Below are 71,831 nucleotides of genomic sequence, written 5' to 3'. Positions count from 1 at the left end.
GTAATTTTCACATGCAAATTCAAGAGCGAGCCTGCCTTATCTGAGCGGGTGGACATGCTGTTTAATGGGACAACAGCACCTCTCCTTTTCTTCCCAGAAGGGGAGCAAGGCAGCAGAAATAAAAGGTTTTCTTTTGCTGTTGTTTTAGAGGAAAAGATGTGTACCTTCACAAAAGGGGAAAATGCCACCTTGTGCTTTGTTTTTATGCTTTGAGTTGTGTTGAATGCTGGAAAAAATAGAATTCAGTTTACCATCTAGAGCTTTATATTACATTTTTCATGAGCTGTTGGAAGCATAATGCAGAAATCAAAGACTTGGCAAAGGAACAGGTCAGCTTTACAATCCCCCTTGTTCTCAGGCATTTGAAAAACACAGATTTGTGGACATTAATCCTAACATTATTAATGTAGTGGGAAAACAGGGAGCAAATTTATAGTATTTACAGTTCTTACTGTTGTTTTTTTTGTATTCTCTTTGGGACAGTAATTTCCCTCATTTGTTATTTCAAAAGCCGCCTTCTTCGTCTTGAATATTGGTGGTTTTTTTCATTGACTGTAACAGCAGAATTATTGGGAAGGAAAGTTATTCAAAGCAGAGAAGAGTGAGTGCCAGGGGACCAGGCAGGATAATAACTGCCGGTATGATTTAGGCAGGTCACTTTGCAAGCTTAGGTACTCCTGCTAAGTCAACTCAGAAATGACCTGAGGGTTTGAGTTGCTCGGCTTCTGAAAACAGCTGTAGCTTGATTTTTTTTTTTCTTTCTTTTTTTTTTTTTTTTTTTCCATTTCCGCAAAGCAGGCTGTAGTTTTTCAGTGCAGAAATGTGGCTCCCATGGTTCATTTGCTTCACGACCATATTTGAGTCTGCCTCTGGCTGGGGCAGATTGGTGAAGCGGGCACATCTAGCAGGTTTGCAATGATAGCCTCAGGTGTCCGTTGGCCCTCAAGCATAAGCCTGTGTGCAGGATGCTATGTATAAACATAAAAATAGCTGAAGCTCATAAATACTTGGAAAGTTGCATTTTCACAGCAGAGCCTCTCTGTGTTAGTTTCCTGTCCAGGTTGTCAGGTGTGTGTGCAGCTTTTTAACATGCTCAGGAAAAAGCCTCATCCCAATGCAGAGTGGTTTTGGGTGAGGGCAGTACTTTTCATTGGATTGACTATTACTGAGGCTTGCTCTTCTCAAACAGCATGCAGGAAGCATGTTGCTGTTCCCTCATCTAGGCACACAGGCCAGTGTGGGTTGGCTGTCTTCTCCCTGCACCCCACAATGTCTCTCCCAGCTCTCTGGGAGAGAAATGGCTGATGACCTCTGCAGAAACTAAGGACTTCATTGTTAATTGCTATGGACTCTAAGTCTGATTAAAATCAGCCTTTATTAAATTAAATAAGCTCCATCTGTTAATAGTGTGTGTGCCCTTCCACTGGACACAGAGAAAGCAAGTCAAAGGGAACATCTTTCAGATGATATTTTTGTTTCAGTTAAGGTGCAGAACAGAGAAGCAGCTCAGTCCTTGAAGTCTAAGTCAGATCACCCCAAGTCTCCTGACCCTAATGAGCCAAACCCAAACCCCAGTTCCAGCAGTTGTGTGAAGTGGGAATGGGAATAAAAATCCAGATTCAAGGGAATGAATTTCAATGGTTTGGGCCCCACTCTTCAGTGCTGACGAAAAATGTGAGCCAGGAACTGGCCTGAAATCATACTATGTGTGAAATAGACTTATGGTTCCATTCTCATTTTTCTTTTAAAGAATTAAATGCGTTGGGATGACATTTCTCCTGGGCTTTTCTGATACCTCTGTGGGAATCTTAGTGTCAAGACAGATGTAATTTGGCTGGACACTTTACTCCCCTGATTTTGTTCTGCTTTTTCATGCCCCTCAGATCTGAAAGTCAATGAAGTACAGAGGACTTGCCATTTGTGTTTGCATGTATGCATCTGCCTTCCCACTTGATATGCAAGCAAAATGATGCAGAACTGAAATCTAAGTATGGAGGAACCTTTAGTAAAAGAAAACCGAAGGAGAGGAGCTTGGCAGAATTACAACAGAGCTGATAAGATAATAATGCCTGTGCTCCAAATCTCCCTTCCCTTCCTGAAACAGCCTGTTGGGGTATTTGGATTCTGGGTGTGAAAGGGTTACTTGACACCATTTACAAATCAGCCCAGATGACTTGCTGATATGAATGACCCCTGGGCATCTTTCCAATAGACATGATATGCTAAACAACCTTTGGATGGATAAAAGAGAGCTCTGGAGAGAAAGAGGCATCTCTGGGTCAGTGATGCTGTCACATACCTTCTGTCACCTTGCTTTTTGTGGCAGTGGGCAAGCAACATGGTAACTGTGTAATGCATGGATGAGGAAGACAACGCAATATCCATATGGTACCTGGGGCAGTCCATGGTCATGAGGGATGCTGTGGCCTTTGGTGGACCTGTGTGGAAGAAGAAGCCTGAGGAACCAGAAGGCATCTGACTCCCACATGAGAAACTTTGAGCAGATGCTATGTGCTTAGGTACAAAGTGAGAGGGAAGTGCATTTTACCTGATGTCAGAACAGGATATTCCCTGCAATCATGCACCATCCCCTATCCTACCACAGTTTTCAGGGAGCTGTTTTTTTCTCTTTAAATTGCAGACTGTGTTCATGCTTTTGTTTTTCATGGGGATCAACTCAACTCTGTCCACATGCTCCAAATCCAGCTCACGTCTAGAGGTTGGAGAATCACAGAAACTCCATTTAATGAAATGTGCATTTGAAAAATCCTGCTTCCATTGAAGTCAGTGATAAAACTCCCGCTGATTTCATGTAGACAGAGTTTTTTTCCAAAGTCACCAGACAATGTGGTTGAGTCTCTTTGATTTGTTGATTGAAAGCTGAGACTCTATAAAGGCAGTGGTCCTTCCCATATTTAGCTATGTTGAAATTATCACAAGGAGATCCTTTTATGAAGTATGCTATACTGTGTTCCTTGGCCTTGGTCATGTGAGCAAAAATGAATTTTTATCTATAAGTAGCAAAAGTAAACATTAAATAGTATTTTGAGGAGATTTATTTTGGGATTGAGAAGAAAATGCAACAAGTTTATTGTATATTCTGTCTCAGCAAGAGGAGAGCAACTTTTCTTACAGTGACCTAAAGAGCATATAACAAAGATAAAAGGATGTAATTAAGAAAAAGTTGAACTTAGGCTGAACTTTTCGCCAGATACTAGAATACTGTCCCAACGGATGTGGTGGATGCCTCACTGCCTGAGTCACAATAATGCTAGACTGAACTTCTGTTCACTACAAAATGTACAGTAGTGGATGGGAATATTACTGTTCCCCCAAGGGACGGATTCTCTAACCTCACTGGTCTTTTTCCTGCTCATTTCTGTGATAGTGTCTGGCCTGTTTTGACAATTCCCTTATCAGAGAACAGCCCTGTCCTGCCTGTCGGGTCTTCCAAATCAGTAAGACTTGGAGAGATATGACTGTACTATTAACTCGTGCCTGGTTTTATATCAAACCTTTCTACCATCTACATGAAAAAATTCTCTGGCTAAAGCAAGACTTCTACAGCCAAGCAAACTTCTTTGGCAGTGAATTTAGGATGAAAACTCATTGCTTTTAACAGATTAGCACTCCTGAAGAAGACCTGTGGTCTTGGAAGATGCACAGCTCAAATCAAGACTAATAATAATTTTTAAAAGCTTGGACAGAGCACTCACTGGCTGATCAGAGAAGAGTCCACTAGTGTAGTATGCAGTAACCAAAAAAGCCAAGCATCAGAAGCAAGCAATGTGTTCATACAGTATAAAAACTACAAACTATGGGAAAACAAGGGAGGAACCTTCCCCATCACAATTTAGAAACAGCCAAAATATGGGCTCATCCTTATACTAGATAACTGCTGCTGTGTGTCCACAGAGTAAAGAGGTCCTTCTTCATCTAAATGGGCTGTGGGCTTGACCAAGTTTAACAAAAGAAGTCTGTGGAAAAATTAGGCAAGAAAGGGAATCCCCTCAAGATCAAAGGAGAGGACTGTGGGATGTTCATTGTCAGATCAAGTCAGCCTAAAATATGTCTCACCAGCAGCAGAAATCATGTCAAGTTATTTTGAAAGGACTTGAGCCCAACCCACCATTATCCTGAAAATCCTAATCAATCCTACTGACTCTTGTTGTGGTTATTGCGTACATGCCTTCTAATAATCATCTGTTGTACTGCGTGGCGTTGCGACTTCATCGCTGTCACAGGGCCTTTGAAATTAAGGGATTTTTTTAAACCGAGTGATTAGTGAGTGTGATCTAACTCCACTGGGTGCTCCAAAAATCCCAACCAATGCAGAAATACTTCTTTTGATTGCTGTCTTTGTTGCCATGCCTATATTCTAGCTTAGTGGATTCAGGGCTTCAGTCATGCGTGTAAAATGTCATGCCTGAGATATCCCCCTCTATTTTAATTTTTCTTCAACCTCACCGAGGTTTTTCTGAAAGAGATAATTCATCAGTTTCCCATACCTGTGAGGGAAGACTTGGCTGTTGGCAGACCAATGCTGGGGAAGAAACCAGAAGCAGTGAGATTTGGGGAGAAAAAGGAGAACCAATCCTAGTTTTCTTTGAGCAAGGAGACAGGCTTGACCAGCAGTTGGCCTTGGATAGATGGGCAAACTATATTTCTGAGGAGTTTGAGAAAGGTAATTTATCCCAGGGGAGCTTTTGGATATTTGCTTGCAATTACATTTGTTTTAGTGAAGTGAACAGAATTTGCTCTTTGGATTTTCATTTCCATGCCCAGAGTTTAGAGTTGCAGGTACCACCTGTTAACACTATGCAAACAAAATATAATTGACTCCCGCAGGAATCCCTCTGAAAGGCGGCACCTTGGGATTAAAGTTGCAGAGCCATCTATCTAAAATGATGTGGCAGATTTAATTAACGTGTCTAAAAATACACAGGCTGCAATCAAGCCTTTGCTTCTGCCCGTGTCTGTTCCCTGAAGGGGAATGCACATAATTTTCAAAATCTTGGGTTCTGTCAGCCACCTGTGAGTTGAATTTATTGATGCATGAGATTATCATAAAATTAATTTGGACACTGCTGAATTATGAGGTTGAAAACAGGTTGAGAAGTAGTTTCTCACCCAGTTTAAGCAATATGCTGTCAATAATGTTCTTTCAAGCCCATATGTAGAGCATTACTAGACAGCTACAGTTACAAACTGTAAATGCATGGAGATTGGATGCATATAGCCCCTTGTGGCAGAGAAAGATCTCCGTAGTGTGGTACCAGGAATGATTTGGAATGACTTGAATCTGAGCGGCAGATAACTACAGACATCAAATACATTTCACTACTTGCCACTCAGGAGACAGATCTTTGCTACAGAGTCAGAAAATGGCATAGCACCGAAACAGCTGAGGAGCCTTCAGTCAATATGTCTATCTGTCTATCCATCGCTTGGGATTTCAGGCTTTATATCTGCTTTTTAATTAAAAGAACTTGTTTTTGTTAAAGCAGTAGTGGGCAGCAATGAAATGCAGTTTGCTCAGACTGCAGTAAAGATGTTAAGGGAAAAGAACAAATAACATTTCTTATAGTGCTAACATGGTTCACACAGAAGTTGCTCCCAGTAAGCCTTCTTGTGCTGGCAGGTTTTGGCATTGCTTTTTGTCAGTTGTTCACAAAGGTCCTCCTAGGCTTTAGGGTGGAATAGAGGGCCTGAAGTTAGATGCCCACGGTCTGGCCGAATGAAGCCATATTAATGGCTTCACTCACAAGCCCAGATGGGAGATTTCAGGTGAAGTTCATCTCTGGTAGAGCTCCAATGAGGTCAGCGAAACTGTCCCAGAGCATTGACCTAACTAACCTAACCAGCAGTAATACTCCTTGGAACTGAAATAATACTCTTCATCCAGAAATTTTAGACCCTGTAGAAACATGTGCATGGGAATGGAGCGGGGAAACAGAGTGCAAACCTGACATCCTTGGTCAAATTTTAAAAAATCACCCGGCTTGCTGCACACACAGTCCCGTGTGAAAAGATGCAGCTCTGCTGAGAAGGGACTTAAGGGAATTCAGGGTTTGGAGCTTGTAACTTGGGCTTTTGGCAGAGCCAAGTAGATATTGCCTGTTACGCTTAATTCATGTTTCAAGGTTGTCTTACAATCTAGAGAATGATAAAAGCACTTTTGAGAAGCTGAAAATTGGGATCTGCTGGATTCCAATGCCTGTGACTCTTGGAAGAAGGGCTGTAGTGCATAGACCTTATTTCAGCCTGGTTGTGATGGCTGCCTCAACTGCCTGCTGATTATCTGCCTTCATTAGCACAGCAGGTGGCTGTCAGTATCCTGGTAACTCAAGTGGCCTCCCCAGCCATTTTTATACCTACACTTCAGGGAATAGATGTAGGTGCCAAGGTGACTGTTCCAGTTTTAAAGCCCAGTAAGATAAGATGATTGAGAAAGCTTTAAATAAAAGCTAACCTGTGGAAATCCCTTGACAAATCATCCGTTGTGAACTTTTACTTCGTCTTACATTGCCTTAATCTCCTCTATCAGACAGGCTAAAGAAAGTCCAAGGGTACAAGAGAACTATTTTAATTTAGACCATCACCCTCATCCACATTAATAGCTGGGGCTGTTTGCAAAGGCCTTCTGCACGTGGGATAGCATGTGTTGGAGGGCTAAAACCTGGGGTTCCTTCAAAATGAAGTGAAAATATAAAATAAAAGTGAGAAACTGTAAAATATTTCCTCTGATAAATAAAGGGAGGAGCAGAGAAAAACTGTTGTGCAATGCAAAATGCAAATTCATGTCTCTACCATTGGACTTATTTGCTATCAGCAAAGGCCTATGATAAACTTTAGGAGTACATTTATGTCTGTACCATTGTCAGCAATTGTTTTGTTTTGTATTTCTGATAGCAGTAGAATTGCAGGGGTATTTTAGTGTGCCTGCAAGTATGTGAACTAATCTAATGAAGTCCAGTGGGCTGCTCACATGCCCCGTTACCAGATCAGGGCTGTACAGTCAGTGTTGTGAGGCTTAATGACTTTGCACAATGTGAAATTGTGCATCCTCTTGGAGAGAGGGTTCTGGCTTTTTTTCAAGATCTATAAATACCCTGGAAGTCGGCCTGATTTCTTGTTGAAGGACTGTGGGCACGGTGCAGGCTGGGTGTGTGTACACGTGTGCTCTGCAGGGAACTCTTTGCCTGGTACAGGGCCTGCAGTCAGCTGGTCTCCTTTTCTAAAGAGGCGGTAGAAAACACCACAGAGAGAAACAGGCAGTTCCCCCATACAGGATGGTTTTATTTACTTTTTCACCTTTCAAATACCTTACAAAAATGTCAGGAGGCCACTTAATAGCTCTTCTCTTCCCCAGTGGGTGTCCTTCCCTCGGGGCGGGGGAGGAAAATATCCAGGCCTGGGTCTTTTGGAGGAGGATTGGGAATGTGAAGATGAGGAAAATATCCAGGATTGTGACTAACAGTTAGGGAGAGTTGTGAGATGTAACAGCCCTCACGTCACTGAATCTGCCTGGGAATGCACAGAGAAACACATGGGGGACTATGAAGCTCTGCAGAGTGATGCAATATGACAGAAGTAGGCCTTGAACATGGGATTTACCTACTGCAGTTGTGAAAGAAAGATATTATTACTGCAGCCTCCAGAAAATGCACTTCATTAATTTATTTTACTGCTTTTTACCCACAAGTAGGAGACTGAGAGCAAGAGCACAGCTGATGGCTGGTTACCGGCCTGGCAGCCATCCGTTGGCTGTGGGTCTGTCTGCAGGACAGGAGGCACTAGGAACCGCACCAGGGCTACCACCAGCTCCAATGAATAAGTTTTCAAAATTGTTTTTATAGCAGACACTGGATAAGTCTTTTGGACTCCAAAGTAAATTCTTCTTCTGGAACTTCTCAGTGGATTTTTATTAGAACTGGCTGAGGCTGGAGGAAACAGCCCCTCTGACGTCAGAGGCTTTATATCGGGCTGTTTTCCATTTTTACGCTCTGCTCCTCTGGGCATTTTAGGCATTTCCGCTACATAGCAGATCCGCCTGGAACTGCTTCATTCCTTTCTGCTCTGATTTAAAGCAGATAAAAGTTCTTGCCTGTTGCCAATTACTAGAACGTGTTTCAGTCTAATTTCAGGTATCATTTGGAGTTTATGTCAGTGGATATTTAGTTCTTTGGAGCGCAAACCTTGGGCAGACCAGGTTTCCCATAAATAAGGGAGCAAAGATGCTGAGCCTAGTCTGTTGCTGGAGATATACGATCACACTCCCTCTCCCTGTGTGTCGTAAAATGTGTGGTGTTGCATCTGCTGGCTCCTGGCCAGGTGTTTGAATCTGTTTAGCTGTGGCTAGACTTGTTGCATGTGTTCTTCATTCATCACAAGCCATGTCTGAACTTGGCAAGTGCTGCGCAGGCCATGGGTGGCAGCTCTGCCAGGTGAGCCATTAGTGGCTGGTCTCGGCTAGAAGTCTTCTTCCTGCAGATCTTGAATGCAATTCAACCGTGCTAAACAGCAAACCGCAGCTACGCTCATGTGCATGCAGTAGTGGAAACAGTTTGACACGCAAATCAGAAATGTCACTTCATTTAGCCAACGACTCTTGGCTGAGAAAGACCTGGACTTGTGCTCGGACCTGCAAGAGACCAGATGGCTAATGTGGTCATCAGCCATTGCACCGTAATCCCACAACAAAATTTGGCTTTCCACAGAGGTCTGTGAACAGGAGTGAAATGTAGAATGTTAAATACAAAGCAAAGCAGAACCACTCCATTATAACCTGCAGTGATGGGAATTCAGTGCTGCTTTTAAGCAGCAGGGTTCTTAACTCCAGGCTTTTTCTATTTGGTTTTATTTCCCAAACCCTGCATTATCTTGTTAGGAGAGACATTATTTCCCTTTGGTAATTTCTCTTCCCTTCCTCAACTCTCCTGCATTTTTTAAGCTCGCAGTGGGGAGATTAAAATTTATAGTTGTTGGAGCTCTGTCTTTATTTTCCCCCTTTCCTAATTCTTCAACTCATCATGTTAAAATAGCACTAATTAAATCTGTTCTCACTTAAAATGCAGTCCTGCCTTCAGTAGGCAAAATTACATCTGGAGTCTCCTGAATCGGTCTAACCTTGGCAGTATTTCAACAGAAATCAGTGGCACTATGCTGGGGTAAGATTGGTGTCGATAGACCAGAGTCAGGCCTCTGGTTATTTGAGTTACACGCAGTCAGTATGCTACTATCTGTCAGAGTTTGTTAGCTTACATGCGAGGTTATGTGAGCTCAAGTACATTGCTCGTGTGGGTCAGCTCGGGCTCAACACCAGATCAGCCAGCTAGGAGGGGGAATTGCAAGGAGCTGTTCAGATCCTCTGCACTGCTCTGCTGTTTTGGAGAGGGTTTATTAGCCTGGGAGTAGTGTCCAGCCCACGGTGGCTGTGTGCTGCACCCACATGAGAAAGTCTGTGGAAGTAATAGAGGAAAGACACTGTCAGAGCTGGCAGCTAGCATCCTTGTATTATTGCTTTTTGCTCTCAGGTTTATTCCAACCTTTCAATACCCACATAATGAAAAATTGCTGGTAGATTCCTGTGCAAGCCTTTGGCTGGTATGCATTAGGAGAGCGGGGAGCACTTCTCAGATCAAGTCTCTAGTGTGGACATCTCCTTGGAGGTAATATCCCAGCCACCTGAATTCAACACGTGCTTCCAGCTGGTTGTGGCACTTTTTCTCACGATCTGTCCTGGACTCTTGTGTTTCTGTACACAGCTGCCTTCCAGAAGTGGCTGGATTTAATGGCATGGGAATTTCTTTCTCCTGCCAGAGATTTTGGTACCAGTCTTTGCATTCCTTTCCAAAAGAAGAGTCAGAGACTTTGCAAAGTCCACGAGACTTTTCTGTTGCAATCGACCCATGGTATAGCAGCAACCTCAAATGCTGAGATAGATATGTAGTTAGTAAATAGCTTTGAGAATTCTTTGGAATAAAAGATACGTATACTGTATAAAAGTAAGAGATCTAATTATTTTTATTGCTAGGACTGTGCTGAGCAACACTGCTGGGGAAAGATCACATATTGCCATTCTATTTCTCTTGGGATAGAATAGGAGACTTGCTCAGACCTAAGAAAAACTGCTTCTGTGCCTGCCTCTGATTCATGCTGCATAGTTAAATGCCATGGGAAAGCATTTGTAATATAAACACTTTTGTTTATAGGCAGACATTTAATTATCATATTACAGAATTCTCAGGACCAGCTGCCACATGAGATTTCTGGCTAGGACATTTAACATAAAATTAAAACACAGCGTCACATGCCCATTTAGCTGAAAACCTGAGCATAGTATTTGCACTTTCCTGTTCTCTGTAAAGAGCTGCCTGGATGATATTTCTGTGCAGATTAGTCATGAGAAGTCGGCATGCTGTAAGCTTGATGACGTCTTTGTGACTGGATCAGAGAACAAATATTGTGATCTGTTCAGCATGGGCTCCCTGAGCGTGATTAAATTTCTTCTCCAAGGAATCTAGGTCATTTGCTAGGATCAGAGTACTGGACATCTATGAAAAGAAAAACCAAAGTGGATTGTTTCCATGCTTTTGAATCCGAAGTCTTATTGATAGTTCTGAATGCTTTGGGAAAATGCCTAACAGTCCCAGTACAGTGTGGGAAATAATGCTACATCTTAATAACTCTATGTAAAGGAAAGCTTGGAAGCCTACTTCTAATCCTCATACGGTTTGCAAGATTGAATCCTTTTCTCAGGCAAGTAAGGATTATATTTGTGAGTAAGAGTGTGCAGGGCTGTGTTTTCTCTACTCATCCCTCTCTGCTTTTTCCTGTACCTGTCACATCTGCCTGCTGGGTCACATTCCTGTCTCTGATACTCTGTGCTCCATGCACTGGTTCCCTTTCCTTCTCTTCCTGCCAGTTCGATTTAGTCCCAGTGTCCAAGCTGAGATGTGCTTCCAGTATTCCAACAAGGGCCCACTAATTGTGGATAAACTGCCCAAAGGAACTTAGCTCCCTATGAGTCCAAATGCACAAGATTTCTGAAGCATCAAAGTCCTCTTCTGGTGTTCATCTGCTGACAGTGTCTACAGGACCTAGGTGCCTGGGTTTCTAGAACAGTGGCACTGGAAAACACAGTGATGGCAACAGAGAAATCCCTTTCCTACAGATAAAACCAAAAGGAGAAATCTGCTGGTTTCCTGGTCTGTTTTAGCGTGTGTTGTCAGGAAATTAGCCTACAACATCTTCCTACACCAAGAACAAGAGATGAACTGGTAGGAATGTTTCACTAACATATTTTTGGAACAAAAAATCCCATTTTTCCTGTAGGGAAAGATTGTCTTAAATGCCATCTAAAAATTGCTAAGTAACACTGCCTTGCCACTGTGCTGTGCTATAGGATGGGTGAGAGTCAATTGCTCCAGGTCAGGACACGTACTTCTCTCAGGATTTTTGGCTCCCATTTTTACCCCTCACTTCTGTCCTGTCTCTGGGTCTGGTCTTTGCCTATGAAGCCATAAACAAACCAGAATGCTGTTCTGATTCTATGGGATAAACCCATAGCTGTGGGACTCCCAGGAATAGTTATGGAGGTTTATATCTTTGCAGGCTTTTGGGGGCTGTGGCTGGTTAGCCAGCTCTCTTGAATGAAAGCTGGAGCTATCTGGACTTGTGCACTGCTGTTCAAAATTCATGCAGGGCATAAAATGTGCTGTAACCTTTCAGCACTGGCTCGGGGCTTCTTAGCAGTGTTGGCAAAATGTGGTCAAAGCAACGCAGCCTGGATGAGAGCCTTTGAGAGCTGCTTTGCTGAGAAGCTTTTGCTTCCACTAGGCAGTGTCTCCTCTCTGAAAAAAAGGCACATTTAATATACCTCTGTCTTGTTTGGTGCTGGTAAGCACGAAGAGGAAGACTGCTTCTGGCTTTATAGATATCTTGCAGTAGTAGAGCTGGTCTCTTTTTTTTTTTTTTTCTTCAGTGTATGTAAAGCAGCCTGTTACCAGGGTCAGCAGTCATCCTGGGCAGTCTTGGTCTTCATGTCCGCTGAGAGCTGGATTGGTATTCAGGCTGCAAATGAGGCTTTACCAGGCTGCTTGCCTGGTGCTGTGACCTCTGAACTCACTAGACATGTGAGCACATCCAAGTGCAAATACTGAAAGTGAAAAAAGGAGCAGGAGAAGGAGAATCCTAAAGCATATGGGAGGGGTGGGTGTCATTGTTTATTGTACTTTTTTTTAATTCCCTCCCCCCCTTCATCCTGAGGTCATGAAATGTTTTTTTTTTCCAGCAGTGTCACAGTATGAAGAAACAAAACCACATACTCCTGTTGCAATATAATCTGCTGGTGAAAACCATGTGAATGTTTTGAAAGACCAGGAGTTTCTTCACAGATCAGACAGATTAGTGTGTCTGAACTGTAACTCAAATCACTAAGCATCTGCCCTGCATTGCCACACTGGATATGATGAAAAATGACCTATAGTCCACCAGGAACACAATTCATTCTTTGATACACTGGTCGAGTGTCTTGGGATTGGAAGAAAATGCTTCAGAGATGGGGGGAGAGGGAAGGAAGATAAATAAACCTAGAAAATACCCTGTGTAACAGCTGCAGGGCTAGTGACAGGCTTCCAGCTTGAAAAAAGTAGTCCAGGGACAGATTTTCACAGCTGCAGTTTTGTGACCTTAGAGTTGCAATAACCCTGCCACGCTCCTTAGCAGAGTAGAAAACCCTGTGTTTGAAGAAGGCACCTCATTTCCACTGTGCTTCCGAGGGAAACCTGAAGTCTCTGTGAGTTTCTTACACAGATGGGGTGAAGGTGATGAATGAAGGTTGTGGCTTCAAAGGCTGTATCAGAAGGATGAGATGTGCAGTCTGTGAAGGAGCGTTGCAATTGCCATTCCTGCTGGAAGCATGAGCTCCAGAAAGAGCTGAGCCTGGCTGGGCCACTTGATGGGATTGGACCCATAGGTTTCTGAGGGAGAGTCCCATCCATGTCTTTGGTCTGCTTTGTTTGAGAAAAGAAAGAGCCAGTGCTTACTCATGTTAGTGTTTCTGGGATGCCATCTGAGCTCAGATGGCTGTATCTTAAAGTGGAAAGGAGGCTTGGAAAGGAGGGGATTCGCACCATGCTGCTTTGGATGCATCTTATGTGTCCTAGGTCTTTCCAGGAGTGAAAACCTTTTCACAGACGTCAGGCTTTTATTTACAATGCGCTGAGATAGTTGTCTTGCTGTGGCTGCTAAGATACTGCCCAGAAAATCTTTTCTGTGAGGTGACCTAAACCTCACAGATGGGCTTTGCAAGAAGGAAATCACTTTTCTCCCAAACCCACCTCCGGTTCCCCTTTCACTTTGAGAGCCCACAGTGCTAAGTCACTGCTGTAGGCAGTGTATGAGCTTGTACGAAATCCATGAAGTTCCCAGGCTCTCAGGAGCTGCGTGACCATGGGGGCTGGCAGCTGGTGTGTCCAAGGCCGACCCACCAGTGAGCACTGGCCACGTGGCTGTGGCTGAGAGCATGGCTGGGATGCCGCCACACACACAGGCAGTATGAATGAACAGGGCATCCTTGACACGTGAGGCTGACGTAAGTGCTTGTGGCTTTCTACATTTCTGAGTCTCAAAGTGGGTTTTGGTGGGGTGGTTCTTCCTTTTTATATGAGCTCTTTTTTCACAAAGCCTCGAGTTACTGCAGCCTCACAAATGAGATGATTGTTAAGAAAAGCTATGTGAGACCGGTATGAAGTGGCATAGGACCAGAGGTTGAAATTCTTCTTCCAGGAGAATTTCATAAAATCGCTCAAAATCAGAGGCTCATTTTTATTTTAACACCTTATTTAACATAGAAGGTGGTGTGGGTTTTTTATCAGAATAATTAAAACTGATAAGTAGAATTTAAGACATAATTAAGGACTTCTCTAGGATTATATTTGATAAATCTTACACTATTTTAAAAAATATTCTACAAAAGATTATTCTGTTAAATTTTATCTAAATACCAAACAACTTTTTCACCAAGCATTATTGTTTCTAAATTGCACATCTTTTAAAAAATTTCACCTCAGTATTTTCAGCCAGTTAGAAAATGCTTAGCATTGAACACTGTCAAATCTGGAAGACTTGCTGTTCATTACAACGCTCTGTCAGGTCCTCGTGATTTCAGCTGACTACAATTAATAATGATAATATTCAGTTTTAATTGCTTGGGGTACATTTCTTGGTTTTCAAAGGTGTGTTTGGCACTTGCAGAAAGCACCATTGACTCTGTAATCTTTCACTGGGGGGGATTAATCCTGCTGGGTTCATACTCTAAGCTCTGTGGGACCAAAAGGGACTGGACTGCTTTGCTTTACACAGAGCAATGACTACTTCAGTCCGTGAAATATTTATGTCTTCTCAGCTGACCTGTGTGACTCTCAAAGCATTAACACGGCAAAGAGTTAAATAATATTTAAACTACTTTAGGATTCAGATGACTGCAAAAACCGAAACCTCTGTGGGTTCACATATGCTTCACCACTTCTGCAGCACACAGCTGGCATTCTGTGAAACAGCCCATCCCTGATGGAAACGCAAACAAGGGCAGTCAGAAGATTTCTGTTCAAAGGTCAGTGGTAAATGACAGACACTTAAATGTTGTTTTGTCTCTGTTCCACAAGCTGGAAAATAATAGGATTGGATTTTGATCAAGAACTCTGTTTTATTCCCTCCAGTCATTAGCTTTGTAGTCTCCCATACCCTAAGACAAAGTATAGCTGAGAGTAAAGGGAAGAGAGCTTTGACGGTTCATTTGGGGTTTGGATTTTTTTGGAGTTCATCTATTTATATACAGTGAGCGCCATTGCCTTTGACTGAGACTCATTCTGTTTCCCCTGGTGCTTTCCGAAGTAAGACTGCTGCCCACCAGGCTGGCTGGCTGCCGAGCCAGACCCTCTAATACTCCAGCTCTCTGTGTGCCCTGATGCTGTCAGCTGGGGCAGGTCAACCAGTGAACATGTGGACTTTTCTTATTATCTGATACAAGGGCACAAAAAAGTCCCTTCCACAGGGAGCCAATTTCTGTTCTGAATGGGGAGCAATGGGTGATTCATGGAGAGGAGTCTCCTGGCCAGCAGGAGTCTCCCTGGGAGCGAAGTCACATTAAATGGGGGCTGAACCTGTGGGAGTGGGGTCTTGACATGCAGAATTTTAAGGATTGGGGATTTGAGTTCTGGACTATTTAAAATAGATATCCTCTGAACCTTTCTGACACAGTTTCAGATTATTTTGTTAATGGATTGTTTGAACACTTTTGGACAGTTAGGGTTGTGCGGCAAAAAAACCTAAACCACCAACACCAGTTTCCCTTCCCCTCCCCCCCCCCCCTTCAAATTAACACCCTGTTTTAGAAAAGGAAAGCAGGTTTGACCTTGCATAATACAAGAGGCCTCACTGCTTGGGTAGGTTTCCAGGTTCCCCTTGGGACCCACAGTTATACACCCACAGTTATATGTATGTATATGCTCATATAAACGAATACCTTTTCCAACTATCTCAGAGATGTTAGGAAACTGTTTCCATCGTGATTCAGAAATGAAAAACTTCTTTTTAAAGAGTAGTAGCAGCAGATGTGCATGTAATCTTACATAGTGCCAAATGCCCTTCATACATCTTTCTGGAAAAAAAGTTTCATAGATGTTTACCAGACTCAAAATAACAGGGACGTGATCCTGCTGGCATGTCCCCTCTCCATAGCAATAGACACAATAACAGTGTCCCATCACTTCATGTTATCCAGTGGGACATTGGTCAGAGAGACTTACAGGCTCTGTCCCCCCAGAAAATCACCTGCTGTTCTCCCATCAGTGGGATGCCTGGGGCAGAAAGGCTGAGCTGGGGCATGATGGTGGTCCCTTCTCTCATTCATGGGCTGCTTTGCAGATTAGCTCCTGCTCTTGGAGGTTCCCATCCAATTTATGGTTCTGGTCACCACTTTTAACACCCAGATGGTGTGACAGTCTGACAAGTTATAGTCAATGTCTCAAACATTCATTAAAGAACTTTGGTAGAGAAGACGGCCTCTGTAAAAACGCTGGAGTTTTGTGAACAGGACAATGTGGCTGGAGGAGAGGGCCCCACGGAGGGTGGGACTGTGCTTCTCCAAAGCTGCGATTCCTTATCTTAAGCAACATGAGAAGGAGCACTGCATATGTGACTGGAGGAGGGGGCCCCACGGAGGATGGTACTGCGCTGCTATCTTAAGCAGTCATGCTGGCAGCGAAAGAGAGGCAACTCCCCAATAAGCCCCCACCCCAAGCTCACCGACTGATTCCAGAGAACCCCAGGAATGTGAGCTACGCATGTTGAGACCACTGACTAACACACTATAAAAGAAGGGAGAATGAGTTCTCAGTGCATGCCCTCCAGAACTGGGTCTCTACACTGGCTGGACCAACACTGGACCCAGGACTGGTGAAACCCTTTTCTTCTCTCTTTTCCTTCCTTCCTTCCTTCCTTCCTTCCTTCCTTCCTTCCTCCCTCCCTCCCTCCCTCACTCTCTTTCTTCTCTCTTTTCCACAGTCCCTACACCTCATCCTTTTAAACATAAACCATTGACCAAGTCTGAGACTAGGAGTGGATCTAGCTGCCCCTGGGCTCCTCTTTGAGGAGTCCAGAAGGCAAGGGGGTCTGCTTTGAACCTCGTGACTCAATGGGAGGGCTCTTCTTCTTCTGACACAGTTTCATGTTCCTTTCTCTGCTTCTTTTTCTACATCTCCCTTCTCTTTTCAAACAGCGGCTTAATGACATGATGCAGGGTTCATATTGATAGGTTCACTTGTATTGGGCAAGGTTAGCTAGGTTGAATAAATGCTGATGTTTGAACTCCTCCAGTGTTGTTTCACCTTAATTCTGACGAAGGAAATGCACGAACCTGAGTTGCTCCAACTTTGGGACGTGACAGATGGCTGCCTCAGACACTTTTCTCTCTCTCTCCAGGCCACTTGCCCTCCCAGCAAACTTTAGCCCCTTTTCTGCCTGCAATAGGGTTGGTTTTGTCTGGATGGTCACATCCAGGAACAGTTTCAGCTTAAGAACAACACTTCCATGTAGGGTCAGATTCTGCCACTGAACTTGGAACCTCAGGATTATTCCCTGTTAGGGGGTCAGGACCTCATGTGCAACGTGCTGTACAAAAATAAGAAATACAGGTAGCTCCTACATCATGGATCGTGTGATCTAAGCCTCACAACACACTTTCCATGTTAGCACAGCATTCCCTGCAGTGTGTTCTTGCCCTTCCTATGTCTTCCTTAGGTGACTAAGATCATCTTCAAGTGAGGAGCCAAACAATCCAGTATCTTGCAGAACAGGAAGAAAATGTCAGTCATCTTTTAACTCAGAAGAAAAATCCTTTTCATTTGCAAGAGGTACTTCATTTTCAGGAAAGCCTCATTTCCTCTCCTTCCCACCGACCCTTCCACAGCTCCATCATTACATAGCACAGTATTGCACCCTTGCCTGCTCCAGTATTTGAAGTGAGCAATGGAGGTGTTGTGTTTAGAGGTAGTTAAAGGTTGCTGCTCTCAGTCCTCACCCAACAATGTATCCTTTGCAGAATGTACCTTAGCGGAGACTTCATCCTGTGTTTTAGCGTTGTTTGGTCATCTAACTTCTAATAGTCCTTCCACTTCCATTATATCCCCTGAGTAATGCTTGGAGGACAGTGCAGTAAGTGACTTCTCCCTAATCTGATTTCTGATTCTTAGTGGCCTGGATAGACCAGCATTAGTTTGCTATTTCAATCTGATCCATCATCAGATCCTCTGCTGCACAGGGCTGCTCTTTTATATCACTTACGTGGCAAAACCGCAGCTTGATTCAGCTGGTCTCCAAAGCAGGGCCAACCAGGTCATGTGTGTGCGGAGCAGAGACGATTAACAGCCTCCTGCACCAAACCCAGTGCAGGAGCTGAGCAAAGAAGGCTGCTGTTGGCCAGAGCTGCTGGGGAGAAAAACGGCCTCTGCAGGCTGTGAACAGGGTGTGTGATGCAATGCAATGATAACTGTTTATGCATTAAATTAATGCTTTGTCATCTGGATGCTGGCAGGATTCACTCTACCCCTTTATCGCCAGTTCTGCAAATAATGGACTCTTTCTGAGTGCAACTTGAAATAGAAATCCCCCCAAAGTATGGTTTTAACAGGTCTGATGGAAGTTACAGTTAAGTCAGTCATCAGAAGTAGCTGAACAGGGTGAACAGAGTGGCATGGGTTTTGGGATGGAAGGTCATTATACTCTCCTTTATGAAGTGCTATGCTTCTCCCTGGTGTCCAAACCCTTACTGATGGATAGTAGTCTGGAAAGAGAGAAAACAGAAAGGAGGGAGGTACAATGGTCTTCTCCTGAATTAAGGGACCCAAGTGTGGTAGAAAGAAGCTGCATCTGCCATTCCATCAGAATATCCTTCCTGGGAATTAGGTGAGGCTGTTAATGCTCTGGAGATATGCCAGAGTTGCAGGCTCCCAAGCTTGGAAGGATGTTGCAGTCAGACATAGTCATTACCACCCATCTTTGCTTCAGAGTGGCTGGCTCAGGAAAGGCACAGTGGGGCAAATCACAACACCGACAATGTAATGAGGTGACGGTCAGGTAGGAATAGCTTTGGGACCAGTTTGACTTGTTGATTTGACTTGTTGGATTCTGGAAAAGAGCTGCTTAAGTCTGATGGAGTTTGGATATGTTCCAAATTCACTTTGGGGTTTCCCTTTCTCATGGCTTCCTGTCAGATGTGTTCATTGCTCAAACCCAATGAGATTTCTTTACTTGGCATTGCTAGACTACATGTCCAAACCGAATCTGAAATTCCACTTATCCTCCCTCCCTCTGTCCACCAGCCCCAACCTGCAAGAAAGCACATGATCCTCCTCAGCATCTGTCAATTTGGTTAACAGGGCAGGAAGATGAAGAAAACAGCCTGTTTCTTCCACAGTTCAACACATACATGGCTGGCAGTGGTGCTGTTTTATTTTTTTTTTTTTTTGGTTAGCAAGCAAGAAAAAAGAGACACGGCTGAGCTGATTTTTCAAGGGCTGTGGTTTCAAAGGCCTCTTGCAGCTTTGCAAACTTTTTTGCAAAATCCAAGAGCTTTGAAAACTCCTGGATACAATTGCACAAATCTTGAAGTGGCATGTGCCGAAGTAAGTCATTCTGCTGCCTGTGCCACCTGTTTACATAACCAAGCAGCTATCTGCCTGCCTGCCAAGCCTGAGGCTGAAGTAAGGGCATAGGCGTGAATGTGAAAAGTTGCGGAGTGGGAGAGGGTGGATCTTCCCATGAACTGTTGCCTGTCTCTCTCTGTCATACACCAGTTATCAAAGGTCTCTGCTGTGACCTTTGAAGGCGGCTGAGCTTAGCGTGAGGATGAAACTGCCTGTGTGAGAAATATCCCTATGAACTGCATCCTGTCACTCTGGTGGGATCTTGACTTCAGTCTGGGTGTGCTGAGGGGCCTTTCCAGCAGAATCAGGAATAAGTTGGTTTAAGTCAAGGGCTTTCTGAGTACCTCCTTCACTGCAGTTTTCTCTAGCTTGGCAGCCTCCAGTGCTACTGAAATGTGACTGATGTGGTCATAGGGTGAAATGGCTCCTTCACTACATAGAAATGAGTGCAGCTCCTGACCTGTCCCCTGTCCTGCTCTGGTGCTAGAGAGCAAGACAGGGATTTAGGAGTCCACTGACTTCTTCATCCCCCAGGAAAATTACTCTGATATATACACATTGTAGGCTGAGTCTAGGACTGATGGATATATATTATGATGATTATTGTAGTGCTTATTGAGTGTTTGGAGATTTTGGTATAAAGGCTTACACTTTTTTTTGTATAAAGGGATTGAGCTTGGGTGTCTGAAGCTAAAAGCAGAAGTTTCTACTAGCTGAAATAAACAACTGCAAGGTAGGTAATGTGTGCTTAGTGAATTCAGCACAAAAAGCAGGATGTAGTGAACACTGATCAGTAAGCAATATTTGGAGAGTTTTCCAGGTCGGGCCTACTAGAAGTATGGAGTGATTAGTAACTACTGGCTTGACTCTGCCTGGTGGGACATGTTTTTGCATGCCGGTTGTGGGAACAGAGGTGGGTGGCCCTCTGCCCTTTCCACATCATGTTGTATCCAGCCCTTGTGACACCAGGTCTGGTTCTGGACTCAAGAGACTGAGTTCCAGACAGATGTTAAAATCTTTGCCCCCTTTTTGTGTCTGTCCCTTACACCAAGAGCTTTAGGGTAGAGTGAAAATGTGCATGGACCTTATGGTGCTCACTAGGTCTGGAGCCAAGATTTAAGCAGGATGCATTCACCCATCATATTCCGCCTTTCTTCTTCCCCAAAACTCCTGTATCTGTTTCCTCCAGTCAGAGGTAACGAGAAGAGTATCCAGTGTCCTACCAAGTAGCATGGTCTTACGTCTGTTCTCCATTTCCAAATCTTTGTCTCTGTTGTTCTACTTATGGGTGGATCACAAAAATAATTACCTAAATGAATCAGGTGCCAAAACACCGTAAGTGATCATGTACTGCAGAGAATAACAATGATTAGGTCACCCTCCTTGCTTATCTTGGTTTCCCATCCTTAAAATAAGGGCAGCAATATTTTTGCTTTTAAAAGAGCAGGACAAACTTGTTCATGTTTGAAGTATTAATTGTTGTTATTATTATTACTCATATGGATGACAGGGAAGCACCTAATGAATTCTGGTTATGTTACAATAGGCTGTGACTACTATTGTCATGACTAACACAGTGTAAATTTACCAGGCTGCCTGTTTATCCTGATGCAAACTCCACCACATACTTGCGGTCCATTGCCAACAGATCACCCTGGCCAGGAAGTTCTTACGGTGCTGATCGTTTTGTATTACACCTCCATCCTTTCAAAAGACAGCAGCCTTGCTCATTCAATAGAGTATCTCTGCATGTGCCTTCGAACAGGAGCTGCCCAGCGTGTTTCCTTACTGCCCAGCAATAGCAGGGTCTGTCTGAAGCAATTTCTTTCTTTCTGCTTTAAAAGACAGAGAGGGAGAAGCAGCTCAGAATTCGGGCTGTTGATTTCAGATGCTACCGCCGAGTGGGCCCTTTTGGCTATTAGAGAATTGGTGCAGAAAACCAAATTCCCTCCAAGTGTGTCTTTGCTCAAGTCCAAATGTCGCCTACCCTGTCTTTTTCCTTCGTAGAGAGCGTTTCTAATTATATTCCTTAATAATTTGCTAGAAGTGACCTGGGATGCGTGGGGTGATAGAATAGGACATTACATGTTTGTATTTTGGTAAGTAGGAGTGGCATTGTCTTTGCTGTTGGCTGTCAGGCAGGTGTGACGCTGTTTCCCCCATTTGCAGCCATCACACTGGGAAAGAGCAGTGTTACAAATGAGCCATCCTTCCAGGAGCTCTGCCCAATCCTCCATGGGCCAAGCCGCCTGAGCCACACACCCCTTTCTGGTTGGGGCCACCTCTTCCCGGCTGCCGCTGGCCTGTGGCCCACACTTCCGCCCCCACATCCCCACAGAGGTTTTTGGTGTTCACCTCTCCCTCCTCCCAGTGAATTTTCAGCCGAAGGCCACCTCTGAAAGTTGACTGCGTGGTATGTTGCGTCAGTGCCTGCACAGCTCATGATTCAGCAGTTGTACAAGTTTCATACCTGTTAGGGACATGCCAGAAATCGCAAATGTTCTTAAGCCAGTAACAGCAAAAGGAACTGGGAGTTTCCACTCAGCTGAAGACAACAATGTCTGCAGTAGATTTTCTTGCAAATTGGTTTCATTTCATTGCCGAGAGATGAGAGCAGGAAAAGGATGCCAAGGGATGAGAGCAGGAAAACCAGCATCTGGATTTCTAGAGCCCAGAAAGCCTGAGATCTTAAAGAGAACAAGTGACACATTACTCTGCACTGAAGCCTGTTTAAAAGGAACAGAACTCCTCCTGGAAGCAAGGCCATGAAACCATTAAGTATTTTAGGAAAATCCCAGGCTGTGAGATCAATTAAATGAAAATGCTCCTGAGGTGCATGGGAGCAAAATGCAAACATCTCTGCAGGCATCAGCTTGAAAATATCATTATTCAAACAAGCGTTGGCACAGAAGCAGTTGCCGTGGCGTGCGAGCTGCACGTCCTGGTGCCAGACCCCAGGCAGAAGGGCTGCCCTGCTGCTGATGGAGTGGTGGGTAACCCAAGAAGGGGCATCTCCTGGCATCCCGCAATGCCTCCCGCCAGCTCTGTCTGCCAGAGAGCCAGGAACATGTGCCAGCAATGGCAAGATTGCTTCTCACTTAGTGTAGCAGAGACTGGGACGCAGCCTTATTACAACCGTTGGCTCAAATGAGTTGAGCTGGCAAGGAGAGCTGTGACAGCAAATGCTTGTGTTGCGAGCACAGGAAGCCTTGTTCCCTGCCTTCCTCCTACTCGTTTGCCACCCCCTGCTCTGTGCAGGGATTTTAAGATCAATGCAATTTAGGCGTGAGGGGGAAGGGAACGATTGAACAGTTGAGGGCTGGCAATAGAAGAGCTGGTCTTTGCTCAGGGATTGTTGTTGCGATGTAGCCAAGATAGCAGTGATTGGTGTGCAGTTGTCTGGGAAGAAGGGAGTAGTTAAGGTGCAGTTGAAGGAGTGGGAGGGATTGCTGCCTGCTCGGGCCTGTGGGTGATGGCTTATGCTTGGGAAAAGTGGCACCACTGTAAATGGATGGAGAGTGTGGGTGGGGGAGAGAAAGAGGGGATGGTGAAGAACCAAGCCTGGTCCATCCTGGATTGCCATCCTGCTTTAGATTAAAACATCCCAGGCCAAGGCTGATGTTGTTGACCTTCTTGTCAGGCCATTCTTTCTTCTGCTTTTCCCCTTCCAAAGCAAAATTTTCTGGCAGAATGTGTTTAACAGTGTGTGTTGCAGGCAGAGATGGGGATCCCCTTGAACTGTGAACTGTTGTAGGCATGGGAATCCTCTCTAAATAGCCTTGAAGTCATTTTCCCAACATGCTTGGATTGTAAGTGTGTGCCAGATCCCCATAAGGGCTGCTTGGCTGTGATCAAACAGAAGGCTTAATGACAGGAGATGCAAATGATTGCTGTGGTTGCTGGTTGAAGATGATCTGTGCAGAAGTGGGAGACTGAGTTCTCACGGAGATTCTCTGCGTTAGGCTGGTGTGAGGTGGGGGTCGGAGTGGGGCTAGGGCGGGGGCATTCAGCCTGTGCTGTGCCCTAATGCATCTGGGGGTGACACATCGGCTCAGCTGAGCATGGGGGACAAAATGTATGCGCATGGCTCGAGCAGGACTCCGGGCTCTGCCAGTGTTTGGTGTGGCTTTGAAAAAGTTGCATTTGATAAATAATTTTAAGCATAAATTGAGTGCAAGAGGGAAGGATGGTGCTCTTAGCACTGCTTGTATTTTCCTACCAACTCCCATGGTGCATAACCAACAGATTACCTCCCTCTCCCCATGTCCATGTACCAGCACACTCTGCTATGTGCAGTGTTTGATAGTAAAGTGTTTCACTGCTTGGTTTGGGCTTCTGCCTGGAAAAAAAATACATACCTGGCACCCACCCAAGAGCTATTTATAGCAGGAGTTCCTAGAAGAAAGTGTTACAACTTCAGAAAACAAGGAATCACAAATAATCCTGTAGAGAGCAGCAAATTAACCCCCTGCCGCACACACACATATCCCAAAATCCTAGTGAGAATCGGTACCAAGTGACTTAATGAAGGAAACCACCACCACCAAGAATCAACAAGGAGAACTTAAGAGCCCTGCACAAAATGCCATGTCACGAGCAACAGCCCATGCGAAAGATCATGTGAGCTTTTTGTCCTTCTGACAAATCCTGTGGAAACAAACCCCGAGGACACGAAGGCTCGATTCTCCAGCGAGATGGCACAGGTCTTTAAAGACGCCTCCGCTATGTAAATGGCGATCTGTGCTTCAGATTCTTCCATCCTCAAACCTTTCTTGGTTTTGCTGCACATCTTAAAAACCAGGATCTACTAAAGAAGATAATACCTCTCTAGTTTGACCTCTGAAATGGGTACCTGTACAGCTCTTGGAGTGGTTGTTCCAATCTGGTAGATGCAATTTTTGCATTAAATGTTGTTTCCCCTTTCATAACTCAGAGACAGCAGTTGTTTCTCTTGCCTTGTCAGGAGGTGGGCAGAGGTCTGCAGGGAAATCCAGACTTTATTTTTCACTCTGCTTGGCTGGCTATTGCAACAGGGTAACCTTGACCCTTCCTGGGCTAAGGGAGTTCGGGGTGTAATTGAGCCTTGTACCCAAATGCATAAAAACAACAGTAACAAAACCCCAACCAAAACCCCAAACCAGACATGACCTAACTTCTATGTGGAGCAGAGATTCCTGTCCAGTATATCATACTGCCTCCTTCCCAGCACTTCTCTGTAAACACCATTTATGCTGTGTGTTTATACAATCCATACGCTCCTTGCATTCTGTGATACCTTCAGTTGTTCCACCTGCTGGACTAGTTGTAACAGGCACTAAATTATGGGGGTTTTGTTGCTTGCTTACTTTATACACTGGCAATTTCCTGGTTTACATGTCCAGAGATGTTTTGTAGTCTTTAATTTAAAATTATTCATAGATTTTATTGAGTATTAGTTAACTTTGTAAAGCACCTTAATGGGCAGTATCTTTTTAATTGTATATGGCAAAACCTGTAGAAACAAAGGAAAATTGACCCAATTAGTTATAGCTGGTTTACAAAGAGCCCTTGAGGTAACTGAGCATCACTTTCCCTTTTTATTGTACTTCACACATTTCTCAACTCCTGTCAGTTCAGATCACATCTAACCTCTCTTTCCTGAAGCAGCCTCCGCATGCAGTGTGGCTGCCCCTTCTCCCTCCAGCACTGAGCCAAAACCGAACATCTTGTCAGTTATTTTAGGCAGCAGGAAGAAGACTGACATAGTCTTGTGGAGTTTTCTTTTCCTGCTGCTTACTGGAAATGTGCAAAATGCTCTTTTTCTGAATGCTGCTGCATACTGCAAGACTTTGCACTCATGGATCCAAATGCTTGGCATGCAGTACCATGCCCCAAAATGATTTCCCTGCGCTCTTCTTGAGGCTACAGACCTGCTGCTTGCTCTCACTGCCATCTTGTTTTTCTGCTTTTCTTTTTCTCTCTGTCACAGGCAAACAAACTGCAAAATAAGAGAGAAACTCTTCTTTGCCAGAAGCCTGGGTGGATGCCTTTCCCAATGCAGCAGTGTGTGCCTGTGTTTCAAGTGGAGGCTGCTGTTGTCACAGCACTGTCTCATCATAAAGATCAACTATTTCCTACAGTCATCTTAAAAAAACTTCCAGTCCTGTTGAACTTGTAATGCTACCACATCTATTGAGGAAATGACCAAGAAGCATTTGCTACAACTCTACCATGGCTAAATGACCCTGTACTGGTTAATGTATCTCCTTTATGCAGCAAAAGCTGCCATAAGCATTGAGATAATCTACGCTCTTTTCGAGGTATCCATCCAATGCTGTCTGGCACATCAGTGAAGTGTGAGATACAGCTCTGGTTTGTGTGGTTGGAATATGTTTGAGTATCAGCTACACCATATCCTGGACGCAGCATTAATTAAACAGAATGGCCCTGCTTCAGGCCCCAATGGACAGGCATCCACATGGCAACTGTGAACCTTGTAGGCAGCAAGAGATTAAGGAATTAATTGGCAGGGTTAATCTTTATGTCAGGGTTGGAAATGAATTGTTAATTTGTTTGGATGAGTGTAAAGTCCTCTCCCAGTGATGGCAGGTGGGATCACATGAGAAAAAGCCTGCGAAGCTGCCCTTCCTGTGGACCTTTCTATTTAACACCTCCTGCAAACAGACCTCTCAAATTCTTTGCCCCCGATGTGTGAGAATCCTGCATGGGGTCGGAGGAGCAGGTTGTGCTGCTTGCGTGTAAGCTCATGTCCTTGCAGATGACAGCACAGCTGCTCTGGGCCACGAGATGGGAGAGGGACTGGCTGCAGCTTGTGAGGGCTCCTTCGTGTTACAGCTTTTCTTTCTGATCTTGCTCCCTTGTGTTAAGCAGATCTGATTGATTGCTGCATTGCAGATACAGGATCAGGTCAACCTGCTCTAGGATCTCAGTGTGAGGGAGAGATGTGCTGACACCGAAATGCTGCTGTTGGGGCAAGTGGTACCAGCCTTGCACGCAGCATGCAAAACTTGATAGGTCTGTATGGACACTAAACCCTCTCAGACACTTCTCTCCTCCTCCAGGACACTGTAGCATGAGAATCTGTCGGATCAGTTAATGCTTTTCCTTTTCTGCTATCATTTTACACTCAGGACAGCAGAGTATTTTTCATTTTAGTATCTTTCTAATCTGTTAAGGCTAATACATTGGTCACATCACATTAAGACACAGGAGAAAAGCACTTCAGGGCTTAAATTATTTGAATGAAAATTAACTTTTTGTCACTTGTGCTGTCTTTTGTGCACTGATTAATCTAATTAGTTCAACAATAAGAATCACTTTCTCCTCATGCTGTGGTCTGATATGTTGTGACAGACACAACCTGATTCTAGACATGACATCACATAGGACTGGCCTGTACAGAAATCTGGGATCTTTCTGGCTATGCAACAATCTTGTTTAAGACCTTGCAGTCAAAGTATTACCCTGTTGCCCATGCTTCAATTCCCACCATCAGCCCTTACACCGACTCTTTCATTTTCCCTGAAGCAGGGCTGACAAAAGTGTGTGTTCGTGTTGGCCAAAACTGAGGTACCGCTGTTCGCAATACACCGGCACTGCCAGGTCTGACCTGAAGATGTGTATGACAGAAGGTCAGGTCGTGATTACAGTCTGATCTGCTGAAGTTAATTTGTAAGAAGTTGCTATTATACAAGATATGCTACTCATTTTTGGAAAAGCCTTTGCATGTGGATATAAATATCATACAACTGGGTACTGAAACACAGGTACAATCAATCACCTTCTGTTGGTGTCTCTGACTGTCATTGGCAAGCCACCTCTCTCTGTGCTCAACGCCTAATTTATGGGGAGGCTGATGCTGTTCCAAGGTGCTGTAAAATAATGAGAGTTTTTCATAGCCAAAAATATTTGGCTGTATTTAGCCTACATATCTGCATCCTGTCTGCACACATTGTGTGTCACGATGTCTGGTACCAAGTCCTGCTAATAAAAGGCGTTGGGGACGAGTGGTTGGTTTTGGTGTTCAGGTTAAAACACCTCCAAGAGGAGTGCTTGCTGCCATGTCTGTGTCCTCTGCTCGACACCAACCCCTTCTGCTTTCCATACCTTCCTCATTTCCCCACTCGTCCAGCTTCCAGCCCACGACCACCACACCAAGGCTGCCTACCATTTTTACCTCTATTCTCCTTCTATTTAATAAGACCAGAAATGTCTTTATGCTGCTCTCTCCATCTGTGTGAGCCTACAGAGACTTCCATCTGAGTCTTATGCTACAAGCAAAGAATGAAGGAGCAGTTTTGCTGGAGAGGGGAAGGAAGGGCAAGGGTGTCCAGAGAGGCCTGGGACACTGAGCAGAGCTAGAAGCAAAGCAGAAGGGCTGGTCTGATGTTTGGGTGATGCTTTTTGTTAGGCTGTCACAGCTGCTGAGTGCTAAGTGAAAATATGCCAGATGTGCTACTTGCTTAGGTATCCTTAATCTGACCACAGTCACTTGTTATTTGAGACCACAGATAATAATCTCTGCCATCAATTGACACAGCAAATATCTTGTGCATTTGTACAAAAATGTTTTGGGCTGCTCTGCATTCTTCAGATTATTTGAGGCAATCTATTTGTAGGTGTCTGTCAAGCACCAGCACTTGCTCCTACTTTCACCTCGCATTTCATGTTCTCCTCACCCTACAGGCAGCCAGATGGTTGAATGTAAGCCAAAACTAAGAAGGATTTCCTCTTTTCTTTTGAAGGGATGGGTGTTCAGAGATTTATCAGTAATACAGTTGTACTTAATCAGATAAGAGTCTGTCCTGTGTAACTAAGAAGGCCCACAGCATGTTGCTGGCATAAGCAGCTACTCTGGTGAAGTCCCACTTGAGTTGCCATTTTGCATTCCACATAAAACTGTGCTTTATGGTTTTTTGACTTACTAGTTGGCCTAAAATGCCAATAATGTGGTGATGTTCTAGTACAGCTTTTGTGTACTATCATTTCATATTAGTTGTTTAGAAATTATGACCACTGCATAATTTGGAATAAGTCTGTCATGCTGTCTATGCCTTATATAAAATTTTAATATTAAAAGTGACTGGGTTCTTCATAGACCTAATTAGTTCTTTAGAGAATCTTTGTGCAGCAGCCTGTACTATCACTATTGATGTTAACATATTATATAATCAGCTTTAGAAAACACAGCAGTCTGAAAGCTGGCTTCTGTGTCCCTGTGTTCATTCAATACCCTAAGGAGAGTACTGAAAATCAGCGGAATTTTACTAAAAAGTAGGCATTTTTGCTGCGGGTTTTGGGGGGAGTAGTAGAGCAATTGATTATCTTCAAATCAACTTTGTCTGCAAACTGTGCTCTTCAAACACTTCTTTATTGATTTATAGTAGAGATTTTACAACATGGGTTAGATGTTCTCTTTTGGTGTTCAGATTGGGTGGTGAAGTAACAGAACATGCTATTTTGGTAGTTTAGAACAAGGAGTTGATTAAATGATGTCTTTTACTCCGTACGTGAACTGTCCGTTTCCATGCAAGCATCAGAATTATCAGCGCTGCAAACACAAGCCTGCACTATCTATCATCTGCTCTATCCCTGTATGGCAGAGTACATTGTTTACTACCTGTTTAAACACTAAACAAAATTGAATAGATAATTAGTTTGTCAACAGAAATAGTCCCCTATAAAACTTAACAGTGGATGAAGTGGAATTGCTACTGTGAACTTAGTGATAGGATATTTTAGGATCATTTAGTAAGACACCTTTTAGAAATCTAAGCCCAGAACTTGAGGTTTTGCCCTTTCCTTTCTGTGAGTCATGACCCCTTCTGCACGCTCCAGTGCTTGAACACATGATCCTGAACAGCGGCTTCGCCTGGATTTTGCAAGGAGAGGTTTGCTGTCTTCCTCAAAGTGGAAACAGGAAGAAGAAATCAACTGTTCTGTCATCCCTCAAATCTTTGGGAGGCAGGACCCTGTCAGAGACTTCATCTCCTTTACGGCTTAGGTGAGCTATGTGGTAGATAGATGAAATTTGTCATCTCTTTACCCATGGTAAGAGGTACTCCGTTTTACTCATTCTGTGCTATGGTTATAAGGTTGTTCTGATGTATTTAGATCAATGAACTACACAGTAAAGATAATCTTGTCTAAAGGAAACACAGTAAAATATCCTGTAAGATTAATACCCGAGATGAGAATCCTATTAGAGTACACATCCTGCCACTTCAATCATTATGGGCAAGATACCTGCAATTAAGTCCTCTATATTACATAATATCTATAGATGGGAGCAGGCCATGTTTTATAAATTTGTTCTAATTCTTAGTTATGGATAGTTGAGGGAACTAAAGTAGTGACAGATGAAGACAAAGTTCCCAGATCAGAAAAGAATGAGGCAATCTGTATGCCTTCAAAGTTGACAGAATACGGCTATTTCTTGACATTGCAGCCATTTGTCTTAAGAGACACCAAAACACAGATGAACAGCATGTGCTGGTTTTGGCTGGGATAGAGTTAATTTTCTGTCTAGTAGCTGGTATAGTATCATGTTTTGGGTTCAGTATTAGAAGAATGTTGGTAACACAATGATGTTTTCAGTTGTTGCTAAGTAGTGTTTGTACGAAGTCAAGGATTTTTCAGCTTCTTGTGCCCCGCCAGCAAGAAGGCTGGAGGGGCACAAGAAGTTGGGAGGGGACACAGCCAGGGCAGCTGACCCCAACTGGCCAAAGGGGTATTCCGTACCATGTGACGTCATGTCTAGTATATAAATGGGGCGAGTTGGCTGGGGGAAATCGCTGCTTGGGAACAGACTGGGCATCTGTTGGCAAGCAACTGCATTGTGCATCACTTGCTTTGTATATTCCAATCCTTTTATTATTATTGTCATTTTATTATTGTTATAATCATTATTAGTTTCTTCCTTTCTGTTCTACTGAACTGTTCTTATCTCAACCCACAAATTATACCTTTTTTTTTTTTTTTCCTGATTCTCTCCCACATCCCACTGGGTGGGAGGAAGTGAGTGAGCGGCTGCGTGGTGCTTAGTTACCAGCTGGGGTTAAACCACGACACAGTACTATGTAGGTTTGACACTTTTATTAACAAAGAACCCATAGGGCTCATTCATTAGTACAAAATACAATCATGTTTCTGTATGTTAAACAGCTTTTTTTTTTTTATTTTGTCTCTTTTAAACTGTTTCACAGTTATCAAAACAAAGCCCCTGCATATTGAACTTATTATTGTGCAAACAGTCATCATTTTAAGGATCAATTTCTGCACTATGCCAAGTGTCAGAGAGCAGAATTTAATCTTGTCTTCACCCCTCCTCTGAAGGGCCATGGGTGCTTCCTAAGAAACACATTCTAGTTGTCTTTTTTGCAGCAAACAATCTAAGGCCACAGTTTATCTGCAAATAATAAAACAACAGCTCAAAGATTTTTTTTTTTTTTTTGGGGGGGGGGGGGGGGGGGCAAGCACATCTTTACCCTTCATGCTCATTTGCTTGACCATGTTTACACCAGGTAGCACACATCACCTATTGGGTATTACAGTCCAAAAAAGCACCTATGTTCTTTAAGCTAATATTCTGCATTATTAACATGCAAGTTAATACACAGCCACATTACTTTTCAAGTAACTATAATGGTATCTGTTTTGAGGAAAATATGCTTGTTCCCTTTCCAGGTGACATGAATGAAAATCCTGCATTGATTGTATGGGCACGCCCTCACTTAAATAAAAAGGCATGAGAGCTACATCTTGAGACTCAAGATAAATACTAATTTTTAGAATGTCCTTTCTAAAACATGCACTCAAATTTTGGTTAAAGCTGCATTTGCTATAGAAGACAATACTTAAAGTTGCAAATGAAAAAAATAACTGCAGTTTGGATACATGAATCTCAATCAGTATGTCTTTTACACTGATGTAAAAGTGACTTGAGGTGAAGTGCTAGAAATCAGACAATGTAAGGAAGTCATACTAAAAGAAGACTAAAAATATATATCCGCGTATGCCTGTAGAAAAATCCCTGCTTCTTAAATGAAGACAGATTTCATAAAAAACCATTTAAACTTTTTTAAACTGCAGTTATTGATGAAATGATGGAAACTCAATTACTATTCTTATAATTATCAGAAAGTACAATGTTTTACCACATGAAGCACCGGGTTTTAAACCCAAACCCTTCTGTAAGACATATGGAGTAGTTTTAGTAGTTCAAAATCCCCTGTAGTTTGAAGACTCGACTGTAAACATGCGTTTTAAGAATGCTGTGTTTCTGTTCCTTTAAGTGATGTTGATGGTGGCTTACTTATTCCAATTGATGGTTGTCAGGAAGCAAACATTCTACTTTAAATGAAGGCAGCAGAAGGGCCAAGTAAAATGCTGTGCCTTCACTCTTAGCAGCAACAAACTCTCACTGTTCTAAATGACCTGAGGAAGAAAACATTAAAATATTGCACCAAAACAAAATTAAACAGCAAAAACAAACAAGGAAACACACGAACAAAAAATAGTATGGATAGCAAATGACCAGTGCAGCCCCTGACAATAGATCTCTAGACAAAAATGCAGGAGTAATGAAAAGCTTTGTGCCATTACCAGAGGATTTTGTTCCCCTGATGTCTGCTTTCACATCAGTTATAAGCTATGTCTATTCTGGGTATATTTACACCTCTCCCTACGCCTCCTATCTCATTCACTAACCACAGAAACTATTTAGGGTCCCTTTTAGAACCTTGAAGTATACTGGAGCTTTAACAAGACTTTTTTTGGTCTCAAATCAGACCATAAGTAAATATCCAAAACAGAGGTAGGCTTATAAAGGCTTCTGAATAAATAAGTATTGTCCATTTTGCTAAGTATACCTGCTGTTGGCAAAAGGATTCTCCCTTGCCATGCTTCCCCTTATCATGCTATCCATAGGCTTAAGATGCAGAAAAAGAACTCACAGTAGAAGAGGCTAGAATAATTCCCTTAAGAAATCCCTTGAAAGAAAGCATAGTGCATAAGCTCTTATCAAAGTTCAATTTTCTTTTACATACTTGTCTTTCATTCAGTAAATGGTTGCCTTCATAATATTGCGTAATAGCTATTCTGTCATCCATGATGTCTTTAGAATCATTATAAATGATGAAATAGTACCACTTGGCAGTTGTTAGAAGGGCAGGTTCTCATGGAATACAAAGTTAAGCTAGAGTGAAGACCTCGCTCCACATTTTAGTAGTGTCCCTTTCTTGGATGCAGTCAGTGCAAAACTGAAGCCCCTTGAACACTGGAATCTTTTGGAAATGTTTTCTTACCCCACATTCTGTTCTACTACGCAAGTTCTACTACAGAAGTTCTCAACACCAACATCATTACGTAAATTCTTCCAGAGTGTTCCAAACAAAATACAAGTTATCTTCAGAAGATCCTTACATCTCCTCCTCGTACTTTATGTAGTATATCCACTTTTTTGAAAGCATTCAGTATTTTCAGGTACTTCTCAAGTACCCCAAACATAGCTGCTCCCACAATATCCTCTGTGCAGACTAATTCAGCAGATTCTCTTCCATCACCAAACATGCTCATACCTCCCTCTCCATTTTCCTTTGCCTTTCTTGTATACAAATTTAAGTTTTGAAAAAGAAAACTGTTTCCTTTTTAGCTGCACTACCAGCTCAAGCAGCAGAAAGATTAAGACATTCATCACAATGATGCTCATTACAAATCCTCTTCAGAGCATGAATGAAACAGGCTGAATTTCTTCTACATCAGTTGGATGTGGATCAATCTACAGAGAGAAGAAAGGCAACAATTACTGCCTATAATTCTTGCATTTCTGTACGTGGGGCTTTTTTTGCCCTTTGACAATAAAAACACCACCTGCTGTTTATTTTTTTACCTCTGAATAAAGAGGTGGAGGCTGAAACCGGAACTCTTGTATGTAAGCAAAGACAGGACAACACAATTGTTCCTCACAGTCAATTGGTGGTGGATAAGCAGGAACATGTCTGGAGAACTCTTCCTCAGACACTACATCAGCATAATTTGGTGGTGCTGAAACACAAGAGATGCTATGTCAAATTTCAAACTATTCACTCACAGCCAAGACAACATATGCATTATAGTATCCAAGACCATGAAGACTGTATTAAACATTGCACTATTATCAAATTGAATGAAGTGCACTATAGTCATAAATGCTGTAACTAGAATTATGTTTTTTATTAAGCTTAGGTGATTCAGCAGGAACACTACAGATTCTTTTAGGGCTACTCGAGCAACATGCCTGTGTTGTATCATGGTATATTTAGTAATGATTAACTTTAAGGTGTCTACCTCCAGAGTAGAATTCCCACTATCAGAAGTCAGTTATTACAAGATTCAACTGAAAGTAATCAGACAGGGGTAAAGAGAGACTTAAAAAAGGCCGGAGCTAGGGTATCCTTACCAGTCCTTTTGGATCTTGACTTAAGATTTATGTGCGTCACTTCTCATGAGTCATACTTTAATGGCCTACATCCCTAGTAGTGCACCTTAAAACTGCCACGACTATCCTTCTGTTGTAGACAGTACTATGCTGTATTATAAAGAGTTCAATATGTATTACCTTCAGGGTGTTCTGGCATGGTCAATGCCAGCCAACTCATATCCATACTAAACTGGCTGGTAATGCTGGAGTTTCTGCTTGAAAATCCAATACATGGAATAGTGCCAATCACCAGAGGCATTTCAATCATCAATTTCTTAGCACCAGGAATATGGATATACACCTGTGTGACAAGCCCCAAATAAAAGAAAGACATCATCAGACCCCACTGAATTGCTGCTCCTAGAAGCTACCCTACTCCCTATACCGCAGATTTTATGTTTAAAAGTTAGGAATTTTCTCATCCCAGGTATGTTTAGCTAATACTCCGGTAGCTTTCATTATTTTTCAGCTACTTCCTTCTTTCTGTACCTTGTTCCTAGATGGCATTAAAAAATGCACAACAGGTTGACAAAAATAATTATGCACTTGACTTTCAGTCCTATCTTCCCATTTCTGAGAAGAATGACTAGAACAACCCATTCAGCTTCAACTAGTTTCCCCTGATAACCTCTGCGGGTCTAAAACTACACTGCTTCTTACTCAGAAATGTTTTTCCATTTTCCCCGTTATTCCCATCTTCCCATTTCAGAGTCTCCCTATGATCTTCAGTCTCTCACCTATATGGTATATGATATTTGTTTATATTTGCTGTTGTTCCCAAATTCAAAATCTAATAGCTGCTCAGTAGAGAAAATTATTCTGTTCCTAACTCAATGTAATATTCAAGAGTATGTACATTTGTAATAAAAATCCATACTTACAGCTAATGAATATTCTACTCTAATAATACAGCAGTCAAGTATAGAAGGGGATACAGGTGGGATTTTCAGAGTTTTCCCATTCCAGGTATCTGTACTCCCAGAGGCAATATGGTTTCCTCGGACATTGGCAACCATCTGACGGAAGGTTTTTGTCTTCCCACTGGCCAGGTAAGTTTGTGTTTGGAAAATGGCAGCTTTTGGAACAATCAAACGAGAAGAGCAGTTCTCAATTTCTGCATAGATTGGTATGGCTTCCCCTTAAAGGCAGAAAAAGTTCAGTGAATAATTTGTATTTACCAACTTTCCTCTGGGAGTATCAAAGCATGTTATGCAGCACGTACATCATCTGCAATGTTGTGAGAACAATACTTGTTAGTTTCCTCAAGCTAGCTGGTTGGGGTGTTTTGGGGTTTTTGTTTGTTTGTTTGTGGTTTTTTGTTGTTGTTTTGTGTTTTTTTTTTTTCTTTTTCCCCAGAGTGGTATCCAGGCAGAATTATAGCCACCTACTACATTTTACGTATAAACAATGATTCATTTTGAAACATTAAGCATAATATGAACAAGCTATAAAAGCTTTATTTGCAAATTACACACCAATCTTCCTTTTATATAGTACTAACCGAATTTCAAAACGTTTTATTTCTTCAATGTATCTAATGTTATCAAGATGACAAAGAAGCTGCTAAAGATCATTCTTACAGAAGCGTAAACCTACACAAACAGGACATAAAAACCCGATTACGTCCCCAATTAAGTATTTTATCCCAAATAAAAGCATTTTGTTATTCTTCACACTCAAATGTACATGGCTTTTCCATATGATTACTGACTAACAGACTTTCTTTCAATTTGTATTCCCAAGGGGGGATAGAGGGGAAAGGCAAGCTGATTTTTGTTAAAGCAAGTTCATATATATCTCAATTTACTACCTACTAACCAAAAGCATTCCTTCAACTATGAAGTGCTGACTTCACAGTGATGAAAAAACCCCTATTAGATCTTTAATATTCACATTTTTAAGAGAACTACTCTTACCATTACAGTATCCCTTCCTCTCAATTTTGGCACTGAGAGACACTGGCCCAGAGGTGAAAAACCAACAGCCAACCATCTTCTCCTGACTTCTTAGAACAGGTGTCTATAAAATATAGAGTAATTTTCATTTTATGGCATAACGCTATCAATCAATTGCGGTTTCATGTTATGCATATCAGTCACTGCAATCTAGCTCTAAAATCCACTTGATTTCAATCACCGTACTACTCAATGCAACTGGAATTTTGCCACCATGTAAAATGGAACCAACGTTTGGCACTCTGAACATATGGCTGTTTTAAAATCCCAGCCTGCATTTAGACCATATCAACTAGGTAACAGAGACCCATGTGCATTTGAATGTATTCAGTCTTCAAAAAGATTGATTTAGAGAATTTTATAGTGACTTTTTAAAGGTCTAGTAAGAGTATTGTGGTAATTATGCCCATGTTACTCAGTGCAGAAGAATGTAGAATTAATTTCATTTGCAAGCGACTAGTAGTTAAGCAAGTAAACTGTTTTTACCTTTGTATCCTTCCTAAGAAAGGATCAACATACACACTGGGCTAAGGTGATGCATCTTCATAACTTGCAAGCCACACAACCCCCAAAAAATGTAGGCTTATGACAAAAAACATCTTAATTATTCATGGAGGACTGTCACATTAGATGACATGTACGCTGTCTGTAAAATTTCCATTAGAATAAACGTACAAGTAGACACGTCAAGGGTCCAAGCCAGGATTCAAGCAACTTAAAATGATTTACTGGGCACTAGTGCTCAGTCAATATAATTATGAAGTCTAAAATTTGTGGTGTTTTGCACTTTTTTGGATGGTAGCCTTGGAATCCATTAAGACAGGCACTGCCTACTTTGTGCCCCACAGCCCTCTCCTGTGCAATAACCTGTGGCCTACTCTATCCTTGCTGTATCTGGATACGCTGTCTTCATACTCCTAACACACACTGTTGAATATAAAGACTATATTCTGCTTACAGATCTCACTGCCAAAATACTTCTCCAAGTTCTCTCTAGAGAGAAAGATTAAAATGTAAGCATATAAAGAGGAAAAAAACCCTGCTCAAAACATCTCTTAGCTCCATTCATATCATGATGAAATGTTAAAATTATCCTAGCATTTTAAATAAAATAGAAATTACTCATTCATATTTAAATGAATAACCATTTAGATCCAGTTGCTATCATGAAAGTGCAAGGTATAATTTGATATTATTTTCATAATATGGGTTGAGATAAAAGAATCCAGCTCATTAGCTTCCATCTTGCCTATTTTCTCATTACTTAATGCCTGATCTTTCTTATTACTCTACAGTATTTCTAGTGATTATTAGAAACTCAATGCTTTAATGTGGCCAAATCTGTCATAAGGAAATAACTGAAAAGATCTCTGAAGCAGCTGCACGCACGCACTTAATGTTAGAAAACGACATGCAAAATGGAAGGATACGTAACATAATGGCCAGAGCATAAATGACAGGCTGGGCATGATTAATACTCTTCTATAATTACTGTTCCTCAACCTACTATTATTGTAGAGTTTAGGACACTGCAGCCCTGTGAATGTAGTTGCTCTGGTAAGAGTAACTACTTTATGCTTCTACATTATTATTATTAAGCCTTATTTATGCATCTGAAGCCTGCATAACTTTTTGGCAAGAGCATCTCTGCCAGCAGGGATGTAATCAATGGTATTAAAAAAAGCCACTCTGTTTGCTATTCACACAACCTAAGATCATCTATTTATAGAGAAAAGCTTAGGGAGCTTATATGCTTTCAGAAGTCAGAAAATGACACTCCAGAATAACACAGAAATGGTGATGGATGGATGTGAATGCTTCTTGGAAATGATTTTTTTGCAGCTGGCTTTAAAGGGGGGAGGAGGAGTGCAGGACCCTCTTACCAATAAAGCTGGTGAGCTGACGTCGATATGGCTAATGACCTGAAGCTCTGTCTGTACACTTTGATCAGGTGCTGCAGGCCTCTCCAGAGTTGCTTTCACATAGTACTGAATACTGCCATACTTCCCAGTAAAAGAGGTCACCAGAGGTCTGAAACAAGCAGTCATAAAAGCATTACCAGGCATTTGTAATTCAGCTCCAAACATGAACACTTCCAGTACACATCAAAGTTTACCAATTTACAGCTTGTACTTCTAGGGCCTTAGGGAAACTGAAGCAAACAAGGCACGTCTATGCGGCGGTTGATTAAGACAAACATATAAAGCTGACCTATCAGTTTGATATTAAAAAACCCACACAAGTCAAATTACATTAAGTTAATGCCCCACAACAAGCAGTGTCCAGCACAATCCCTTCAGGTTGGATTATTTAACTTACTCTTGAGGGAGTTGAAAGCTGAACGGAAATTCATGTCTTCCATCTAGAAGAATTAAGCTTTCCTCACCTGTAGGATAAAAATGAATAGTATGTTTTAGTTATTCCATAAATAGAAGAACAAAGCAGATGCTTTTATAAATTATTTATACGTAACAACACCCAAATGCAAGGGACTAGGAGAAGTTTTTATTGATCCCAGTGGGTTCTAGATTGGAGCCCATGCTTTATTTACACCGTGATGCGATTTCAATGAATAAAATCAAGGAAACATCGAGACCTTGAGTTTCAGTTCAGGACTCTGGCCAATTTCTAATCCAAAATGGCTTCTGGAAAGCATAAAGCAAGTTTCTTTTCTTTTTCAGCAGGACAGCAATTAATCTACTTTTTCAATTAACAGTTAAACTAACTTTTGTGCTAAAATGCTGCAATTTAAGGTCAGTATTATGAAATACTATTGATGTATGTACTCTTACTGCATTCACAGAGGGCCTACCGTTACACAGTTTTTAAAAGCCTACGTTTCCTTTTCCTACAGATAAACCGGAGATGCGTTTCACCCTTACAGAACAAAATCTCATTTCCCTTTCATTTTTCAACACTGCCATAGTGCTGCAGCGTCCGAGTGACAAAACTGCCAGCTAGACCTACGTAACAAAGAGCTTCCTCTTTTTTCGTAAGCCACTGCAAAAGGAGGCCGACTGCTTCGGCTGTCTTCCACGGGCAGCTTCCCAGATGCTGCTTACAAAGCACAACGAACACGCAGGTGCCCGATGGAACTCACGGAAGAGCTAACCTCTGCAGGAACCCCGCGCGCAGCGTAGGAAACCAAGAGCTGCAGACCTTCTTCCAGCCCTGGTCCGCATTTTTCAGCCGTTTATACAGAGAACCGAGGGACCCCTTGACGAAGCTGTGGCAAGCCTCCCCTGGGCATGCCCGTGGAGGCTGTGGCTACGCCGGCGAGAGGTTTCCAGTGCGGGGAGGATGTCCCCCGTTGGCCGGGCACCCACCCGGGCCTCACGCCGTTTCTCAGCACCCAGGTCGGATGCCGGTTTCTCCTGGGGGAGGGTTTCAACCCTCAGCCTTCCTCCCCTCTGGGAGAAGCAGGGGTGGGCGCCATCCTGCCGGGGAGCGGGGTGGGGGCTTGGTCCCGCAGCCTTACCGCGCCGCCTTCCCCCGCGAAGGAGGCGCCAGGCCCCCCGGTCCCACCCCCGCTGGCGCCACGGCGGGCGGGCGGACGGCCGGGCAGGCAGTCTCCCCTCAGGGCCCGGCCCGCGGCCCCCCCCGGCCGCGTTCCCTGCCGCCGCCCCCCCCCCCCCGGCCGCCCCTCACCTTCGGGCGGGTCCCGCAGGAGGCTTTGCCGGATGTCCAGGTAGCGCACCTCCGCCTCCCGCCGCGGTCCCGGCCCCGGCGCCCTCACCGCCACCCCCCAGGTTCCCGCCCCGGGGACAGCGCCCGAGCTCTCGCTCCAAGCGACGCGGGCCCGGCCGGCGGCCTCCAGGCGCAGCCCGCGGAGCGGCAGCGGGCCCGCCAGCTCCAGCAGCACCTGGCCGGACACCGTGTCCCCGCTGCAGTAGCCGCCGCCGCCGCCGCCGCCGCCGCGCCGGGCCTCGTCCTCCAGCACCAGGGCCAGCGTCTTCACCGTCCCGCCGGCCCCGGGGCCCAGGCCCGGCCCGGCCGCCGCCATCGCGCCCCGGCTCCGGGGGAAGCCTACGGCCGCCGTCGACGATTGCTTTAAAGCCCGCCCGTCTCCGCCAGCGCCCGCAGCGGAAAGTCCCGCCCCGGCCCGCTCCTCATTGGCCACCCTTCAGCTCCTCGCCCTACTATTCGCCGCGGGCTGCCCCTGGGCCCCCTCCTCATTGGTGCCTCGGCGGGCAAGCACTCGGAGTGCGTCACGCTGCGTGATCACCGCGGCGGAGCCAATCGGGTGCGGGCGGCCGCGCGTGGACAGCGCCCCGATTGGCAGGGCGGCTGCAGCTACCGGGCTAGAGAGCCAATGGCGGGGCACAGCTACCACGTGCACAGCCTGTGGATAAACAGGCAGCGAAGGGGAGGGGCGAGGGCCGCGGGGGCGGGGCGAGGCGAGGCGGGGCGGGGCGGGCCGGGGTGGACGGGCGGGCGGCAGTCGGTCGTCCTCGCCGTGGCGGGAAGGGCCTAGGCAGCGGGGGCCTTCGGGGGTCCGGGTCCTCGCCGTCCCATCACCAGGCTGTGGTCACTGCCTTGGAAGCACGGCGGGGTGGCGGGCCCCGCGCTGTGGGGAGGACTCGGGCCCTCGGCGGGCCTCGGTTCCAGTCATGGCGGCTGGGGGGGGGGGAAGGGCCGCGTTCTGTCTCAGACTCTCCCCGCTGGCAGCCGGGCTGGCTGAGGACGTTAATAGGGCAAAACGATGCGGTGCCGCCGTTCCCTGGGTTTGCCCAGGGTTCGCTTCAGGAGCTCTCTGCTGCCTGCGTGAACCCCTTTCCCGTCCCGCTGGTGAGCAGGCAGTGAAGGGCTTCGGCCTAAAGGAGCCATCCTGGATTGTCTGGAAGCCTCGCTGTTCGCACAGATGCTGAGTTTTTCTGCACTTTGTAAATCAACAAGTGCCCTGGTTCAAGAGCTTGTTTTTGTAACCGGGTAGCTAAATGGATACACGGAGCGGCATGCTGTTAGGCCTGAACAGTGTGGCATAAACCTTTCCGTACAAATGAGCTGTAGGTAATGCTTGGAAGATTTATCCACTAGAATAAATGCAAAGTTTGCTGTTATTTCCAGTTTTTAGAAGTGCAAGCTAAGGAAAAACCCCAGCATCTATAGGAAGAGTGGCAAATATGTCTGTCTTGATAGGTGAGTATGGCCGGATCCAGCAGCCAGACGGAGGTGAGGCTGCTGCAGCTCCGGCCCCAGGTCCAGCCAATTAGCTGACCCGATAGATGTTACAAGAGAATATGTTTTGCATACACTGGACAGATACTAAAATTAGTTTTGTTCTCAGAAGTGTCATGTTTTATGGTTGCCTGAGTTGGCAGTAGTGCATCTTCCTGAAGGTGCGTACGGTGAATGATCTGCCAGCATTTCCATTGGTAACGAAGGAGTCACTTCTCGATCCGAGTCACCTGCCTGCTTGAAGCTTCTGACAGCTGCATCTTCCTGCATTCCTCCATCACTCTGGCGTGCTGGAAAGCACCAGCCTAGTGTTTCCCAGCTGACTCAGTTAATTACTGAAATTAGCAAAAAAATGTGTTCCAGACTCAGAGCCTTGGCTTTTAAATAACTGACAAGATAACGTCAGGCTTCCTCAGAATCCCTGGCATACCTTTGTGATATCCTGTCCTGTGAAAAACAGGCTTATATTTAGAGTTAGTTCTGTGATGAAGAACTTGTTCTTGCCAAGAGTGAGGTAGGGCTTTTGAACACTTTTCACTGGCTACAAGTTAACGTGCTCCTGTGTGTTAATCAATAATAATGTGGGAAAAAGTAACGTGGTTACAGATGGGGTGAATTTGTGGGCTTTACTTGGACCCTTGGCCACAGGTTCCCCAGCTCACGATGAAGAATTATGTAACTAAAGGAAATAATGCTGTGGTGGTTGTTTAAGTATTTGACGAATTTTGGGGTATTCATATCTCTTTGTGCTTTTTGAAATAGTTTTTATAGAAACTGCAAATGTTGCATTATGGTTGGGAATTGTGGTGTATAAAATCATGCTGTCTTTGTTATTTTTTAGTTCAATTAAACTAATACAGCTTGAATGTCTAGTTTTGCATAAATCTTTTCCTTATATCCAGTTTTTTACATTAGCAAGTATCAAGTTAGTTTTGTAGCCAGCCAACAGAACATGCTTGGATGTGTGTACTGAGTATTTCCTTATTTGCTGGATTTGCTTGGGTACAATGTGTGTATGCAATTTCTTGCAACTGGTTTTGAAAGTGCAATACAGAGGAGAAAAAAACCCAAACCAACCCCAAATCCCACATATCCCTTTTTTTCCCTGTGTGAATTAGATCCTGTATAAAAGGAATTAATTCTCTTATGGGTATTATGCAACCATTCCTGTTTATTCTTTGCAAGTGCAAATGAGTTAGATAAGGAAATGAATAAACATGGACAATTGCTTATGAAACAAAACATTATACAGAATTAGTGAGAGTTAGGAGGCTTGAATAACTCGAACAATTAGCCTGTAGAGGACACAGTTAATGGGAACATTCTGTCACAGTCAGATGATACTTGTTCCAGATGTTTGTTTGCCCTTTAATGTACTTATTTTTTTTCAGCAGGATTCAAAGACCAGAACTTCTTGAAATTATCATGGAGTGATTAGTTTTCTCATCCACCCATCCTGAGAATACTTTCTTGTCCATGAGGCATTTTATGTGATCAACACAGTGATGTTGTAACATGAACAGTGGAAACCACCACATCACTATTTTAGTCTCCGATAAGCCAGAAGGAAGGAACAGAAGATGAACACTCAGGCAGTGTGGGTGTATGTGTGTGACTGGATATTTGTGTGTGGGTGTATGTGTGAAAGAGCAAGAGATATATTAACATGCTTGATTATATTTTCATTTCACTTATTTTGCCACTTTATTCAGGACTATGTAAGAAAGAGCTGCCTGAACAAGTTAATTAATGCACACGTTAGCCTGTAAGAGTGAAGAATACACAAAGAAATGTCTCATTTGAGAGTATCCACAAAGCTGTGAAGAGCTCTAGCAATAATCACAGGCTTATCTTGAAGGTGAGGGATCTAGGAGAACATCTTCCTACAGCAGCTGGTAATATCCTAGCTCTGCTGGATAATTTGGAAATGACTGCTATGGTCAGATCACTGAATTTAGAGGAATCTGACAGTGTAAGTTTCTGCATGTGATAATTATTTTTAGCTCATTTCAGTGCACATATTGAAAATAGGCTATCAGGGCTTGACCCTACCAGAAGAGGTTTTGAAAGTATCATATAGATTCCAAATTTCCACAATGGGAAGGACACCCAATATATAAATAACCATTTTTGTGGAAGATACAAGATAAGAAGTGGTCTTAGCAACAACAACCTCTGCCAAGAAGGTCTCTCTTTTTCAGGGATCCAAGCTGTGACTGGGAAGGAAGTGAAAAACTTAATCAGTTTTTGTTGTCCTTTTCCTGCTCGAAGGGAACTGAGACAGAGCCCTTAATCATGAGTCAGGCACCAGCACTAGGAGTTTGCCAACTAAGCCTTTCTGATCTTAATCAACAGCCTGACAGCTTAGTGAGCAGCTATTTCTGCTACTGGAGGAGGACTTGAGAAGTGTTTGTGAGAGCTGCTAACAGCTAATTTACAAACTGTGGATTTCTTATTTGAGATTGCTGTACTATAACATCCGTTCAAGTATCTTTCTTATCCAGTACCAAACAACAGGCAAAAAACCAGTGACTGAGCTGCAGTTGAGTTCAGTGGAAGAGCCATGAGATAGACTCTGCTTGAATGAAGGCCTCACAAAGGCAGTGAACAGTATGTAAACTCCATACTGGCCTTTTTTCTGCATGGTAGGGAGGATTTGCCCGTATACCTCGTCCTTTATCTGCAAATAGTCTCAACTATCTCAGTAGGTCTGACAGATGGTCGAAAGCAGTTGGGTGAGAGCAATCTTTACCCCTGAAAGCAGATATTATGGACTCTGAAGCTCCACAAAAGCCCTCAGAATATAGGGCCTTTTTTGCCAGATATTCAGAAATGCTCTTTCTGGGTTTGTTTATGGAGTCAGGACAGGGAGGGAAGGGAGACAATTCCTTTCTTTCCCTAGTTCCTGGCCTTTTACCAGCAAGTTCCTTTACCAGCGCCGTGCCAAAAATGCAGCCCTGGAGCAGAGTGTGAATTCTCTCCAGCACTCCCAATCAGCACAAGAAGGCTATGAATGGGTATTAGTGACACTTGCTGTCGCGTAGTCTTTTATTGCTTTTATTCTGTTACCAGTAATTGAAAGGTCAGCCAAATTTTTTTTAGACAATTAAGTGACAGTTACAGACAGGAGATTGCAAGGAGCCAGAGATGCTTTTGCGAGTGCTGCTGCAAATGCAGTGCCCAGCTAGTCTGATACATCACCACTGCCAATGTGTAAAACACCTGTAAGCATATTTTTAAGAATCATGCTGTACGTGGTACATTGAGAAAAGGAAAAACTGAGATACTGGCCCAGGAATCTAAAGGTGTGCACTTTTTCTCAGCAGGTGTTTGTTCACACAGCCCGTCAGGCAAAGCACAGTTGTCTCGAAGGCCAAAAGACCGATCTTAATACAAGGTTATGTCTGTAAATGGAAAATCACAAATGACAGTAGGACAGCCGATGTAGGAAATATGAGGCAGAGGAGGGACAGAGTAGGTTGCACTAGGTTGATGACTGAGAACTCACGCACTGAGTTCTTGGTTCAAACGGATGCCTCCTACCTTATCCTTACCTTCCGAGGGGTGGGAGAGGTGTGTCTCATGCATGGGTTGAGAGGCTGGGGTAGAGGAAAGGGTTGTGGGGCAAACTGCAAAGGATTCTTTCCACTTTCAGTGGCAGCACAGTGCCAGGACCTTCCCCCCTCACCTCCAGAGGAACAATCTCATGAGGTGGCAGCAGCAAGCCTGCCCGTAGGACAAGGGTCCTCATACCAGTTCCTAGCCTAGCGCACTGGGATTGCATCCCACCATGTGATGGACCATCCTGTTGCTTCATGCATTAGTAAAGAAAACATTTGTGTGACCTGTTGTTTGCTTAAATATTTACATAGTGAATCAGATTGCAGGTTCTGTTACAGCTAGTTCCCTAGATAAAAGTGATCTAAATCCAGCACTCAGTTGGGCAGCAGAGGACTGCTTCAGGGTGGCTTTGGATGTTTACAGCTACTACAGGCTTTGAAAACAGCGCGAGTAGAGAAAAATGGATGTGGTTAGAACATCCCTTCATCCTGGTGTCCCCTGAGGACAGAAAGATTTATCGGGGTTAGTGGTGCCTGCACAATTAAAAGTGTCCTTCTGGAAGTGCTCCTCTGGAGGAAGAGCTTCCTACAATTGTAACGTGTACCCCTCTGCATTTCAGTGAGTCTGACTTCAAAGCAAGGTGGTCAGAAATATTCCTATAAATATCTGACAAAGAGGGAGGATACAGGTTTCTGTTGCAGAATCAACTCTGAAGGCTGCATTATTCATGTGTGGATCGTGGTTTGGTGTTCCAGCTCAAGGGAATGAATAGTCAGAAGGGGAAAGGGGAATTAACAAACTTATTTGGGTTCTTAGTTATGTGCTGCTTTAGCTGGTTCCTACCATGGGCTGTAATTTGAGGGTTTTGAGGGCTTTGTAAAGTGTTTTTTGGTTTGTTGTTGTTGTTTTTTTTTTTTTTTTTTTTTTAATTTAAACTGAAAAAGTTTGAACTTGTGATGAACCCGGATCTCATACCAGAAAACCTCACACTGAAGGGAAGTGCATGCCTGGATCTGAACTCATCTTTTGGTAGAGCGTTCCTGTAAACAGTAATGTGTGCCTTGTGGTCAGTCTTCAGCCTTACCAGTTCACACCAAGCAATGACGTGGGTTTGTATCTCTGAGAAAACACAGGTGGCATATCCAAAATATTTGTGAAGTTAATTCCAAGCGTGCTATTTGCTGGACAGCATCTGACTGAAGCAGTCGCTCTCCTGGCTGTGTATGGCTCTCAGCATGGGCCAGCAACACAGCAATTAGCAGATGTAGAGGTTCTCCATGTGAAGTGTTTTTTTCACACCATTTCTGATGGCTGCTGTTGTTGCCCAGGATTAGGAAAGATCTTACTTCAGCAGAAAATGGAGATAATGGAATGCTTTATGCCAAAAGGGAATGTAGAGTAAGAGCTACAATGGATGGAACGTGGCGTCAGCAGCCTGAGATAACGAGTTATCGTCAGGACAGGAAGCAGCCTGGGATCGCAGTCGAGCTCTGCTGAGGGGAATGTGTGCTTTAACTTAGAACGGCGTTATTTGGCTTTTATTGCTATTTCAGCAAAATTTGCAACATAGACACAGTATGATTCTGTCCTTAAAAAAGTGCCTGTGTCATGAGATGCTTATGCTTGATGTCAGATTGTTGGATGTTGTAAGAGAAAGGATGATGCTAGGGAAGCTGTACAAATGCATTTGGATACTTGACTTCCTATGCTTGGGGTAGCGGAAGATGCTCCACTGTGTGGAACCACTTTCCTCCTAACACTGAGGGAGGGTTTGGAGTTTCATAGTAACTGCCCAGAATTAAGTCCATCTAGTCAAGCTGACCCAGTATCACAAGCTACGAAGTTTTCCTTGCATGCTTTTGCTCAAGCTTAAAGTCCAAGCCCGTATTTCAGTCATCATATAATTGCAGAGCCCAGCACAGGAGGGGAACAAGTGAAAGCAGGGCACCATCAGTGGTAAGGTGTGTGGAGGTGAGGTCTCCCCACATGCTCCCATCAAGAAATCAACCCTGGGTGGCAGAAGAAGGCAGAAAAGCAAGCATACCCCCAAACAACCCAGCTCCTTAACCTTTCCCTAAAATCTGGTGACCAGAATAACCTTGGACATGTAAGGAAGGAATGTCATCAGGTCAACCAAGGCTATTCTTGGTGTCCAAGAGAGGATATTGAACTCTTGCCTCCAGTGCTTTGGGGGGAGGTAGAACACCCCCAGCGATGCAAGCTGACTGACATATCTAGGGGAAAAAAATCCTCTTACATTTACTGGTAACCAGCTGATGCTGCAAGGCATGAAATCTGATTATAATGATTGTCTTAGGGTAGAGCTGCACCTTTTATGAACATGTCCCATTGTGGAAGTGAGTCTCAATCTCTCTGAAATAATTTCATAGGCCCTGGGGGGACCAGGACATTTTGAGTCACATCTTCCCCTTCATGTGTATATAAGCAAAGAATCTCACAAACACAGAATTACAGCATGCATCCTAGAAAGATACTGAATCTTGCCATAAAGGTGCCAGGACACGGCAAGATCATTATTCTTTCTAGTCACCTCTGTTTTTTATTCATCATGCTTCAAGGAAATGGTGTCTTAATTCAAGGTAGAAATTATTTGTTTCTAAATAGTAGGTCATTGTTTTGCTACTTTGTAAGAGGTCGAATCATTCCCATTACTGAATTCGTCTAGATATCTATCAAGAGTTATCACCCTCCCAAACCTTTCCTTTGCTAAGCTGAAGAAGTTGAATCTTTTATGCCTCATATGACGAGGCCCATTTCCCCAAACCTGGGAATCTGCGTTTAAACTGGTGGCTTTTTAAAACCATTTGTGGATTAACCATGCTTAAAAACATTTAAACATTTCTTGGAGAAATTTGTCAGTAACCAGTTCAAGCTGTGATTAAAACAGAAATGAAAAAGCTGGGCTGGCAATAGCTGGTTAAGCCTGTATTTCCTTTTAAAATAAAGTACACAAATTATTCTTAAATGTAAGAAAAGGTTAGGACTTTCTATCATTTCAGTTGTTGCATGCTTATGTGTTATCTCTGTGTTATAGACATGCATGTATACATATATGCATAAAAATATATGTATAAAAGAAAAAGAGAGCACATGTAAAACTCACTTGCTATGGTAACAGTTGTTGTGGAAGCCAATAATGGTCAGCTAGCCATGAAAAACATGGCGAGATAAGAACACACTTACTATTAATACTGTTCATTTTTAGAAGTGCGCACAATGAAGCAGCTATTTTGACACTTTCTTCTGAAATATGAAGTATTAGGCATTGTCAGAGCCAGGATACAGGGCTTGATGGACTTTTAACTGCGTGCTGTTGTGATTCTTATCTTCCTCTATGGGGCAAATTAGAATTCTTTGGATCAATGAATGTACACAGTCTTTTCTTGTATCAGAATAACATTACACATCCTCTTGTCATTATAACACACCAGAAGATTATTTTCAATGATAATGACAAGACCACGTCAATCATAGGACTTTTGTAGTGGGAATTTGCTTCTCATTACATTGTTCATGTGGCAAATTTTCCCCTTTTTTCTTCTTGAATTACCACTCAGAAGTTGGTAGCAAAATGTTCAGAATTTAAAAAAGAGAAAAAGAAAACGTCTCACTTCTGCTGCCACCAATGCTCCAAGTTATACAGGCATTAACTTCTCCTGGGCATCCATGATTATAAAAATGGCATAGGCAGAGCCTGCATTTTGTTCTGCTTAAATATCTGTACAGATCACAGCTTTTCCCTGATAGCCACTATTGTTGGAAAACATTAGTATGCACTACCTGTATTTTTACATGTTCAAAGGAAGCAATCACAGAGCACTTCACTTTTTTTTACTAAGAGCTCAGTAAATGCTGCACTGTTGGCATTCTGCAAAGAATGTATTTTCATGTAGAGGCATTATCATTACCAGATTCTTTTCAAATTCCAGGAAGAGTGTGATATTTTTATTTGGCATAATGAAGTCTGAGCACTTATAAAACTTTTTTTAGAGGTCAATCTCACTCTGAAATTTTAGGAAGTTACTTCACATTTTCCAGTATGGGGACAGGAACATAAGGCTTCCTGAAAGTCAGTAGGATTTAGGTTCCTAAGTTGGGAAGATACTTTAGAAATAGGGCTGGTTATCACCTCAATTTAGCACATTATCTTTGTTTTGGTCATTCCATGCATTTTTGCTTGGGACTATTTGTCCTTCTTATAAATAACCAATTTAAAAGTAATTATAATGGATTAGTCTCTTCTAAATCTTCAGTTTTCATATTTTGCTAATCTGTAAAACTTCCCAAGAAAAATGATGCCATAATTGCAACATTTTGCACCTTGACATGAAGTGTATATTTCACTCATGGCCAATTTAAAAATCAAAATAGAAACTTTGTAATAATCTCCCTTTACAGTTTGGGTTATGAGAAGCTGAGAATTTCCTTAGGCTTGATTGATAAAACATGGCATTTATCCTATTCCTAGGATGATGTTCAGCAAACTTTATGACAGAGGGAAACAGCTGGTAAAGTGGGTTCATGGAAAGGTGAAGGTAATATAGACATAAAAAACAAGAGGATAATGATTTTAAAAGGGATAATAGTTGTAATAACACCATTAACCTTTTGCTTCAAATTATTGAATGTGTGGTCTCTTCAGCAGGCTAATCAAAGGTTTGCATTAACTGCAATGCAAGAGGAAGTGGCAATATACAACCTGAGGTGATTTTTTTCCCTCTTCCAATTATTCACTATCAAACCCTTAGTGAAAAAAAAAAAAAAAAAAAAAAAGAGAGAAAAAACGACCCTTTGGCTGTTGAAGACCCCTTCTGATTTTGAAATGAAGCTGACTTGCTTTCATAAGAAAAAAACCCCAGCTTTCTTTCTGCTTTGTAAGAGGCAGATTTTGCTAGGGAAAAAATAAATGAAAAATAAATATAATTTTTTATAGATACATAGAAATTTAAGTCAGAGATGTAAAGAGGTAGCAAAGTGTTACAGTGCGGACTGTCAGTAAGAGCTGGCCCTGAGCTGTTTGGTGGTACCGCACGGAGGGGGATCTTCAGGAGAGACCCACCTCGAAGGGCAGGTGTACATACACATCTCTTCATAAAGAGTGTAGGCACGTCACAGCAGGGGTCTGATGGCTCACTTGGGACCTGCGAAGCTCCGTGCTACTCTGTTTAGGTTACTTCTGGTATCTAAACAGCTAATTCAGCCTGGATCAGAGAAAAACTGCCTTTTTTGCTTTCATGTTACGTGCACACAGGGTTGGCTAGCAGGGGCAGACTATGCTTTGACAGTTTATTCGCATGCTAAAAGGCAAACGCAGTGATGGTGGAAAATTGCCATAGGTGATGGAAAAGCTCACAGTGACTTGATGGAATTGTTCAGGAATTTGTCCTGTTGGACAAATCTGCTCCATCGTATGATTTTGCAGGTGGCAATCCTTATTGTTCACTTAAGGCATCTATCCAGGTTGCACATCAGAGCACCTTCAGTTGGAAACCTCCCCTCTGTATGCAGTCGGCAGAGAGAGAACCACCTGAGTTAGACACCCAAAGCAAGATTGTCTGCCTGGCTTGCAATGTGTCATGTCAATCTAGTATGAAAGGAATAAGTGTAAAACGAAGTTTGCACCGTTCCTTGCTGAAAACCCCATACCATTAACGGCCCCATTCTGTGGAATCAGAAGACGGTGAAAGACTTCAGGAGCAGCGTGCCTTGAATTTGAATTAACCAGATTGAATTTAAAATCAACAAACTGAAAGGGGCTGAGATAAGAAGTCAGAACATTCAGAGGAAATGAGAACTGTTCCAGGAACTAAAGGTGAGAGAAACACTAAGTCACATTAAAAATATTCAACAAGAAAAGAGACACCTTTTCTTTTTCTGGACACCTTTTATTGGAAGTCGTCTATAATCGGTAACCTTTCCCAAGCACTTTCCCAGGCTGTTTTTAGTAGCTGAATCCTTTGTTTCAAAACCACCCATTGACTCAGTGCCTTAAGTGAGAAGTAATTAAGGTGGACAGAAATCTTGCCTGCTGTAAGGATGTGTGAGGTGTAGAAGAGAGAGGCAGAAAGGGGAGTGAATGAATTTTTCCAAAAGATAGCTCTCACAACACATGAGTCTGCTGTAATGTATCATTAAATACATGTGTATGTAGACGTGCAGCTCTATTTATCTTTCTGTCTATTGATCTATTTATTTCCATATACACACATGCTGATGTACATATGTGTGTGTTCCTGAAAGATAATGAACTGTTTAGGCAGTACTTTGTCAGAATATCATTTAAAGAATTACATCCTTTTAATGCACAGTAGTTTAAGCAAACTCCAAGGTTCTTACTCGGCAATAAACCCATTAAATCATCTTAAATACCATGTCATAATGACAATTTGATGCCACCAGATGTGGCACTAGGGATTTTTTTTTTTAAAATGCTTTCCTGGAGATACAGCTTCCTGAATTTTAAATTCTCTAGCCTGTTTGCACAGCTGTTAGATCACAGCGCTCTGCCATCTCTTTGCCTTGCATCAGTTATTCGCTAAATCATGTGTGGCATGAGTACAAACTCACTGCATCTAAAATGTTTAGGCTCATATCCTCTTCACCCTCGTAAAGGCAGAATAGTTGGGCCGTATGGGAGAGGGTGTATGAGTGTTCAAATCTGAGAGCAGCATCCATTCCAGCTGTGGATCTCCCTCATGGGAAGATTTTAGAAATGCAGTCAGAAGACTACTCTTCGCACACCCCTTTTCACTGGCTACTCAGCGTCCTGGATCTGTGAAAAATACAGATGCCTGGCCACTTTCCTAGCTTTTCTTTCCTTGCTAGCCAAAAAGGCAACCAGCTTGGTAGTACAGCACCACTCCTGCACGAGGAGGCTTGGGAGAGGGACGCATTAGCAGGATACAACAAGAGTCCAAAAAAATTCCTCTCACAAAGAAATATTATTTTGCACAGTGCGTATTTAAATAGCGAAGCAAGCCACGGGAGGCTGTGGAAAAACTCAGAGGCCAACAACAGGAATATATTAAATGAGGAGCAAAATGAGTGGAGGAAAGATGCTCTCCTGGCCCTGAAACATGGTGGTCCAGAAGCAACCCCTAATCCAAGAAGTCCCTAATTTCTGATTGACAGAAAGCAGGAGACCATCTAATGAGCAGGCTGTCGATTTGCCTGACCAGCAGCACTGGACCAATCAAAGATGGGACACTGGGCCTTTGCTCTGATCCAGTATGGGGGGACCACGTTGTCAGGGTTTCTGTCACGCTCTGAGTTTGTATGGATGAGTGCTGCATGAGCTGGGGTGGCAAATGTGGCCGCTCTCCCTCTGAGACCTTGCATTAGACATGCATTTTCCCCTAAAAAAGGTGGTGGGTGTGTGAGAGACATATATTGGCAAGGATTTGAAGTGAGGTTGTGAATTTTGTGCAATTAGAAGGTGCTAATAAGTGTGATCAGGTCTGAGGCACAAGCACTGATGGTGGGATTTGGAGCTGCTCTTGGGTGGCTCAAAATTGTGGTTTGTGACCCCGGGGGATCGCTGTGCGCATTTCCCAAGGGTCAGGAAGATCGGCACAAGACACTGAAAGCCTAGCTATCGGTAGGTGACAAACACCTACTCAGCCTGAGCGTGATTGGGTGTCATCACAATACCAACCTCTTATCAGTGCCAAAGGATTATTAAATCCTGATTTAATGTGAATTAGAAATACTCTTCAAAAGGCTGATTCGAAGCCCAGTGGAAAGATTACCATTGCCTTGCATGGAACCTTGGTTTGATTTGCTGTTCGGCTCTGGGGCTGGCACATGAGTGTTTGAGCAGCTCTGTATAGAAAAGGGCATGAAATGCTGTCTAGATTACCCTCCTGTGAAGTGTAATATTTGATAACATCAGTAAATACAAACCAGAAACAAAATGACAACAGCATTTGAGCATCTTGTGATAGCAAATGAGGTGGAAAAGTTAAATGGATATAGAAGAGGATCCCCAGAGGTTGAATCGCAGAATGGTGCTGGTAGAAGCCCAGTTGTTACCGTACTGATATCAACATGTGGAGCTCTAAATCTTTTTGGATTGTGGCTGAACAGAGAGATTTGCTTCTAGCTGCCTTTTCTCTTATTCATATTGTATAGGCTGTCCTCCTCTCCTACCAGCAAACAAATAAACACTCTGTGCCAGCTATAGCAGCAGTTTACATGGAAAAGCAATGAAGCCATTTCAGGAAAGTATTAGATGTAATTTTGGCTTTTTTTTTTTTTTGCCGTCACTTGGCAGCTAGAAAGAGGAGATGCACTGATGTGCAGAGCCGGGCGTGTATTATGCAAACTCATATCGCAATCTCATTGACTGTTCGTGGACCCCCATATCTCTCTGTTTCCATCTGTTGTTTTAAGACTAAGTTGTTTGGAGGATGTCCAAATTCCTTTCCTTTCCCCAACTTTGGTGAAGTACCTGCCTGCCTTAGGCTCCCTACATAGACAACAGAGAGAGAGGCTTCTCCAAAAAATGTGATGTGCCAGGGGATGCTCCTTTCTCCCCCTTCCCTCCTTCCATCCTCTTCCTCTGACTATAGGGATTTTATAGGGTGCATAGCCCTGGTCAAGGACCAGAGTCGGATGGGGTGAAATCTGGGCTATGCTGCTGTCTTCAGCTGCTCATGGCTCACAATTAAGATAACATAGACTGTAAGGAGTACGAAAGCGTGATCTGCCGGTTGCTGGTGGCCCACGAGTGGGCAGCAGCAGAAGCTGCCATGTCTCAGTCTAGGCAGTAGCTCATGGCTGATGCAATATTTCAAGAGATAACAAGGCAACGTCAAGCTTATCCGAGAAAACAGAAATGGCACAGAAGATAAATAAGCAAAGCATATAAAACATAAACACAATCCTATTAAAATTAAGTATGTTTTAATTTTGGAAAAGAATGACATTGTGGTGTTAGATTTACTGAACAGGAAAAGATTATATGCATCATTAAAAGAAAATGTTTTCAAGGGCCCTTTTAAAAAATTGTATCCATGTTTGCAATTGCCATGTGCAAAATATAAAAATCAGAGAAGGGGAAAAAAAAAAACAACCAGCAAGCAGGGGAAATAGCCCATTTTGTGAATTATAGGAAAAAATATACCATCTGTGATTTAGTGCAGTTCCCAAGATCCCATCTGTGATCGAAGCACAGTCCTCATTGAAGGCTGAATCCCTGAGCCGTTCCATATGATAAAATATTTCTCTTGGAAGATGCTTGGGCTAATGGGTTTGTTGTTCTGGAATATGTCTTTTCTAGATGAGACATAAAACCCTAGAGGCCTAATTTTGCCTCCAGTGGCCGACTACAGCTGACATCAGGAGAAGCCAGAGTGAAAGGAGGTCAAAGGTCTAACCACCTTTTCCTTCAAAATTTCTATACGACTTTTTATCAGGTCAGGTTTTGGGGTCTGAGAGGTCTAGATGGCAATTTCATAATCTCTAGTGTTAGATGCTGTGGTCACCGGACTCCTTGCACGAGGAGGGCTCACCATGCAGCTGCAGCTGCACCACAGAAGCTATATTTCCTTTTGTTACTGCTATTCATTTTTCAGCAGAGTGATAAGGGAGGGAGAGAGAGATCCCTCAAACTGGCTGCAGGGCTCTAATGCAGATGCACTTCTGCTGTCTTCTGATGCCTTTATATGTGTTGTCACTGTGATCTCTTAGTCTTAGTCTGAAGGTGGCCTTAGCTCTATCAGATGTTTATAGAAATGCAACGTATTTAATTCCAGTCCTCTATTAATTACACACACATGTACAGACTGGCGCGATTTCAGTTACCACTGAAATTTATATTTGAATAATAAATGCATTCACCTGTTTAATATATGTTTATAGTTTTTACTCTATATAATTACATGCTGATTATACAATTACAGAAAATACTTACATATTTTGCACAATTATACTATTACTGAAATAATGCCCGCAATAGAACTACGTGTGTGTGTATGCACATGTTTGGAAAATACAGCCGTGGTTGGTTGTTTCAGAGTCATCCAGGGCTCGTGCAGCTCTGTCTCGAGTGAGGTGTGCTGCTTGAGCAGACGGTGATATACCGCAGGAGCATGTGTGTTATTACTATTATTGCCTGTGGGTGAATCGAGCTCTATTACAAAATGGTTTCGGCTTTATTATAAAACACCTGCGATAAGGATGTTCATCCAACCTGATTTCGTGCTTGGCCGGCCCGGCTCCCCGTACCCCTCAGTTCTGATGCGTGGTGCGAAGTGCATGCAGGCTGGAGGTGCAGCTGCCCAAACAGACACCCCAGAGCCACCGTCCCCCAGTCTGCACTTGCCTTTGCTGGTTTTAGGACAGACGTTTCGCTGTGCCTAGGCGTCCTCAGAGGACTTCAGGCATCCTGCCAGGCTCGCGCTACCCGCCGCCGTGTGAGCATGCGAGGGATGGGGCAGATTCGTGTCGTGGCATGCGATGTCGTATTGGAGAATACAACTGCAGCTGGCTCTCGTACAGCCCTCTGGTCTGGGTGCTCTCATGCTTTGGGGAGGTTCCTAGTCACCGGCTTAATACAGATGAATAAACAAACAAGGAGCAGCCATTGATAGCATCAGCATCTGTGTTTGTACTGATGGCGAGTGAAACGATTCACCCAAGCTAACACAACAAAGCAGCGTCAGAGCTGGGAGTGGGACAACTGCCTCCCACCTGCCTTTCCCGGGATCAGCTGGCTGCCTGCGCAGCACCACGAGGGAGAAGAAAAAGTCCTGTTTAACGGGATAAATACACCCTGGCTTTGCCTCTTCCATGCTGTACAGGTCTTGCAGCTGAAGGGTTAAAAAGAAATGAGTGCGTTCGGTATGCTCTGCGGAGTGCCCAAAGTCTGAACATGAATGACCAAATTGCTTTTTACTTTTTAAATTAAGCCCTCTGTCTGTACACACACAGCTAACACTGCTGTTCCATTAAATAAAAGAATTTGTTCCCACTCTTATTTTTAATAGGGTAAGACCCTGCCGTTCCATCTCACAACTTTACTGACACGAGATCTTATTAAAAACAATCCTTCCCCCTCTCCTTGAAATCTGAGTTTCTGATAGCTTCATCCACATTGTGTTTATTTTATATACACAGATCTGCAGCTGCTGCTTCCTTCTTCCTCGATAAATGACAGCATAACTGTTGCATCCACTAAAAAAGTAAATAAAATTAAATGGGGAAGAACAATACATCTCTGGCAGAGAAAAATAACTCTTTTAAGGCACGTAGCTAAATTGTACAGCCTGATCTTAATTGTAAGGATAATTCTTTGTTATATCAAGCAACTTGGAATGCGACAGCAAACGCATGGTCTTGGCAGTACGTCCAGAGACATTTTTGTGGAAACAATGGGGAGAATTCTCCTGAACTGAAGGGAAATTGAAGCATCTTTACTAGGTTAATAGGGCTAGAGTCTGCGATCAGGAAGAATGGAAGAATATGTTACAATCTGTTGGTTGGTTGGTTGGTTGGTTTGGAGGGTTTTTTAAGCACAGACAGTGTTGGATGAGGCCCTGCGTGAGTGTTGTATGGGCGAACGTTAGGTGTCGGTGTTGGCTGCGAGGAGCCCCTTGACCAGCCAACCCCCAGCCCTTGCGTCTCGCTCCCCAGGGAGGACCAAGAAAGAGCAGGAGGTTTCCTTCGTCCTCCCCAACCGGTTAGCCAGGCTGGTCCATGTGGGACTGGTGCTGCTGATGTGTGGCCCCATCCAGGCTTCAGGCCAGCACCTTTCTGTTATCATCTGTCTCTGTTTCATTGTCTCTGCCATCACTGATGAGGCTGACGCCAACAGTGGAGGCCAGCAGCAGCGTGCTGGTAGTTACCGGTGCTGTTTAACCACAGCTGTGGGGCTGGGCTACAATTTCAAGTTGTCTGTTCAGTCCTTAGACAAAAGTCATCTGGAATTTGCCTGGAATTTGCCTGAGGAGCTGGGAAACAATATTAAAGCAGAACAAAGCGAGAGAGAGTAATGTGAACTCAAACTACTAAATTAGGGAAGGACAATATTTGTGGTAGCATCAAAAACTGAAAGTGTTTTTGAGAATCATCCAGCTGTTTCTGGATGTATTGGTTTTGTGTGGCAAGGTTTTGGTAGCGTGGGGGGGGGGGGGGGGTGTTACAGGGGGTGGCTTCTGGAAGAAGCTGCTGGAAGCTTCCCCTGTGTTCAAGAGAGAGCGAGCCCATACCAGCCGGCTCTGAGACGGACCCGCCGCCGGCCAAGGCCGAGCCAATCAGTGATAGTGGTAACGCCTCTGTGATAACATTTTTAAGAAGGAAAAAAAAGTTGGGACAGGGAGAAACAGCCGCCGGAGTGAGGAGTGAGAACATGTGAGAGAAACAACCCTGCGGACACCAAGGTCAGTGCAGAAGGAGGGGGAGGAGATGCTCCAGGCGCCAGAGCAGAGATTCCCCTGCAGCCCGTGGGGAAGACCCTGGTGAGGCAGGCTGTCCCCCTGCAGTCCAGGGAGGTCCACGGTGGAGCAGATCTCCACCTGCAGCCCATGGAGGACCCCCCACCAGAGCAGGTGGGTTCCCGAAGGAGGCTGTGACCCTGTGGGAACCCCGTGCTGGAGCAGGCTCCTGGCAGGACCTGCGGATCTGTGGAGAGAGGAGCCCACGGAGCAGGTTTTCTGGCAGGACTTGTGACCCATGCAGGGGACCCACGCTGGAGCAGTGTGCTCCTGGAGGACTGCATGCCATGGAACGGACCCATGCTGGAGCAGTTCGTGAAGAACTGCAGCCCGTGGGAATGGCCCACGTTGGAGGAGCTCGTGGAGGACTGTCTCCCGTGGGTGGGACCCCACGCTGGAGCAGGGGAAGAGTGTGATGAGCCCTTGCCCTGAGGAGGTGAAGCAGCAGAAAATAACGTGTGATGACCATAAACCCCATCCCTGTCCCCCTGTGCCGCTGGGGGGGCTTGGTGGTGAAATCTGGGAGTGAAGTTGTGCCTGGGAAGAAGGGAGGGGTGGTGGGAAGGTGTCCTGAGATTTCGTTTTATTTTCTCATTTCCTTGCTCTGGTTGATTTGTAATAAATTGAGTTAATTTTCCCAAATTGAGTCTGTTTTGCCCGTGACGGTAATTAGTGAATGATCTCTCCTGTCCTTATCTCGACCCGCAAGCTTCTTGTTATATTTTTCTCTCTGCTGTCCAGCTGAGGATGGGGGAGTGATAGAACGGCTTTGGTGGGCACCTGGTGTTCAGCCAGGGTCAACTCATCTCACTGGAATAAGTGGAACCTGCACAGATGTGTGATCAGCTCTTCTAAGAGCTTGGCTAATTCAGAAACTGCGTAGTAGAGACTTTGAGGGAAAGCAAGTTGCTGTCCTGACTGGTGGCTGGGGAAAAAAGAGGACCTGGTAGAGTGATCTGATGGAGGAAGGGAGAAGAAATACTTCCAAGCAATGAAAAATACTGGCCTTGGTGAGGAGATAAGAAAGGGTGAGAGGTCAAAAATTAATCCAGGTGATGACTTAAAAAATGTAGAAATCTTTCATTTAAAAGCGAGAGATAAAGCTACGAAAGGTGGGGAGTGCATTGTCTGTTTTGAAAGCAGCTAAGAAAGACCTCGGGAAAGATCAGGCTGGGCAGGAGCGCTGCTGCTCTAAGGGAGTAGCAACAGTTGACGGTCAGTCAAGGTGGACACCTTATCAAAAGGATGAGGGAATAATGGCCATAAAAGGAATGAAAAAGCTGTCCAAAACAGGTGAAGTAGCACTAGTGGGAGATTTACCCTGGATGTTACCTGGGAGATGTTTGGAGGAAGAGGTGAAGAAGGGCTTTGGCTTAGCAAAGCCCGCGGCGTGGCTGTTTGTACACCGCACGGCAGGACACGGCCTTTCTGCTCTTCTCGGTGTAGAGCTGGTGCTCACCAGCTCAGCCTTTGCTGCCCTGTAAGCGATGCCCTGCCATCAGTGTGGCACCACGGCCTGCGCAGGCATCCCGGGAAGATGCTGTGGGGACCGAGCTCTCTGGAGAGGGTGCACTTGCAGCTCTCCATGTATCTTGAGGGCAGCCTTAAGCCTTCTATGCATCATGTTTACCATGTAATCGGTGGCCATTTACCCTTGTACCTAAATAGGTAGCAGTGAGTTGTTTACCGTGGCCTCAGCCTGCTTTCCTGCCCTGTTTGCAGGGCACTCACTGGGCTGGGTGCTGCCTGGAGGCCAGACTTGGGAGAGGGTGGGGTGAAACCTCGGCTTCCAGGCGAGGAGGAGGAGGATGCTCTGGACTATGTTCACGTACTTGCTCTGCAAGGCAGGCTGAGGCTGGCTGTGGGTTACTGTCCCAGCGTAGCCTCAGGCATGAATAAGAGGAGCCACGTTCACATGAATGCTGGCCCAGGTGTCAGCAGGTAAAAGAGCAGCTCCTCGTCCTCAGCCAACCCAGAGGAGAGTCTGAGGCACCTGCATGTCTCCCTGTCACTGTTTCAAGGAGGAGTCCGTTCTGCCAGGCTGGACCGGGCCAGCGAATTCCAGGCACGAACTGAGGACAACGTCTAGCCTTTTGAAATGATCCAAGAAGTACCAAACACAGCCTGGTATGAGAGGCAGGAGGAATCTGTAAACCTGAAGCAGCACCCTCATTTTCTGACGCTGCAATTTGGTAAATGGCAACAAGGTCATTGCTGGGTCCGTCTTTGTCTTTGAATCAGGAGGAAGATTTACAGCTTTTGGAGTATCTGGCCTAGCCATTATCATACAGATGCTCCTTGCATATGCTTCAACTTGAGGCAAAACACAAAGTAGTTTGATATTAATATAAGCTAGAGCTCAGCATGAAATAATCACCTCACCAGGGATTTATCCTTCGGTGAAGGCAAGAATTTGCCTGGGAACCGAGCAGGTTTTTCCTCTGTGGACTAAACACTGAATTAGGACCCACGAGGTGGTGAGGACACGGTGAGCAAAACGTCTTGCCCTGTGAATGAGGGCAATAAATGAGGTTTTCATTGAGTTGCATAAGCTCTTGACCTTTCTTGCTGCGAAGTGCCATCTAGTGTTCACAGCCATATCTGCCGGCCCCTCGGCCAGCAAGACATTGTTAGTGGCAGGCTGCGAACAGCTGAAAAAGTCTAAAGGGAAGGCAGACAAGCAAACAAACTTTAATTGTTCATACCCAGATGTTATTGGTCTTTAATACATGATTGTAGTAACTCAGGCAAATGAAGCTACTTCATTATGTGATGGAATAGGAGATGGTTCAACTGGGTTCAAAAATTAACCTGGATTTCAGAAAGCAAAGTGGAGACCGTGCTGAAGAAGCATGTTGTCAGAAAAACAACAGTGGAATTTCATGCACAAAGTAGATGCCCAATGATGTGTCAAATTTGCATGTGCAATGAGCACTGTGGCATTATTAATGTTGTTTGTGTTGCAGCAGTGCTTCTGCATGCTCGTGTGGGAAGTGGAATCGGGCACTGCACACACGGAGTGGTGCAAGATAGTCCTTTCCTTGCAAGTTTGCAAGCCAGCTGCAATGAGTAGGTGAATCCAGGAACAGGAGACCACCTTAATGACCATTATCCACTGTGTAGGTGCACACAAGTTAATTGTGCATGCAAATTAGTCATGCAATAGCAAATGTACTTCACAAGCCTAAAATCAGACCCAGCAAAGACACGGTTTAGCATCTAAAGTGCAAGAATCGGGGAGGGATGATCACAAGAACGCTTAGAAATTGGAGGCGGAGGGAAGGTAAAAAAGTGCACAAAAATAACTCTGCATCCAGATTTGTATCTGGGGCATCTTTTGCACTGAGCTGGGGCTGTCCTGATTGGCTTAGAAATCTCCCTGCCACATCTGATCACCCCTGAAACCACTCCAAGCACAGACCTCAAACACAAAGGTTGTTATTATTATTTGTTGTTATCTGCAAAGTGCTGACAGTACTTAGAAGTGCCAGAGGATTCATGCCTTGGGTTTTGCTCTTGCAGTGGCCAGGAGCAGAGTCTAATTAGCCCAAACAATGTCCATGATAGAGAACAGCCCTACTGACAGGGAGCAAATTAGGTCTCTGACCTAGCAAAGCATTTAACCATGTGCCACATTTTTTAGTACGTGTATCTCTGGATTAAGACCTAGCTGATGTAACCTTTTGCTGCCTCTAATTTTTTTGATTGCAGTATGAAGTGCAGCTCAGCTTGTGGGCTCAGAAACCCCTCTGTACAGTATTAATCTGCTTTCTAAACTGACTCCTTGTGTCTGGACAAAACACCAGGGTTTCCTCCTAAACCAAAGGATCTTTCCCATCTACCTTCCTAGACCTTCTGTAGGCAACCCCATCCCCGTGTTCAGCCGTCCACAGCAGCCGGCTCTGCACTGGTGCTGGTTAGCAGCAACTAAGAGTGGTTTTAGCACATCTGTGGCATGACCACTTGCCACGTCTCAGCAGTAATGCAGACCTTTTTGTGACAACAGGTCACTTAAGGGGCTCTCAATCCCTCTGTCCAGTTGCGTGCACACACACACACACACACACACACGATCTTAAGGCTGTCTCGACATGAATGGCAACAGCTTCTCCTTTCTGTTTGTTCTTTTGTGATCTGCTGAATCTCTCTTGTGTTCCCTGTCTCACTTTGGTGATAAATGACAAAGCAAATACAACAGCAATGAAGAACCTGGAAGGCTGCACAAACTCTAGGGGATGCTGAGAAATACGTAGTTTTATCTTCTTGGAATTTGGGAAGCAGAAGTTGACTCTGAGCTTGATGGAGTCACCTCACTTTCAGAACCGACATGACCTTTATGAATTTTTCAGAAAACTCTTTGGCAATGAGGTCTTTATGAGGAGCTACATGACCCTCAAAGGGCTCTTTGAGTTTAAGGTTTTACCCTGGATCTTCTCATGCCATGGCAGAGGCTTATCCTCTGCAGGACAGGCTGGTAGCACATCTGCTTTGCTTCCCAAGCCACATTATAAGCTTGATGGTTTCAGGGTGCGGAGAACAGGAGGTTTAAGAAGGAGACTCCAGCTGGAAACTGGTGGGTGTTACACTTGATGATCTGTTTGCATCCCTGTTCAGGAACCCTTTCGGAGAGTGTGCCACAAAACACTCTCCTATGATACCTGCTCTTTCGCTGAACTCATGGTTGGACATCTGAAATCACTGGGCTAGACGGACCTTTGGTCTGCCCCCATGTCACTGCTCTTATCTTCTATGGTCTTCATTAATTCCCACCTCTTCTGATCCACTGCGTTGTTTCCACTGCTGTGACAGGGCTTGGTTACCACAGAGGGCACCCCCACTTCTCTGTCCCTGCCCTGCTGTGAAGTTGTCCCTATACACGTACATATGTTCCTGGTCCCAAAGTTGTACCTATACATGTACAGATGAGGTAGCTGCCTGCGGAGCCTTTGCACCCCTCACCATGTGTGTCCAACTCTTCTACTGAGCTGAGAGGGTTACTGTTATGGTCTGTACTGAGTTACAAACTGCTTGGGTCATCTTAAATTTTGATGCAAAATTAAAACAACGAGGGAATTTATCAGCTCATGCCGTAAGTGATCGTTGCGACTGTTTCTCATTTGTGCTGGCCAGAAGTGCCTGGTGATCCCGTTCCCGAGTGAGCGCCTGAACCTAGATGTTCACAGGCTCCTCAATTAGCAGTACAAGAGAAATACGGCTGAGAGAGTCCTTCTGAATAAGGAGAGGCAACCTCAGAGGTTTGCACATCGGTGGTACAGCTCCCCTTGCAAGTGGAACCAGCCCAAGCGCGATGCAGCATATGCCCTAACAGTACAGAGTGTGCCAAGAAACTTGAACTGGGTTTTGTTTATTGTCATGTACTCAGAGCAGCAACATTTGTGCAGATCAGATCTGAAGATGGGGGAAAAAGCCCACCCCTGTCTTAATTATAGCACAGTGAGTTTCTTCAGTGCCGCCTCTTGGCCAGCAGTCTATAACGTTTCATATGAAGACTGGAGCATCTCGTGTGATGTAAATGTGTTAAACCTGCTCTATTCCAGGCTGGTGTTTCATGGAAGGAAGCAAGCAAATATTGTAAATTGGCGTAGAAGAACAGTCTGAAATATTTGTATTTCTTCCTTAATTTTTTAACAGGCTTATGCTATGGGTTTTGATGTAGAATCCTACCAGCTGGTGTGTCTTCAGGCTTTGAATATGATCATACAAAAAAAAAAAAACATGAAGCATTTTCAAATATAAAAATACCACAGTATTTTTCCCAACACAAAAATAAATTATTAAAGGAAAAGATTATCCAACATTTGCTCAGTGTAACTCCTCTCAACTGCACTTCCCACATATCTTTTTGGATTTATAGACCATATGGTCAGAAGGACCCCTTTGCGACACAGGGATTTTTTCAGGAAGTCTTCCATCAACTTCAGAATTTTGGGTTGAGCAAAATGTTGGTTTTTCAGGTTGTGCTCCACAAATCCCAGAGTTCACAACTTATTTGTGCAGAGTCAGGAAAAGGTAACTAATACAAACAGGGCAAGCTTAAGGTTTGCTACCCAAGAGTGGAAACATCCATAGCAATATTTTCAGAAATCTGCAAATTGAGAAAAAGTTGCACACAGCTGCGGTAGACAATGCTCTTTAGGTAGGTGCTCACCCTCGAGGTGAGGTTTTTAAGTAACAGATCGTCCATTACATCCTCAGGTAATCTGTGACAATAGTTAATTGCCTCCCCATGATATAAAACATGCAAATCTGGTTTGTAGCCTAAGTTCATGCAGCTTCCATTTCTAGCTGGTGGTTTTAGTTATGTCTCAATGGTGAGCTCTTCTAACCAGGACTATCTGATTATTTAATTTTTTTTGAAAGCATGGATGCTATCCTAATTAGCAACTACTGATTAATAAAATGAACTCAATAATATATTAGAAAAATACCTTCTAATATGAATTACATATGGCCCAGCTTTACTGCCTCAGCCAGTGATTGGAATGGTTTATCCAAGTGCTTATCTTTAAGCCTCAAAATAATCCCACTGAACTCAGCAGTAGAAGGCAGCCCTCAGTATTAAAAATAAAATCTCCAACCCTAGCATTTTACAATTTTAAGACCCAGCAACCTAAGTGTTTGCCAACTGCAATTGTTCTTTTCATTTTGGCTTCTCTTGGGCATATTATGTGACTCTAGTTTTACTCATTAAAGTCTCAGATTGTGCTTGTTTTGTTAACAACCGTTAGGGCAGGGGTTCTTACTCTTAATTGGCACCATCTGGAAATGAGAAGGAAATTGCTCAGGATGAACGCAAAGATGAGGAAAGGCCTTGCACTTTTCCATGGTTGCAAAACTTGTCCTGTTTGGAATAGCCACATCTGACCTAGGAACCAGCTCGCCTTTTATTTCTTTTGGGGGCTGGAGGGAGAGGAAAAATTTCTTTCAAGAAAAGACAATCTACACGTTTCCAGCAGAACTAGAAAATAATCTTTTAAAAGCAGGAAGTTGCACAATACAGGCTGCTAGCAAACTAGGCCTTTTAATGTAAATTGAATATCTTCGTTCCCAGGTTTTTTCCAATCTTACACCACTTGTTCAGCATTTCCTCATTTTTTGGCATTGGTTTCCATAGCTGCGTGCAATCACACTCTTACACAGATGCCATTCCGTGTTCAAAGCACTGAATGCTACAGGGCATATTAGTGTTTTTATGCTTTAGATCTAACTTTATGTAACTTCAGAGCTCATTAATATATACCATTTTGTGTGATTAAAAAACAACAACCTGGCACATGAGAAGCTTTGAGCAGGAGAATGGATTGCAAGGAAAATGTCTTTCTTCTTATTGTGCAGATTTTAAGCTAGACATGAGACAGGCCCAGCGAGTCAATAGGCAAGGTACAACTTCTGCAAGGTAATCATTCCCTGACTGCAGCCGAGCAGACTGTATGTCAAAAAAAAAAATCCAGAAAGAGTCAAAAGCTATTTGAAACATAATGATTTCACAATAGTGGACACAAATGAGTGAAAAATCCCATGATGGTCCTTTTAAGGCTGTTTAAAATCTCAGGGAAAGCCATTCGTTTTTGCTGTGTGAAAAGCTAGAGACAGGACTGAGGTGTGGAGGTACCAGAGTGATGGGCTCTGGTGATGAATATCTAAAAGCACAGACCAGAAAGGTGTAAATACTCTGGCTCTCGGCGAAGCACAATTCCCCCCGTAGTTACAGCCTGAAATGTTGACTCTAATGCTGTTGTGCCAAAAAAAAGGATTATGTGTGCCAGAGCGTAGTTCTTCCCTAGCTGTGGTTGCTGGCTTTGAAGGATTGAGGTAATGAATATCTCCTGCACCAAATAAGGTGATGCGGGAATTTTTCTGACCGTCCGTTCTGACTTTTCAAGCTGCTTTCTGTCTAATGACACCAGCCTGTCCCTGGCTCACCAAAGCACAGGCTGTTTTAGCAACATATGACAGAAGTGATCACCCTTTCAGGTCGCGTGCTTGTCCCTGATGTGGCTGTCTCTCCTGCCAGGGTGTCCTGATAACCTCCCAGGAAGATCACACAACGCAGGCTCACGTCCTCACTCACGCTGTGGTGGCTGCAGTGATGAGGAGTAGCAGGAGGAATCGGGAGCCAAAACCGACTCGGGGTTATGGCATCTAACAGCTCTGAGATCCGAAGGTAGGGAAACTGCTCAGTGCATTTGACAGCAATCAGAATACAAACATGGCCCTGAGGGGCAGGAGGACATTTTAGTGTGAGAAGGAAGGGGGCCAGTGCAGCGTGAAACAGAAATACTGTTTTACTGAGGTACCTGTAATGCTATAGGTGCATGTGCTTAAGCATCACTGAGCAAAGCAGAGGGATGCTCCCCACCATCCCTTTGAGGGGTCCATATTTCTGAGGAACAGCTTTCCAGAAAAAAGAGATACTTTGCATTAGGGTGGTTGGGAATCTGCTGTTGTTGCAGCTTGGGCAATGGCAATAATGGAAAATCTGGTGTATAATCCACCCGATGCTCACTAAAACCTTCCAAATATGGTCAGGCAAACACATTTTTCCTGTCTTAATCCCTGAATTTGCGTTAAGGGGTATGTGACTTGAGTAGCAATGCAGCCCCCAGCTGGCTGGAGGGGTGATGGGGAGATCCACACAACCCACAGCAACTCCATGCATTTCCCCAGTGCTGGGCAGCTTTCTCCCCTTTTTCCTTCTTTACATTCAAAGGGATGTACTGATTATATGCAACTATGACAGCAAATTGTGACTAACGTACAAAATGAAAATCCCTGCCTGATGGCACGGAGATCTTAGACAGCTACTCCGCAATTACTGCCTCGCTACAATTTCTGCCGGGTGTTACTCCAACACAATACCGAGCACAGGCAATTTACTGCAGAGGTCATAAAAAAAAATATCTCATTAAGCCCACACCATTTAAGACCACGTAGTTTCCCAGCTCCCGTTTCTGCTTGGTGTGAAGCCTTGGGGGCTGGCTGGGTGGCTGCCCAAGGGAAAAATCCCTCTCTGGTGTGAAGAACAGCAGTCGCGGTGGGGAGGGCGAGCTGTGTGCTCTGCAGGAGGATGCAGAGGCTGCTGAGCTGCCGTCTGCTTCGCTCCCTGCCCTGCCGAACCAGGAGGATGTAACCAGCTGCTGAGAGTGCAGGCGAGATGCAGGGAGACTTGGAGCTGAGCAAGTCTATTGAGTAGCCAACGGCCTGAATTTAATAGCCATTTCTTTCCCGGGAACAGCACAGCCCCTGGGGACTTGGCATTCTCTCCCACAGGATGATCTGTTGAATACTCTGCAAGATGCTGGACCAAATTCTCTCCGCAGCAGCATCAGGTGCTTGCAACTGCTGCTGGGAGCAGGCAGGGCCAGTTGGCAGCGGTGCAGGCATCGTGCAAAAGTGCTGATGTAGCACTGACATGGGAGCTCCTGCCAGGGCCCTGCCTGCAGAAGGCTAGGCAGGCACGAGAGCTATCTTTGTGCAGTGTAATTTACTGACAGCCCCAGCTGTCCCGTCTCCTGTTTGGAGGTGGTAGAGACCCCCTGCGGAGGTGCCACAACTGCACCAGTCAGGGTGAATCAGACTCTCCAAACAGCCACCACCCAGGTGTTTCTCCTCCTCCAGCTGATGACCTGAGCCAGGAGATGGCATCTGTGCAGCCCTGGTGGGACCACGTGCCGACCGGAGCAGCGCGGGGAGCAGGTGCTCCACAGGCAGTTGTAAGCCTGGCCGGGGACCAAGTCCTTTTGGGAAGAAGGACACCAGAGATGGTCCGGGAAAGGTGATACAGATTCCTGTGAGTGGAGACTCAATTCAGTCCAAGAGAACATGAATGTAGCTATGGACATTGAAAGACCCCCAACAAAACCCCATCAGTTTACTGACTTTTCTACGAAGAAAATGACAACGTATATTTAAAATTAGCTAATTCCCTTCCCACAACACACTCGTTCATCAGTGGGGTTTTCTACCTATAAAGCTTTGTTTTCTCTTAGAATATTATGATTTATAGAAAATACTTGATGTTGATGGGAAAACAACACAATAGTATCAGTTACCTAAGGAGAAATATTTGTATATACAAAGAGAATTTAACCTCAGACACTCAGTTCACTTACTCATGTGTGATTTATATTGCCCCAGGCTCTGAGGCAGAGTGAACATTGACACCCTTTGATGTTGAAAGAAGCCTAGTGACTGGCCTATGGGGAGATCTGTGATGTCTCTATCAGCCTGTCAATGGAAAACCAGGCAGCAAAGCCAGGCCCCCTAAAGATTTCAAGGCCTTGTAGGCAGAGGGATGGTGTAAGCATCTTACTTCCACCAAGTGACTGAGAGGCTGAACACTGGTGCCTGGTCTAATTGAGTGCTTACAGGGCGCTTGTGCAGCAGTTGGCATTTGTACAGCTCTCCACGACCAATGCCCTTTTGCTCTGGAAAAGGTGCCAGTGTCAGCAATGAGGACATTTAGCAACTGTACACCCCTGGGTGGTGGGGAGCTTCTGTTTCTGTTGTAGCCTAGTAGGGTTGTGATATCCCATGGCCAAAGGGAGGAATAAACCTTGCTTATTAGAAATGGAAAACATTTTCTTGCACTTGTCAAGAGGCAAACAAGCTCTGCCCAGAATCTGCACATTTCTGTGGTATCAAACATCCAGGGTTCTCCATGGGGCAAAATAGTCTTAAGTAGCTTTGACATCTCACAAGGAAAGGACAATGCCGCAACAAAAAAAAAAGGCACCATCAGCATATTCTGCACTGCACGTCCCTGGCACGGGAACAGACCATGCACCAGGGCTAGCAATGGGAAGCGCATGGCAAAAGGGAACAGGAGTTGATGCTCCTTGTGAGTCGAATTCCCAGGCAATGTTTGAGTAACACTTTGGAATATAGGATTAAAATTCAATACAATGCTGATAGATTGGGGAAATGGCTTGAAAACAGTAACATGTGATGTAATAAAGACAGCTGTAGAATGGTTTACATAGAATTAGGGACTGCTGGCTAGGCACAGCAGGATCTGAGGATTACTGGGGATTATAAACTGAAGATGCATCTGAAATATGATGCTATTGCAAAAACAAAGGACCAGTGCGCCGTGCTCATATTAAGGCTGAGAGCCCATTTGAATCAGGTGTGTCCAAGGTTGCAGCGCAACAGGAGAGGTACAGAAACCATCCAAGCACTTGGGAACTAAGAGCGAGGGGGAGCTGGTATGTATCACTTGGCAAAGAAAGACTAAGGAATTGCTTGTGAGGGAGAGACTGTAGTAGCCAGAGAATGAATCTGCTTCCTGGTTGTTCAGAAACAAAAAATGCAGCTGCAGGTAACTCAGAAGCAGAGGAGGAGAATGGGCAAGGACCCTGGTGAAAAAATGTCACTAAATGCCTTGCTTTGATGACGGCTGCTGTGCTACCAGGAAAGGAATCATGCTCAGTCTGCTGTTTTGTGTCTGGTTCATTTTACATGTGATGGAGATAAAGAGTTGTAACTTTTTTTTTTTTTTAAAGCCCAATTCTGTTGGGCAGCAATGAAGGAGGCAGGAATATGGCAATAAATCTCTTTGCTGCTCTGGCTGCAGGACTGAAAAGCACTCACACCTATAGTATTAGCGATGTCCTTAACTTGCTCTTGTCCCTTTCAAAAGTCCAACACTGGCATCATCCTTGCCTGTCTCTTCCCTTGTACCCTTCAAGTGTGACTGTAAAGTCACAGGCTTAAAGGTTGTGAACAGGATATCTGAGTCAGGAGAGCAGATATCCGCAAATTTGCCTCAGTGGGGAAGTGGAGAATAATTGTGGGTTCTGATTTTCCAGGGAGCCTCGGTGGGGAACTAATAGTCTAGACTTGTCCTTTTTGAGGCCTAATTATGTCTCTCTGTCAAGCTATAAAAACAAGAGTCTGTAGCATCACAAGGGAAAATGAAAGCTATTGGCCTGTGTTCTGCATTTAATAGGATGTCAAAATCTAAAGCAGAGTCTGACTGTTTTTTGACTGAGGTTAGAAAAGAAAATGCAGCTAATTAGGCTGTTTCTGAATATCCCTCTCTGTCTAATAGCTGTAGACTTGCAAATTGTAACATACTGGGAGTCCCAAACTCTCTGATCAGTGCTGCTGTCTGGCTGGGAGGGTTCTTTCCCACTGATGGGATTCAGGTTCCACTTGAGCAGTGTCACTATTAGTGGGGACAGTTCCCTGGGAAATGCCTTGTGCCATCATACCTCTCCGTGTTAAGGAGATGAAGAAACAGAGCCAGGGTTTTAGGCGTAAGGAGGTGCAGCTGGAGAGAAGCAGGGTGCTCCATGGGAAGTGTCACATGCTGCTAATGAACTGGTCTTTTACAGCTTGCCTTGAAGATTAATTTCAAAAGTCTTTGAGAATGAAGAAACATTTGGGAAGTATCTTGTGCATGAAATGCAGGCTTTACTCTGTGGGTATCATGGTCCCTGAATCAAAGTAACACAAAGTGGTCTCCAACGTACGTAACCCCCCCAAATACCCAGACATCTTATGTGTGAGCTAAAGCGGTTGGTCCCAACCTCTTTCTAGCCAAGCGGCTGTTCCATGTCCTGCTCTTCCATCTGCACCCGTATCCTGACCACTAACTCTGCTCCCAGACTCTTAGAGCTGCCTTCTTGTTTGCAATCTTTCAGAAGCAAGCACCAGAGGACACCACCAGCATTACATTAATTAATTGCATCATTGCATTAATCACACCTTGGAGTCTGCTATGTCAGGGAATGTTAGATGGTGTCCTCGTGCCTTCCCCTATCCTTTGGAAATTAGTTTGAGGTTTTTTCTTGTTGAAATCATTTCTTGGAGAGAACTGCAGCATTTACAAGTTCCTTTTACCTTTCCCTTGTCAGCTGCCCTCATTCTGAACCAACGCTACGCTCAGCTGGCTCCTCATGTTTCACAGATGAACTGAAATAAAAGTGGAATTTGTCCCACTGTGAGAGAAAGGAAGAGAAAAAAACCCAAACCTGTCTACAAGATTTTTCATGCAAGTCCCACATCCTTTGTTTTGCCCTCTTTTTGACACAGAAGTTTGATTGTCTTCTGCTTAGACATTCTGGGGTGCCTTTCTGGTTTTCATTCTTCTTTTCTGACCCGACTTTGGGTTAGTCAGGAAACCGCCAACTTTGCCTCACAGTCAAAACTAAACACTGCAATTCAAACACAGAGGACATCAACGGGCAGGAAAAAACTGTGGCATCAAAATGGTGATTTTTTGATGTCACTTCTGCAAGGTCTTACAGAGGGATTTGAGTCAGGAAAGCAGAGTCAATGAATCCATAAGAAAATAGAAGGTCTTTCCAGGAGTCAGCCTGAAAAGAAAGAAAAAGGCTGGAAAGGAGTGTAAAAGGAGAAAGACTTGCATAACCCAAAGGAGCATAGGAAGCAGAGAGAAGCGAGAGCACCTGGATCTCCTCGGCGACTGCCAAAATACTGTGTGACATCGCCTCAACACTTGCATGGAGATTTATAGCCACATTTTCCAATAACTGCATGCTGATTTCACCCACAAATAATAGTTTCTGCAGACATAGCTAACCCATGCTGTAAAGCGTGTCTTTTCCCAGGCTGTAGCTGGAAAAGAGACTCAAAGCAGCTTGGGACCAGTACTAGAAGCAGAAAACAGCTGCTCCCTAGAAAACCTCATTTAGGCAGTCTGTTCTTCTGGGGCTTTGATGGACCCACAGATGACACAGACCAACATCCCCTGTGGCAGTGGCAAGGAAAGGAAAAGGACTTGGCCATGACTTGGAAATGTCTTTAGCCTCAGGTCTGTCCTGCGTTGCCAGTTGTAGAACTGATCCCACTAAAAATGAGGGTGGCAAAACGTGGCCTTTCTATGGATTATTCCCAGGGGCCACCAGCTTTATTAGGAAAAGATCTGGGCAGGAGGCAGTAGCTTCATTTTGGTGTAACCCCAAGCTACATCCATGAAGATGGCTCATCCACCGCCAAGTCCTCCAGTCCAGGCAGGGACTGGTCACGGGCTGCTTCCCGGGGCCCTTGAGCCCAAGCTTCCCAAAGCTTACTGAGAAGCTACTTAGATAAGGCCTGTAGCTGTATTTTTAGGAAAGTCTTTGAGAATGGTTTTAACCTAAATGCCTATTTAAGTCTTACTGGATCTTGGTAGAGGTGGATTTAAACATGTGCTTCAATAATGTCCTGATTGCAAGCTGTAGCCCACAGTTGGGTATTGCTGCCAGTTTAGCGACCATAGCCCTCTCCCAGCATGAGTAATGTGTGAGTTAGGCAGCGTAGGAAGAACAAAATGATAAATTACTGCTTCTGAGAGGACAGTCAGTTTGCTGTCCTCCAGCAGCTCCTTCCTTCTGCAGACATTCATCAGGGTTTCTCAAATCAGCACAAAAGCCTTCCCAGCTGCCCCACATTTAGTGCAGCCTGTCAGGAGCTACCAAAATGGCCCATCTGAGCACCAGGGCACAGGTCATTTCCAAGTTTTGACCTTGACCAAAGCAATCAGAAACTGCAACTAAAATACAGCCTGCTTACAAAGGGAGGGGGGAATTAATAACCACACAGCTCAAATTTAGCATAGAAAGTTATAAAACTGTAATTACGGGGGTAGGAGGGTCTGCAGGTTTTCCCCTCTGTTTTAGTCTGTACAACTTGAAGTGTTGGAAGGAACATACTGCTCAAATAAGGGATTACTTTTGCCTTTTAATCTGTGACATAAAGATGACATAAAATTTACCCCTGTGAGTTGCCATGTAAATGAATCCAAGTCAAATAATGCACAGGGAACAACAAAGCAACCCAGCCCACTCTGCTCTGCAAGACGGGCATTTAATTTGTGCGTAGAAATCCCAGGAACTGAAAAAAGTCAGGACCATTTCACATGTACATCCCCACACAAGCCTCCCTCCTGCAACAAATTATTTTTTTTGGTGGGGGGAGGGGGGGGGGGGCTACACAGGGCGGCAAAAAAGGTTGTCAAATCCATGTTAGATGATGGCACAGATTCCTC

General features: G+C 44.1%; 1 protein-coding gene across 3 annotated transcripts; it reads right to left on the bottom strand.

Annotated features, from left to right (window-relative positions):
* Positions 1 to 30,665: 30,665 nt before the first annotated feature.
* On the bottom strand, positions 30,666 to 39,787 carry ARRDC4 (arrestin domain containing 4). 3 transcript variants are annotated; one of them, XR_007507399.1, is made up of 9 exons: positions 39,270 to 39,683; positions 37,941 to 38,007; positions 37,505 to 37,652; positions 35,583 to 35,685; positions 34,548 to 34,804; positions 33,805 to 33,967; positions 33,097 to 33,251; positions 32,255 to 32,985; positions 30,666 to 31,643 (listed from the first exon to the last, which is right to left on the bottom strand). XR_007507399.1 is itself a non-coding variant. In XM_049811566.1 (8 exons), the coding sequence occupies exons 1-8, from the start codon at positions 39,622 to 39,624 to the stop codon at positions 32,929 to 32,931; spliced, it is 1,305 nt and encodes a 434-aa protein (XP_049667523.1). In that variant the 5' UTR covers positions 39,625 to 39,787; the 3' UTR covers positions 30,666 to 32,928. The 3 variants fall into 3 exon arrangements, 1 of the variants encoding a protein (XP_049667523.1); XR_007507400.1 differs by having other exon boundaries at positions 32,513 to 32,985; XM_049811566.1 differs by having other exon boundaries at positions 30,666 to 32,985; positions 39,270 to 39,787.
* Between the last annotated feature and the right edge of the window lie 32,044 nt (positions 39,788 to 71,831).

Source organism: Accipiter gentilis, chromosome 10, assembly GCF_929443795.1.
Source record: "Accipiter gentilis chromosome 10, bAccGen1.1, whole genome shotgun sequence".
NCBI lineage: Eukaryota > Metazoa > Chordata > Aves > Accipitriformes > Accipitridae > Astur > Astur gentilis.
The sequence above is the reverse complement of the archived record's forward strand: the minus strand, read 5'-3'. Positions and strand labels throughout refer to the sequence as shown.

Coding starts and splice junctions, on each gene's coding strand:
- ARRDC4 (XM_049811566.1), bottom strand. CDS start 39,624: ATGGCGGCGGCCGGGCCGGGCCTGGGCCCCGGGGCCGGCGGGACGGTG. Junction 37,653..37,940: donor AGCTTTCAACTCCCTCAAGA/GTAAGTTAAATA, acceptor TGCTTGTTTCAG/ACCTCTGGTGACCTCTTTTA. Junction 34,805..35,582: donor GAGGAAGGGATACTGTAATG/GTAAGAGTAGTT, acceptor TCTGCCTTTAAG/GGGAAGCCATACCAATCTAT.